This window comes from Actinia tenebrosa, unplaced genomic scaffold (assembly GCF_029948245.1).
Source record: "Actinia tenebrosa isolate PJP-AT-01 unplaced genomic scaffold, QUT_ActTen_1.0 PGA_scaffold16__25_contigs__length_10494907, whole genome shotgun sequence".
Classification (NCBI taxonomy): Eukaryota; Metazoa; Cnidaria; class Anthozoa; order Actiniaria; family Actiniidae; genus Actinia; species Actinia tenebrosa.
In genome coordinates this window covers 6603024-6674028 of record NW_028292576.1, presented here as the reverse complement: position 1 = coordinate 6674028, position 71005 = coordinate 6603024, and the positions used below count along the sequence as shown (strand labels likewise).

At 39.9% G+C, this 71005-nt stretch overlaps 6 protein-coding genes and 1 long non-coding RNA gene across 10 annotated transcripts; 3 read left to right on the top strand and 4 right to left on the bottom strand.

The window, feature by feature from the left end:
* Window positions 1-7606: 7606 nt before the first annotated feature.
* Window positions 7607-8775, bottom strand: LOC148910674 (uncharacterized). Its single transcript, XM_089031470.1, has 2 exons — window positions 8537-8775; window positions 7607-8396 (listed from the first exon to the last, which is right to left on the bottom strand). Exons 1-2 carry the CDS (start codon window positions 8590-8592, stop codon window positions 8051-8053), a joined length of 402 nt encoding a protein of 133 aa, XP_088887596.1. The 5' UTR covers window positions 8593-8775; the 3' UTR covers window positions 7607-8050.
* A 94-nt stretch (window positions 8776-8869) lies between these two features.
* LOC148910673 (uncharacterized) lies at window positions 8870-10440 on the top strand. Its single transcript, XM_089031469.1, has 2 exons — window positions 8870-9763; window positions 9852-10440. Exons 1-2 carry the CDS (start codon window positions 9450-9452, stop codon window positions 10069-10071), a joined length of 534 nt encoding a protein of 177 aa, XP_088887595.1. The 5' UTR covers window positions 8870-9449; the 3' UTR covers window positions 10072-10440.
* A 24209-nt stretch (window positions 10441-34649) lies between these two features.
* Window positions 34650-39093, top strand: LOC116305010 (octopamine receptor beta-2R). 2 transcript variants are annotated; one of them, XM_031714826.1, is made up of 2 exons: window positions 34650-34902; window positions 37678-39093. In XM_031714826.1, the coding sequence occupies exon 2, from the start codon at window positions 37742-37744 to the stop codon at window positions 38714-38716; it is 975 nt and encodes a 324-aa protein (XP_031570686.1). In that variant the 5' UTR covers window positions 34650-34902; window positions 37678-37741; the 3' UTR covers window positions 38717-39093. The 2 variants fall into 2 exon arrangements, with proteins under 2 accessions (XP_031570686.1, XP_031570687.1); XM_031714827.1 differs by lacking the exon at window positions 34650-34902 and adding an exon at window positions 37496-37556.
* A 1702-nt stretch (window positions 39094-40795) lies between these two features.
* On the bottom strand, window positions 40796-44041 carry LOC116305011 (ADP-ribose glycohydrolase OARD1). The gene is made up of 5 exons (XM_031714828.2): window positions 43941-44041; window positions 43750-43823; window positions 43003-43168; window positions 41949-42010; window positions 40796-41382 (listed from the first exon to the last, which is right to left on the bottom strand). The coding sequence occupies exons 1-5, from the start codon at window positions 43990-43992 to the stop codon at window positions 41164-41166; spliced, it is 573 nt and encodes a 190-aa protein (XP_031570688.1). The 5' UTR covers window positions 43993-44041; the 3' UTR covers window positions 40796-41163.
* Window positions 44042-44475: 434 nt separating this feature from the next.
* Window positions 44476-56490, bottom strand: LOC116305041 (uncharacterized). Of its 3 annotated transcripts, none has more exons than XM_031714864.2 (10): window positions 56421-56490; window positions 49784-49849; window positions 49409-49522; window positions 48038-48148; window positions 47847-47963; window positions 47725-47772; window positions 47383-47441; window positions 46964-47032; window positions 46596-46679; window positions 44476-45942 (listed from the first exon to the last, which is right to left on the bottom strand). In XM_031714864.2, exons 2-10 carry the CDS (start codon window positions 49844-49846, stop codon window positions 45882-45884), a joined length of 726 nt encoding a protein of 241 aa, XP_031570724.1. In that variant the 5' UTR covers window positions 49847-49849; window positions 56421-56490; the 3' UTR covers window positions 44476-45881. The 3 variants fall into 3 exon arrangements, with proteins under 3 accessions (XP_031570724.1, XP_031570723.1, XP_031570725.1); XM_031714863.2 differs by lacking the exon at window positions 56421-56490 and adding an exon at window positions 52854-53234; XM_031714865.2 differs by lacking the exon at window positions 56421-56490 and adding an exon at window positions 51536-51595.
* Window positions 56491-57076: 586 nt separating this feature from the next.
* On the top strand, window positions 57077-60686 carry LOC148910672 (uncharacterized). The gene is made up of 5 exons (XR_016119979.1): window positions 57077-57463; window positions 57596-57673; window positions 57951-58444; window positions 59294-59764; window positions 60075-60686. It is a non-coding gene; the product is annotated as an uncharacterized LOC148910672 (long non-coding RNA).
* Window positions 60687-66867: 6181 nt separating this feature from the next.
* LOC116305033 (G1/S-specific cyclin-D2) lies at window positions 66868-70682 on the bottom strand. Its single transcript, XM_031714854.1, has 5 exons — window positions 70267-70682; window positions 69917-70132; window positions 69602-69761; window positions 69175-69332; window positions 66868-67130 (listed from the first exon to the last, which is right to left on the bottom strand). The coding sequence occupies exons 1-5, from the start codon at window positions 70468-70470 to the stop codon at window positions 66993-66995; spliced, it is 876 nt and encodes a 291-aa protein (XP_031570714.1). The 5' UTR covers window positions 70471-70682; the 3' UTR covers window positions 66868-66992.
* Between the last annotated feature and the right edge of the window lie 323 nt (window positions 70683-71005).

Here is a 71005-nt window from a genome sequence, read left to right as displayed (position 1 = left end):
TACCGAGTTTTCAATGTGAAAGAGTGGAATGCCAAGAAAAACATTATTATTTTTAAACCGCGTGCAAAGGGGAAAATTTTACTTTACCGTTCTTTTGTTTTGTTTTGTTTTTTTGTTTTTTTTTTGTTAAAGAGTGGAAGAAGGAAAAAATGGCGAGAAAACATTTTTTCCGCGCAACGGAGAATTTTGTGCGTAAAGTACGCAAAAAGGACAGGGCTTTTTTCATATTTTCTTTTTACTAAAGAAACTTAATTTTGCACCGATAGTTTTCTGTTGAAAGAATCGTTCGTGTGAAAGACGTCTGTACATATCACGAACTTGGAACTATTAACTGTTAAATTGTCGGTGACAAAAAAGTGACTCTTGGCAATTAAGCTGCCAATCGCTTTTTGTAATAAGTAAACTAGATGTTAAAAAAGTTTTATGTTATATGGTTGAATCAATTCTAAAAGCACAACTACCTGCGATTTTACCATTTTTTTAGGACAATACCCAAAACTAATAAATCAAATTATTTTCGTGTCAGTCATTTAGAAATTCTGGTATTTTTAAAAATATGTTGGTGTGTAGTTAGGGCTCAACTGTTTAAATTTTATCATGCCCTGAAACAGCCTCTAGGTTGATCAAAGTCAGGGCACGGCTAACTCACAGATCGAATCCTGAAACAATCTCTGGGCTGATCTAATTCAGGACATGGCTAACTCACAGATTGAACCCTGAAACAACCTCTGGGCTGATCAAATTCACAGCATGTCTAGCTCACAGATCAAACCCTGAAACAACCTCTGGGCTGATCTAAGTCAGGGCACGGCTAACTCACAGATCGAACCCTGAAACAACCTCTAGGCTGATCTAAGTCAGGGCATGGCTAATTACTCACAGATCAAACCCTGAAACAACCTTTGGGCTGATCTAAATCATGGCATGGCTCATTCACAGATCGAACCCTGAAACAACCTCTGGGCTGATCTAAGTCAGGGCATGTCTAACTCACAGATCGAATCCTGAAACAACCTCTGTGCTGATCTAAGTCTGGGCATAGCTGACGCACAGATCGATACTGAGACAATCTTTAATAATAATAATACACCTTTTGCTGTTCATTAACAGAAAATGTACATTCATTTGTGCCAATAGTTGTATCAATAACGTGTAATGTACTTTCATCAACACCACAAGTAACATCATTAGCGCGGATCAACTTTCAATAACGACAATTGAATATGCGTGTACATTCATAGGCATCAATGGACAATCAATAGCGCGTTTGTACATTCATATGCGCGGATTGTATTTTCTTGTGCGCGAAATTCAACTTCAATAACACCAAATGACAAACAATAGCATTTATGGACAATCATTTACCCAAAATTGAAAATTCATTAGTGCTATAAGCATAATCATTGACAATCTATAATGCGTTTGGACAATCATGAGGATCAATGTTATATTCTATAGCGTGGTTCGACAAACATTTGCATGATTCGAATGAACAATAAGAGAAATAAAACAATCATTAGCGATTTTTTATTTATTTTAGCCTTTAATTTCTTCGCCATTTATACATCGTGGCAAATACGTTTGCATATAACTGAACCACTGACCACATTTAGCGATAGTGATAGTTGTCACATTTCTCTGGAACCCTTCCATTAGCAACTGCGTTCTGTAGTGACCTAGAGCAATCCCTTGTTCTCTTGCCTCAGCCCGATCGTTTGTATGTTGTTGGATCTCTGGACGCTCAGCACCATTAAGGCATGGCTCTTTTGAGGAAGTGATGGAAAATCAGTTATTTATTCATATCTTTGACAGTTTACTATGAATCTTTCCCAAATTTGGCTCGTAGTAGTAATTCTTCAAGGCAAGCAATTACCGCATATCTGTTACCATGGAAACCAGGTCACGTGATCACAAGGCCGCTATCTTGGATTTTTTAAACAAATCGTTTGTAATCGTATTGAAACTACTTCAAAAGTCCTGAAAATCCATATTCCTTTTTATATTTGCAATACCTATATGGATCTAATTGGATATCTTGGAAATTATATTAAGTTTAATTTTTAGAATATTTTTAATTTGTTGGAAAATACAGAAAATATTCTAAAAATTAAACTTAATATAATTTCCAAGATATCCAATTAGATCCATATAGGTATTGCAAATATAAAAAGGAATATGGATTTTCAGGACTTTTGAAGTAGTTTCAATAGACTACAAACGATTTGTTTAAAAATCCAAGATGGCGGCCTTGTGGTCACGTGACTTAGTTTCCATGGTAACCAAGGCTCTAAGGTTCCTTCTTTTCACAAAAGACATTAACTTGCCAAGTTTGGGGAAGATTCGTAGAAAACTGGCTATGATATAGCCAAACAATTTTTCATCTGAGAGCCATGCCTTAATGATGCTGAGCGGCTGATGTCGGCTTTGATTGCTGCTTTAAGTGAGCTAATTGCTATTCTCCTACGCAGCCGCTATTATGGAGGCAGTTACCTGAGTTTTTTATATGTTTTAAAGTGATTTAAAAAAATCGCTAATGATTGTTTTATTTCTCTTATTGTTCATTCGAATCATGCAAATGTTTGTCGAACCACGCTATAGAATATAACGTTGACCCTCATGATTGTCCAAACGCGTTATAGATTGTCAATGATTATGCTAATAGCACTAATGAATTTTCAATTTTGGGTAAATGATTGTCCATAAATGCTATTGTTTGTCATTTGGTGTTATTGAAGTTGAATTTCGCGCACAAGAAAATACAATCCGCGCATATGAATGTACAAACGCGCTATTGATTGTCCATTGATGCCTATGAATGTACACGCATATTCAATTGTCGTTATTGAAAGTTGATCCGCGCTAATGATGTTACTTGTGGTGTTGATGAAAGTACATTACACGTTATTGATACAACTATTGGCACAAATGAATGTACATTTTCTGTTAATGAACAGCAAAAGGTGTAATAATAATGATGATGATGATGATGATGATGATAACCTTTATTTACCGTGGTCAAAGGGCTTAGCTAAAAGCTACTTTACAGCCATGCCACAAAAATATAAAAACAAGAGCTAATCAAAGTCAGGACACGGCAAAATCACAGATCGATTGTTGAATACTAGGTTTTGCGGAGGGAGTAAAACCACAGACAAAACCCTTGAATCAAGGTACCTAAATTTATTGTAAAAAATTCTGCTCACACGCGATGGCGACTCCATGAATTATCCACGCCATCAAGAGAGCATAATGCTCTCTCGATGCCAAATATATGCAAGAACTATTTTAGAACGTATTTTATTGGCTCCGGTTTCAAGTATAACTAATAAAAATATATCATAGTAATATAATAATAAATGATCGATATCAGCAAACCTCCCGCTTTATATGTAAAAATCGTCTAATTTCCTTTTTTCCGAAGGCATCAATAAACGTTTTGAATACTGAGACGTTTTTGGATTCGTCATAAGATTTTTGTTCAAGTTCTCAAGATTGATATTCATTAAATCAACAAAACAAAATTTGGATAAAACTGAAAAGTAGGTTTATATTTGAAGCTTAAATCAAATTTATTAAAAATATTAGTTTAAATTGATCATTAAACTTATCTAAAATTACAATAATATACATGATGTCTCCAAGATGCATCACTCAAATCATATACAAATATTTTACTATTTAACTTTTGACTTCATGTAGAATCAATGCTGAAACAATGAGTTAGGGGTCATGGGCACTTTAACGTCTCGTATACGACGTTTATACACGCGCTGTTACTTCGCGAGAGTAAGGATTAATAATCATTATTAAACTTATGAATCATTAATGAGGAAAACACAATAGAAATCATTGTCCGTGGGGGAGGTTGTATATCTGATACAAAATCGTCCTGAATTGCATAAACTTTAACTCCAATTTTCTTAGCTAAATTCAATTTTATCTTTAAAATTATAGTAGAACATGAATGTATATGTTACGCAATACAATTTTGAATTATCATTTTATTGATATCTTATTATTATTAATATTTACAAGCTTATCTATGGGTTAATAAGGGTCAGAAAAACCACTAAAAGCGACGTGTTGCTCGAATACTCCTTGCCCTTTGTTTTGTTCCTCTCTAGTTCATTAACTGTATGTACACTCTGCACCACCTTTTTGACAAGCTGTGTGTACACTTTGCATCACCTACTGATTCTGGTCGGAACTTCAAACAACACCTCTAAGTACACCTGCCCTCTTAGCGTTGTTCCTATTTTGGGGATCCTCATCCCAGGTGAGGTACGTTCCCCCCTGACCTATCGGTAAGCTTTCACACCTTTTTGGATTTTCCAACCAAGATTTCTCAGAGTTACTAAGTTTGTTGTGGAAGGCAGTTACACCAAAAGGCGCGGAATAATTTTTACTCTCCACTGGTGTAAAACTCGTAAACTTTCGGAACGAAATAGTAACTCCACTTTTGATAGATAAATTTTTGTTTACTTGGATTTGCTTCTTAGAAAACTGGAGAGTCACCGATCTCATTACTAGGAGAACTAACCAATCAGCGTTTTCCTGGTAGTGACGTCAGTCACTCCCTGTCAATCAACCTTAGAAAATACTACTTAAAGAGTTGTAACTAGTTCAGTTTTAGAGTTTTTCCTGGAAGTCTAGTAATAAACACCAACAGTCACACCCAAAAGCGAGTACCGTTCCCGTAATACTGGTGACAGAACCCGGGTAAAAGGTAAGCCTTCGATATTGTGATGTTGCGTTGTACATCAGCTCAATTTTCTATCAAATCTAAGGGTAATTCAGCTATGTCAGTTAATTAAGTTTATGGGAAATAAAATTTTCCTTCTTCCCCTTTCGGTTTGCTTTTTGTAAAGATAATGTGTATAAAATTTTAAAAGCTCTTTTTTAAAAAAAAAAAAAAAAAAAAAAAGTGTTTAATGTTTACGTTGTTGATATTTAGTAACCTCTAACGCCTAAAATCGATTCTTTTTTTTTTCTTTTCCTCTAAACCTTATACTTTTTCATCGTGCCTCGTCAAACGCGGAGAACGCAGATTTTTAGGGACGGCGAAATAGAAAATCATCCTGTCACAAAACCGGTCTGTAAATCGTGTAAGGCAAAACCAACTCAATCAAAAGCTAGTGCTAAGCCAAAAACTAAAACAAAAACCATGGAAGACCAAAGCCCGAGTACCCCTGATTCAGCAGTTTCGGCACAACTCGAAACCCTCACAAACAACTTTTCACAAATCCTCGAAGACTCGCTCGAGGGCATACGCAGGAATATGCAAGAGATAAACGAGGAAAATGCAAACTCGTTTTCGGCCATCAATGCAGCAATATCCGAAACCCAGACTAAGAGGGGAACTCCGGGAATTTCCAGGGCCCCAACGTTCTCAGGGGAAGGCGATGATGCCAGTGGTTTCCTAGAAAAGTTTCGGTTATGCGCCCAGTTCCAGAAGTGGAACAACGAGGAGTTGATGCAAACCTTTCCTTTATTGTTAAGCGGAACGGCTGAAATTTGGTATAATACCCTAGATAAAACCTCATTCGCTTCTTTTGATCAATTAATAAACTTATTTAAGGATCGCTTTCTGTCGCAAACAGCAACTTGGGTGTTGAGACAAGAATTAGGCCAACGGAAGCAACTACCCAACGAAGGACTGAGTGCTTACTCAGCCGATATCAGGAGGCGATGTCAGCGGTTAGCAATACCAGCTACCGAGCAGTTGCATTATTTTATTCAGGGCCCCTACGTCCCGCTCTAAAAAATTATGTGATATTACAACAACCCAAATCACTTGAGGAGGCTGAAAATGCAGCCCGAATTAAGGATTCCCTGAATGAACCGAAGGATAGTTTAACGGCAGGTGATGTTTTAGCCTTACAGCGAAATTTTATCGAGAAATTAGCGGAGAAAAAGTTGATTTCCAAACCTAATGTAGCCGCATATGAACCAAGGAGCGATAGCACATCTAGCGCACAGAATAGCGAGAGTTCTATTAGGCGCATAATTCGCGAAGAACTAAGTTCCATGGGAAGCAACTCCAATAGGGCACCGCCAGCAAACCCGTGTTTACAATTTAACTCCCGTGGAGATTTTGGTAGGGCAAACAGGACCACTAATGGGCAAATTATTTGTTATAATTGTAAACGCGTTGGTCACCACTTCCGACAGTGTCGTTATCCTGATTTTAGGCGTACGGAATTTAGGCGAAATGAGTATAGACAAAACGATTTTGGACGAAGTGATTTCAGGCAAAATGATTCCAGATTTAACGATTCTAGGCAAAATGATCCTCGCATTCCAACAACTCAACACAACCCTGGGGGAGGTCGTGTTCGTTTTTCGGGACAGCCCTTGCGCCGGGATAACCAGTCAAACTAAGGAGGGTCCCTCAATACCGGGAAGTTGAAGGGACCCCAAGAACTGATATAATGATTGCTGACAATAATTTGACTCACACTATCACGAATGACGATGACGATTTAAGTAGACCAACACATGATTGTGAAACAGAACTATTACCCCCGCCGACAAATGTCCAGCACACTTTACATTCAAATAATAATTCAAGTATCGATTCAAGAATTGGCTTCTCGGACAATTCAGTTGTTAATACCATAAGCACACAAATCACAGTTGATTTAGATAATCCAAGTACTAACGATGGTACAGCAAATAATTCGGGAGATCACAGCAACGATGATGACACGTCCATTTTTGATTTACCATTCATGCATGACAACACCTTCGAAGAAGATAATACTGATTTTTGCTCGTTTAGTACTTTTCAGTTACCTATATTATCCATTCCTAGATATATACCTTGTGTTAGAATAATTAGCGCGCCACCTAACGCTATCAACACCTTCGAAATCCAAACAGTGAACAAACAAATAAATTTTGATAAGTTTAACGCAAACAACACGTTTGAATTTAGCAGTTCACACTTAAGTACTAAAGATGACCCGATTACGCCGTCGCTTAGCAACCAAATTTCAAATGAAGATGAGAGTAGTGATAAGTATCCGCCACTGGATACCTTAGAATCTCCAACCACTATCTAAACCTGTTAAGGAGGATCGGCACGTCCCTACAGTAGGCAAAACAAAATTATCTAATACAAAATGTCCTTCTACAGCACAAACAAAGTGTAGAATCAAAATTACCAAAACCATGAACAGGTGTTTTTCCTTATACAAGTATTGTAAGAAGTTTATTCCATTAGTGACTAAACAACGGGACCGAAATATAACTAAATATGTTAATGACGAAGTCGAGACCGATGCCGTACCAGGCCATGCAAAGGAAGTCGATATTCATAAAGTAGAGGCGAATAATTCTACCGAAAATAAAGACAAAATTTATAATAACGAAAACAGAGAAGAAATAAGTGATGATACGTTTACCCGCGAAAGTTCTATTGATGAAGTAGATTTACAGAATTTAAATACATTTGCCGATAATAAGGCACAAACAGAGAGTTTTATCAATGGCATTCAAGAAAATTTCGAAGAAAATATGGAAGCAGAATTGAATAGTACAAATCACACATTAGACATTTCCGATTTAGCGGCATAGGGAAAGTATATTCCGCATTCTTATAATCCGACCGGAATAGCATAAATTAAAAAGAGCTATCATTATTTTATTCCAGATTTAACCAATAGAATTTTCAAAACTCCTTATCTTACTGTTTTCTCAGCTAGTACAATGTATTATTAGGTAAATAACAACTGAGAAAGAAAGTTTGTAACTATTTTTACTGACGTTACTCCTTCGTCTTACTACTATGGTCCTTAATAGTCAATCCTCTTACTACGAAGAACTAATGTCCCAAACGTCATATACTTATGAACTTTATCATACACCTGTTGTATTCAACGCACCAAAACAGTCACAACTGACTAGTAAGCGCCAGTAGTATCAACATATCTTGAGATTTGTTTACAGTATTAAGCTAGGAATTTTTCTGCTCTCACTAATATAAACATGTGTTACGCCAGTTTGTTTTACTTTTCCGAAAAGTATATCAAAAAGAACATATATAACATTACAGTGTTTTTAGAATTCTTTTCCTTCTATTAGCAAGAGCACCACAAGTTGCTATTACAAAGGGTTGAAATGGCCTCATGTGTCGAAAAATATCCGAGGTCGCTGAGTACATTTTCAGGAATCCAATGGCGTGCTCTACGCGGATACGAAGCGACCTTAGCGCTCTGTTGGCATTCTGTTGTCGTCTGTTGTAAGCAATACGCCTTGGAGTGATAAGAGGTGGGGCGATAGCGTATCCCCCATCAGCTAGCAGCCTTGCTCGTCGTGGTAGATTCCTTCTTCTTCCATGGCCTATAGCAGGAAGTCGTCTGTATGACTCCGCATCGTTCATATGCCCCGGAAATCTGCAAGACGTTTGTTTACTATGAATACGTGTAGTACTAAATTTTGCTTATGTTTGTATTTGTTTTTACATGCAGTAAAATAGCAGCTAGATCGAAATACTTAAGCACAACATGACAACGCTACTATATAGCAAACGTACCCAGCTACAAGGAGTACTACCAAACCATCTGCGTCAACAATTAGTTGTGTACTCATAAAATGGTACTTTTTGTCACCTCTATAAGTCAAGATTACAAGATCTTCTTCTACCTGTAGTTGGCACCCGAGGTGTGCGTCTTGGACTGGTAACTTCTATACCAATTCTTCGTACAATAGCATCAAAGGATTCTAGTGTTTCCCCGGTCATGTACCAAAAGATGTGTGGATGTCTTCGTGCTAAACAATAAAGAACTCTGCCACCGTTACGATGGTTAAGCAGCTGATTGCCAAAAAGTCGGGCTAGGAGATTAGCTCCCGTTGGTGCCGTAGAGACAAACGCAACGAGTGTGATGAGCAGGTTCCCTATTACATGCATAGGAAATAAAGGGACCAAACGTTGTGGTCTTTGAAGACTCAGTTTTATAGCTGCAAAGATAGACAGCAGGGTTACTACAATAAACATTGGGAAAGGTGGGACATCCATTGTTGACTGACGCAAACAGGCAGTGTATTAAACATATATGCAACTTTTTCGTTCGCAATCACGAAACCAAACAAAAATATTTAAAAAAAAACATTACGACCAGTGCACGTGTGCACGTGCCTATGTATGCAAATTTTTAGGGCTCTTTTCACTTTTCTTAATCCTGTGAGAAAGGAGCGATGGACAACAACAAGTAAAGAAAACCAAGGAAAAACTACACTCAAGTCGAAGATACTCTTCTTCTTCAAGCTGTGCAAGCATGTGGAAGAGAGTGGAAAAGTGTTTTGAGTTTTATGAGAAGGCATGTTGAGGTTTTGTGAGAAGCAGGTGATCAGTATGTGGCTGAAGGAAATTCCAACAAAGTGTTGCAGGAGCGATTAAGGAAGAGAGCTACTAAACTGCTTAACAACGCTCTTCCTTCAAGGTAAGAATGCTGTTGACCAAAGAAGAAAGGACTCTCAATAACGGTATTATATGGAGTGCGATGATTCTTTTATTTCCTGGTAGGAATGCCAGTGAAGCAAGCACGTCAAATAGAATAATTGATGAAGAATACTCGTCCGCATCTAGTGTGGAAGAAACTTGTAACGAAGATACTGAAGAAGTTGAAGACATTTGCAGAGCTATCAATGCACGCGAAACAAAGTATGTGTTAGATGCAGAAAAGAACGAACCAAATGACGACCCTGCTGACATCCTTACACGAATCAAGAAAACAAGAGAAAGCGAGAGGACGGAAGACAGGTAATTTATAAGCAGACAGAATTACTTTCAACGTTTCTCATACCTATTTTATAATAAAACCTCGTTAATTTTGCTATTATCCTTTAAGGAAAAGACCTCTCAATGAAAGCTTAAAGTCAAGTAAAAAGCTGAAGTCATCTAGGAACTCCCAGGTCACCAGAGAGAAAAAACTGGACAGCTTACTCGAAGCAATCCCCGCCGTTCTTGATGCGGCCCAAAGTGCTGCACGAGAGCACCAGAAAGCATTAAAAAGCTGGAGGGCAGTCCATGGTCTTGACGTGACAGATTCTTCGTCAGATGAAGACTAGCACCTTATAGGCTTTATGAGTTCTGTTCACGTTATTAATAAATAGACATTAAGCATCACGTTTTTTCTGGCCGGCATAAGCACGTTTTTGTTCTTTCCCTGTAATTTAACTAGTACCTTTTAGAAACCTTCTCAGCAAAGACAAAGGTTATTTCATTATTTATCTATTGCTTCTTGAAAAGCTTTTCAACTTCTTTTTACTTTTTTTTCGTTTGCGTAGCACAAATGTTTGTCGAAAACACAAGATGTTTACTGAATCTCTCAAATATCTTGTTTTGTTCTGAATTTCAACGCATTGGTTATGTGCACAGCCTTTTCCACTGTAGAAGAACTAACAGAGAACTTGAATAAAATCCTGTTTTTCCCCGCAGAGGAGAGGGTACAGAGTTGGGAAGTAAGTGTTTACAGGCAGTGAACAATCTCAGTAGGCATCCACATTTCAACTATATGTTAGCGATACGTACGTGTCCATGCAGAAGGAAAACTTCTTGAAAATAATAACCGTCGTGGTATTCTACATTATATGCTAGCATTCTTAGTCCTTTTATAAATTTAAGGGGGAGCATTTACATTAGTATATTATAAACGCAACTTTTTTATATAAATGCGTTTCAACGGGACGAGATCTTATTCTCGAGCACACTGCTCGTCAGTTAAGCTAATAAAACAGGTAGTGTTAACGATATTAATTGTGCAATACCTTAAGTTAGATAAAACAGGTCTACTGAAAGCTGTTTCATTATTTTATTGAATTTTCTGGTCATAACGATGATTCTAGCCTTATTCCGCTGGTTTATGCTTATTCCGCTAGTATATGCCTATTCCGCTCATATGCCGCTAAATCGGAAATGTCTAATACAAGAAAATATTAATGCAATCTATTTCTCTCCAACGACTTCAAACCTTTCTATTTTCGGCTCTCTGTTTAACATGGTACTTAGATTTTTGGTTGATACTGGCGCTGCAGTTTCGGCAATTAGTGCGCACACCTATGAGAAATTGCCTACAGATATTAAGGCTACCCTCAAAAGCGATGCTTTGAGTGTGTTAAGTTCAGTTAGTGGACAAGATATACCAGTCCTTGGACAGATTAGACTACCATTTGTGATCGATGAACGGACTTACCACTTTGATGTTTTTGTCGCACGGGATCTCACTTATGACGTCATCTTGGGTAAGGATTTTCTGAGACACTTTGGCGCAGTTATTGACCTCCAGGGGAACACCCTGACTTTCTTGGACAGGAGTTCTGAGGCCCACACACTCGTACCCACCGAGCCCGCATTAGACCAATGCACACTACATTTAGTAGCTTCTGAGACTCTGCCACCACTAAGCGAGACAATTGTGCCCGCTCGACTCAAACGGCCTTTTGACCCAGGGGTCACAGGGATTATCGAGCCTAAACGAGCGTTAGCGGATAAATATAACGTCTGCGGTGCTGTACTTCTAGTCACTAACTCTGACACTAACACTGTACCTGTTCGGCTATTAAACCCTACTACTTCTGCAATAAGCCTGTATCAACACGTGAACTTAGGTTTATTTACCAGACAAGATAACCCAATTCTAGGGGCCTTCTCGGATATTAGAGACAATAGGGAGACCCCTACGGTAAAAGAAGCCGAAAGCGAATCATTACAATTTGACCTATCAGTAGTAGTATAGGACTTGGGGGTTCCAACTCACACGCTAATCAGCCTTTACCCGTTCCCCGCAACGATTTAGGGTAACCGCCCGTGTCAGAAGGAGGTGCCCTTCATAGCTCGTGGACGTAAGTTGAAATGCAAGTTAATATATATGAAGTGTGAAAGATGTGAGAGGGAGTTTAAGAGGAAGGCTGACTTATCTAAGCACTTGTCAATGCAGAAGAAGGAATGTAAAAAGTCCTACGTTTGTCTTTGTGAAAAGGAGTTTGAGACGCGTGTGAAGTTGTATTGGCATTGTCAAAGTTGTCAATACGACTACGAGGACTGCATATAAGGTATAAAATATTTCCTATTATATATGGAGTCACGATCCAACTTCGAAACGGTGTCAATCAAAGGCAAAGGAGAGGTAAACCTACGACAGTTTTGGCAAGCAACGCTTCCAAAGGTTATAAGAGTGTATTTTTTTCCCTTTTTTCGGCAACCATTTTCGGCTACCTTTTCCTTCCCGCACGGGCTTTCCTGGTAGACACATTTTTGCACAAAGTAGTATTTTTTGTGTCCGCTGTTTTGGGAGCAAGCACCAGGAATGTCCGTGGTGCGATTTGCCCTCCATAGTAGCAAGGGAGCGGCAAGACACCGCTACCTTTGCATGGAGAAACACCGACGTGGATAGAGAGGAACGATTCGTTCCCCTTCTACTATCTACGTCGTGGTAGTTGCGCCAAAGTAGCTACGTAGCCCGGTATGCGAAGTCTATAGAGACCTTCCAAAATCTCCAGAAGTATTTGTGTCGTTCTTTGTTTTCCTAGCATGTAGCTGGCTATGCCTAGAGCTATGTAGAGATACATCTATATACCTATGGACCCACGGAATACCCCATGGATCCAGACATGTCCAACCAGGTATTTCCCTGTGTCCGAACCATATTCCGTATAGATATATATGGCAACACCCAAAATACTATCCGAGGAAGAAATTGCAGGATTGTTGGAAGATAGAAGAAATGGCGTAGGGCTGCAGAAGGTGGCCAAAAAGTACGGCATAGGCATACCAAAGATACGCAGGATAGAGCGGGAAAATGGAATAGAAGTAGCGATTCCCGAAAAGCCACCAACTACAGACCTGCAGAAACATTTCCTAGAAGTGCAGGATTCCTTTGCTATAGTCCTCCACGACCTGCAAAAAGCTAGAGAAGAACTACAGAACGCAAAGGAGGAATCGCTAGCCAAAATGGGGCAGGAAGAGGAACCCGAAGAGGATTCCTTCGAAGAAATAGAGGACGAAGTAGAGGAAGTATCCACGAAAATAGACTGGCAAATAGCTAGCAATGTACTATTTGCAGTCGTAGGCATCGCCGCCGTCGTTTGGGCGCACAACAAAGCACCCAAAGTTGTCTACTATCCAGAAACACCCAAACCAAAGTCTAGGATTCCGCAGATGGAGTAGAGACGTGCACCAGTCTGTCTTTCTTCTTTGCTTTGGTAGTCTTTTCTCTGCCTATCTTGCAGTACAGCGGCGGCTGCTGCGTCCAGTCTATCTTTTGCTCGTCCAGGAAGTGTCCCCAGACCGGAGTAGTAGCATGTTCTACCGTGCAGCCTTCTAGAACGCACTCCGGGCATTTCTCCGAAAGGAACAGGATTGTCCTTTCTTTTTTTCTGTAGGTGGGTTTGGCGTATCTCCAGCATTGGTACTCTCCTTCCTGCATGTGCAAAGCCTGCACGCATTCTTTGTTTGGCGGCGCAGGCACTGCTAATAGTTTTCCTGGATTTTTGGGTATCGAATAGTCTATTTTCCTAGCCAACTCGTAGTACGTATCCAAACCGGGTCCTTCCGGTACGAAGACAGTTGCTACGTTGTTTTCCCACTCCAGCAATATCTCTTCCCCGGGAAGAGCAATGCGCATGTTGTCGTTTGCTTCGAACTTCCCAGCTGCAAATGCGTCCAGCATTGCTTCTATAGCCCACGCAACGCAGGTTTCTTTGCCTTTTCGCAAAGCTACGCGGTGTCCTCTCGCAGGCCAAACGGTATCTACGTTTTTGGGCACTGCGTATCCTAGTATTTTGTACTCCCCTGCGGGTATTTCTTGCATTCGGTGTACTTTGGGTCTGCGAGGTACGGAATCCTCTAGGTGGCCGAAGAACAATCTACGCAGATTTTCTGTTCTCCTGGAAATCCTATCCAATAGTTTCCTGTATCTTTCCAACTCTTTCTCTACTTTCTTCCTATCCTCCTCTTTTTGCCGCAGGATGGACTGCCTTTGTTCCGACAGTTCTGCATGGTATCTCTTCGTGGCTTCGACCCACTCGTCTCCCTCTAAATCGTCCCGTATGTCTTCCAATCTTTGCTGTCTCTTTCTTTTGGACAGGAAGGATATTCTTCGATCCGTAGGCACTTCTAGTATTCCAAATAGACTCTTTTCCACTCCTATCTTTTGTGCCTTCTTCGTGCGACAAACCCACTCTACGTGCTCCGTAGTTGGGAGAAAGTCTGCGATAGTAGGAGGATCTTTGTGCACGCGGGTTGGTTTGTTAGACTCTGCTAACACCGTGGGAGAATCCTTTGTGTAGCAGCAAAGTGGAGCTATGTCCACTGGGTCCAATCCACGCACATCTATGCGGAATATGGGGCATTTGCGCAGACCAAACTCTGCTATAGTCCAAAGTACGCATTGTTCCCATCTTTCGTTGCCTCGTACTCGTATGCCGGCTATTCTTCCTGTTTCTGCGTGGCAGTACCAAGCTAGGAAGATTTCTTTTGTTTCCTCGCAGCAAATACACAAACATCTATCCAGGTGTTCCGCGAGCGCCAACCACATGTTCTTTGGCGGTTGTACTACGAATATGTTTTCTAGAGGTTCTATAGTCTCCGCAATAGCATTTGTGTTTTCTTTGGAGAAATCCCTGCCGTAGATGGATATTTCCACTCTGCTGCATCCTCTTTTCTGCACGTCTGGATGCAGGAATGTCCTACGCAGGTGGTCGTTGGGACAATCCACGTACTCTGCCAACTTTGCTCCTACTGGATTCTGCACTTCCCCGGCTTCGAAGTTGGATACTATTTTGTTGTATATTTTTGTGCGTTTGCCGTCTTCCATCCAAGTACAAACATGCCCGCCTACCTGGTGCGCATTGTCTAGGATGGTGCCTTCCCGCCACCCAACTTCTCCTTGTTCCTTGTAGCCCAGCTGCAACAATCTGCGCACCAAAGCTTTTCTATCCAAGGTTCCGGAGAAATCTTGCGTGTAGTCTACGGAATAGATACCATATCCGTGTGCATCTAGCAAAGTAGCAAACTTGGGTATCTTTTCCTCTACGGTTTCTATGGACAATTCCGAGGTGTCTACTTTGGCTACGAAAACCGATGCGGATTCTCCGTGCAAACTGGACCACTTGGCTGCCATGTGGGAGACGCGATCTACTATTTTTCCTTTCCTGCAGCTGTGTACTATTTGGACATGTAGGAACGTACCAAAGGCTTCCTGGGTCGCAGTGGATATTTTGGACACCAGCGTCTTTGCGTTTCTGCATATGCGCCCATACATGTCGTTCTCTGCGACAAATCCATAGACAAACACATCGTCTACGAACGGTGGTAGCCCGGATAGTGGCTGCAGGCTGGTAGTACCTTCGTTTCCGCGCAAATAGTCGCACTTGGATATGTCGGGCAGTAGATTTCCATCGTATGCGTTGTCCAACAGCAAATGTGCCAACACCCTATTTTTTGCACGTATACCCATCTCTTGCAATGTTGCCGGAATACTCTTTTGCTCTTCCATGTATATATAGGGTGTCGAAGGTTTTTGGCTACTAGCAAGGGGAACGAATCGTTCCTCTCTTGCTACGGCGGGGAAATACTGTGGACCCAAGAGAGGTGTTTCGCCTCCCTTGGAAAGGTAGCGGTCGCTCCATACTCCCATACGGACATTCCTGGGGTTGCTACCAAACCAGTGGACACGCAAAAATGCATCTAGCGGGAGTAGAAAAGGTAGCCGAAAATGGTTGCCGAAACAAGGGAAAAAAATACACTCTTATAAAGATAACCTGTGGGTGGTTGTCTTTGAAGTGCGGTAAGTTAATGGCAGTTGCCTCTGCGGCTTTGCACGTAGCTCAGCATGTCGACTTGAAGGAACTTACGATGTCTTGGAAGGACTTCAAGAAGGACAGAGAAGTCGAAAGGGTATTCACTGCAGCACTTGCCGAGGTACCTGATCAAGTACCTAATTAAGTCATCCACGGGAGTTACTCAGGTCACCTTAAGTACCTAGTTAAGTCATCCTTAAGTACTTGCTTAGGTCGCCCTTAAGTACTTAGTCAAGTCATCCCTAAGTTACTTATCAAGTCGCCCTAAGTCACCCTTAAGTACTTATCAAGTCCTTCAAGTCCTTAGTATAAATGAGTGAACCGGAGTCGAAGGTAGAGCAACCTCGGGAGGAGCAAAAGATTACCAAGGCTAAATCTCCAGGCAGAGTCGCTGCGGGGAAGAAGCTCGCGGAGATGAACAGGAAGAACAAAGCCAAAAAAGAAGAAAAGGTGGAAGAGAAAGAAGAGGGATCCTTCATTAATCCTGGGTACGTAATTGGCGTGTTGGGAGTTGCTATAGCAGCAGGCAGCCTTTACTTGCAATGGAAGGCAGCAAAGCCAAAAGTAGAATTGGAGGCCGTGCACGTACCGCAGGAGCCTAGAAGCAAAATACCCGTGATGGAATAACCTTCTCGCTTTGTAATATAATGTCAACCGCGTTATTGAGAACTGTTGAAGAGGCAGCTATTATTACTTCCATCGTTGCGGGTATCGGTTGGGTAGGTAAGAAGGTGCTCAAGGAAGACTTTACTGAAGACCCAAGCAAGAGCTTCGCTAACTTTGCCAAGGTGACCGCTGCCGTTGGCGGGGCTATCATGGTAAAGGATTACCTACGGAAGGAAAAGTACATCCCTAATGTATAAATGGCTAGTTTGATCGCAGGTGGTGTCATTGCAGCTTTAGCATTCACTGGAGCTAATTATGGCGGTCAGTATTTGGATAGGTTGGTCAGAGGCGACAAAAGCGGAGCCGCCGAAAGAAAGAGACACGACTTAGCACTGGAAAAGTATCAAAGGGACGTGGCAGCTTGGAATGAAAAAAGACAAGCTTACAGGGATTGGTTGGACAAGAATTACCAAGACAAGATGCAGGCGGATAAGAACTTCGAAAATACAGACTACGCCTTTAAACTTTATGCACAGGCGCACCCCGACTTTAGAATGAGAAAGCCTCAGTTTAAGAATTACTACCAGCCTTCCAAGAAACAAAAAGACAATGAGTTGGTCTTCGTAGGAGTCGCAGGGCTGGCAGGCGGCGCAGCCCTGTCATATCTAGCTTAGCTCCTAGAAGGGAATTTATTCCCTGGTATATAATGATCGTCTTTTTGAAAAGCGACAAGAATAACTTTACCACTTACTTGAATCCTCCCATCAAAGCCCAAAAGGTTCGGCTGGTTAGTTGCTCGTTGTATAATTCTTGGTATAATTTGATAGGCAGCAGCAGCCCAAAAATACCAGATTCCCATTACACCCCCATGATGCTGGCTAAGGAGCTAGCAAAGCATGGGTATGCTCTTACCACAGGATTGCCTCATGAAATGACATTCAAAAAAAAAATAGTGGCAGCGGCAGTCTTACAAACTCATTGGTGGAACTTCTGGGCCTTGTTAATGGCTCGATAGATGACGGCGGTACGTATGACGTAAAATGGAAAGTTCCCGCCAGCTACGAAGTTAACTGCAGCCTAGTAAACTCATACTTTAATGAAGGACCCAGTAATCTAATGTCCAAGTTTCCACCTAAGGGTAATCCATTTGACCTGGTAGAATACGCTCCCGTTTCTTTGAGCTATGATTTGTCCCATTTGGTAGAAAGCATAAACATCACCATCAAAGTGGACGGAGAGACGGTGGATTTCAACGGACGCAAGATCAATCTTGTCCTGGAATTCATATAATGGGCCGAACTGAGGACAAACTTAAAAGGATTTACTACGGGACCGAAGGCTATTGGAGAGGAGCGTCGGCTATTAAGAAACTTGCAGCCGTGGCCAGGGTATCAGAAGAAACGGCTAAGAATTGGTTAAAAAAACAAACCCTCTGGTAGGTCTATCTTCCCGTGCCCAAGTACGTTCCCAGGCCCAGCTTCACCGTAAATGCCCCCAATTATAAGAGTGTATTTTTTTCCCTTGTTTCGGCAACCATTTTCGGCTACCTTTTCTACTCCCGCTAGATGCATTTTTGCGTGTCCACTGGTTTGGTAGCAACCCCAGGAATGTCCGTATGGGAGTATGGAGCGACCGCTACCTTTCCAAGGGAGGCGAAACACCTCTCTTGGGTCCACAGTATTTCCCCGCCGTAGCAAGAGAGGAACGATTCGTTCCCCTTGCTAGTAGCCAAAAACCTTCGACACCCTATATATACATGGAAGAGCAAAAGAGTATTCCGGCAACATTGCAAGAGATGGGTATACGTGCAAAAAATAGGGTGTTGGCACATTTGCTGTTGGACAACGCATACGATGGAAATCTACTGCCCGACATATCCAAGTGCGACTATTTGCGCGGAAACGAAGGTACTACCAGCCTGCAGCCACTATCCGGGCTACCACCGTTCGTAGACGATGTGTTTGTCTATGGATTTGTCGCAGAGAACGACATGTATGGGCGCATATGCAGAAACGCAAAGACGCTGGTGTCCAAAATATCCACTGCGACCCAGGAAGCCTTTGGTACGTTCCTACATGTCCAAATAGTACACAGCTGCAGGAAAGGAAAAATAGTAGATCGCGTCTCCCACATGGCAGCCAAGTGGTCCAGTTTGCACGGAGAATCCGCATCGGTTTTCGTAGCCAAAGTAGACACCTCGGAATTGTCCATAGAAACCGTAGAGGAAAAGATACCCAAGTTTGCTACTTTGCTAGATGCACACGGATATGGTATCTATTCCGTAGACTACACGCAAGATTTCTCCGGAACCTTGGATAGAAAAGCTTTGGTGCGCAGATTGTTGCAGCTGGGCTACAAGGAACAAGGAGAAGTTGGGTGGCGGGAAGGCACCATCCTAGACAATGCGCACCAGGTAGGCGGGCATGTTTGTACTTGGATGGAAGACGGCAAACGCACAAAAATATACAACAAAATAGTATCCAACTTCGAAGCCGGGGAAGTGCAGAATCCAGTAGGAGCAAAGTTGGCAGAGTACGTGGATTGTCCCAACGACCACCTGCGTAGGACATTCCTGCATCCAGACGTGCAGAAAAGAGGATGCAGCAGAGTGGAAATATCCATCTACGGCAGGGATTTCTCCAAAGAAAACACAAATGCTATTGCGGAGACTATAGAACCTCTAGAAAACATATTCGTAGTACAACCGCCAAAGAACATGTGGTTGGCGCTCGCGGAACACCTGGATAGATGTTTGTGTATTTGCTGCGAGGAAACAAAAGAAATCTTCCTAGCTTGGTACTGCCACGCAGAAACAGGAAGAATAGCCGGCATACGAGTACGAGGCAACGAAAGATGGGAACAATGCGTACTTTGGACTATAGCAGAGTTTGGTCTGCGCAAATGCCCCATATTCCGCATAGATGTGCGTGGATTGGACCCAGTGGACATAGCTCCACTTTGCTGCTACACAAAGGATTCTCCCACGGTGTTAGCAGAGTCTAACAAACCAACCCGCGTGCACAAAGATCCTCCTACTATCGCAGACTTTCTCCCAACTACGGAGCACGTAGAGTGGGTTTGTCGCACGAAGAAGGCACAAAAGATAGGAGTGGAAAAGAGTCTATTTGGAATACTAGAAGTGCCTACGGATCGAAGAATATCCTTCCTGTCCAAAAGAAAGAGACAGCAAAGATTGGAAGACATACGGGACGATTTAGAGGGAGACGAGTGGGTCGAAGCCACGAAGAGATACCATGCAGAACTGTCGGAACAAAGGCAGTCCATCCTGCGGCAAAAAGAGGAGGATAGGAAGAAAGTAGAGAAAGAGTTGGAAAGATACAGGAAACTATTGGATAGGATTTCCAGGAGAACAGAAAATCTGCGTAGATTGTTCTTCGGCCACCTAGAGGATTCCGTACCTCGCAGACCCAAAGTACACCGAATGCAAGAAATACCCGCAGGGGAGTACAAAATACTAGGATACGCAGTGCCCAAAAACGTAGATACCGTTTGGCCTGCGAGAGGACACCGCGTAGCTTTGCGAAAAGGCAAAGAAACCTGCGTTGCGTGGGCTATAGAAGCAATGCTGGACGCATTTGCAGCTGGGAAGTTCGAAGCAAACGACAACATGCGCATTGCTCTTCCCGGGGAAGAGATATTGCTGGAGTGGGAAAACAACGTAGCAACTGTCTTCGTACCGGAAGGACCCGGTTTGGATACGTACTACGAGTTGGCTAGGAAAATAGACTATTCGATACCCAAAAATCCAGGAAAACTATTAGCAGTGCCTGCGCCGCCAAACAAAGAATGCGTGCAGGCTTTGCACATGCAGGAAGGAGAGTACCAATGCTGGAGATACGCCAAACCCACCTACAGAAAAAAAGAAAGGACAATCCTGTTCCTTTCGGAGAAATGCCCGGAGTGCGTTCTAGAAGGCTGCACGGTAGAACATGCTACTACTCCGGTCTGGGGACACTTCCTGGACGAGCAAAAGATAGACTGGACGCAGCAGCCGCCGCTGTACTGCAAGATAGGCAGAGAAAAGACTACCAAAGCAAAGAAGAAAGACAGACTGGTGCACGTCTCTACTCCATCTGCGGAATCCTAGACTTTGGTTTGGGTGTTTCTGGATAGTAGACAACTTTGGGTGCTTTGTTGTGCGCCCAAACGACGGCGGCGATGCCTACGACTGCAAATAGTACATTGCTAGCTATTTGCCAGTCTATTTTCGTGGATACTTCCTCTACTTCGTCCTCTATTTCTTCGAAGGAATCCTCTTCGGGTTCCTCTTCCTGCCCCATTTTGGCTAGCGATTCCTCCTTTGCGTTCTGTAGTTCTTCTCTAGCTTTTTGCAGGTCGTGGAGGACTATAGCAAAGGAATCCTGCACTTCTAGGAAATGTTTCTGCAGGTCTGTAGTTGGTGGCTTTTCGGGAATCGCTACTTCTATTCCATTTTCCCGCTCTATCCTGCGTATCTTTGGTATGCCTATGCCGTACTTTTTGGCCACCTTCTGCAGCCCTACGCCATTTCTTCTATCTTCCAACAATCCTGCAATTTCTTCCTCGGATAGTATTTTGGGTGTTGCCATATATATCTATACGGAATATGGTTCGGACACAGGGAAATACCTGGTTGGACATGTCTGGATCCATGGGGTATTCCGTGGGTCCATAGGTATATAGATGTATCTCTACATAGCTCTAGGCATAGCCAGCTACATGCTAGGAAAACAAAGAACGACACAAATACTTCTGGAGATTTTGGAAGGTCTCTATAGACTTCGCATACCGGGCTACGTAGCTACTTTGGCGCAACTACCACGACGTAGATAGTAGAAGGGGAACGAATCGTTCCTCTCTATCCACGTCGGTGTTTCTCCATGCAAAGGTAGCGGTGTCTTGCCGCTCCCTTGCTACTATGGAGGGCAAATCGCACCACGGACATTCCTGGTGCTTGCTCCCAAAACAGCGGACACAAAAAATACTACTTTGTGCAAAAATGTGTCTACCAGGAAAGCCCGTGCGGGAAGGAAAAGGTAGCCGAAAATGGTTGCCGAAAAAAGGGAAAAAAATACACTCTTATAACCTTTGGAAGCGTTGCTTGCCAAAACTGTCGTAGGTTTACCTCTCCTTTGCCTTTGATTGACACCGTTTCGAAGTTGGATCGTGACTCCATATATAATAGGAAATATTTTATACCTTATATGCAGTCCTCGTAGTCGTATTGACAACTTTGACAATGCCAATACAACTTCACACGCGTCTCAAACTCCTTTTCACAAAGACAAACGTAGGACTTTTTACATTCCTTCTTCTGCATTGACAAGTGCTTAGATAAGTCAGCCTTCCTCTTAAACTCCCTCTCACATCTTTCACACTTCATATATATTAACTTGCATTTCAACTTACGCCCACGAGCTATGAAGGGCACCCCCTTCTGACACGGGCGGTTACCCTAAATCGTTGCGGGGAACGGGTAAAGGCTGATTAGCGTGTGAGTTGGAACCCCCAAGTCCTATACTACTCTTATCTGAGTCCGATCTACAGGACGACCAAAAAACACAATTGCTTCGGCTGCTGAATAATTATAGGGATGTCTTCGCCAACACCACAATGGAACTCGGTCGTACCTCTGTAGTACGACATACCATTGACACGGGGGACGCACCTCCCATTAGACTCCGCCCCTATCGAGTCTCTGACCAGCAGCGGGAGACAATAGCAGAACACGTTGATGACATGCTGGAACGAGAGATAATCCAGCATTCGGTTAGCCCTTGGGCAGCCCCTGTAGTTCTGGTAAAGAAGAAGGATGGGACCGATAGATTCTGCGTTGACTACCGACGACTGAATAGTGTCACTAAGAAGGATAGTTACCCTTTGCCACGTATCGATGATACGATCGACTGCATGAGTGGGGCTAAATACTTCTCGACCATGGACTTACAATCAGGTTATTGGCAAGTGGAACTAGATGAAACTGCCAAAGAAAAAACAGCTTTTATTACATATGGAGGGTTATATCAGTTTCAAAAAATGCCTTTCGGCTTGTGCAATAGTCCTGCGACATTCCAACGTCTTATGGAGAGCATACTTCACAATCTGAACTATAAAATCGCCTTATGTTATATCGACGATATCGTAGTTTTCTCTAGGAGTTTTCCACAACACCTCAAAGACCTTGAAGAAGTTTTCTGTCGCTTGAGAGACGCCAATATCAAGCTTAAACCACCCAAGTGCCATTTTGGCGCTAAGCAGGTGGAATATCTAGGACATATAATTTCAAGCGATGGGATTCGCCCAAATCCGGACAAAATAAAGGCAGTTAAAAATTTCCCAATACCAACTAATGTTAAAGCTATACGCAGCTTCCTCGGACTAGCCAATTATTATCGAAGGTTTGTGAAAGACTTTGCTAAAATTGCTGCCCCGTTGAACAACCTAACCAGGAAAAATGTTAAGTTTTTGTGGACGAAGGATTGTCATTCAGCTTTTGACACCCTGAAACAAGCCCTAGTGCAAGCCCCAATTCTTGCCTTTCCAGATTTCAAACAGAGATTCCTCCTGCATGTTGATGCTAGTGATCAAGGGTTAGGTCTAGTTCTATCACAAATTCAAAATGGGAGAGAAGTCGCTATTGCATATGCTGGGCGAGATCTGAATACAGCCGAACGAAATTATAGCGCAACAGCAGCAGTAAGGGGGACTCGCGGTCACCCCTCGGAATTACACGGATATTCCCCGTGCTCACGTAACAGCGTCCGAGTCGGGTATTACCCGCGCGCTGATTCCCTTACTGCTGCTGTACCGTAAACGGAGGTTAAGATATCCTTTACATATAGATGGACGCCATCACGAGCATTAGGAATAAAACTGTGCGCAAACTGAGAACTCAGGTGTTGGATCGCCTGGATGCTGACTTTGCCTTTACGACGTTTATGGAGGGCGATACGGACGAGACAATGACATATTAGAAGAGTGTATGGATTGTCAGTGCCTCGACAACCATGTTTCGACTACCTTTTTTTCGTGTCCCAAAAGATGCCAATCCGTGTCCCAAAAGATGCCAATCCGTGTCCCAAAAGATATCTGGGACGCCTAGAAGAGTGTATGGATTGTTTTTCCAAAAGATGTGCGTTGTCCAACAAAGGCCACATTCGTAGTATTTGCTTCTCCCTCTATATATAGAGATGGACTCCCAAAAGACTATTTCGACAACATTGCAAGAGATGGGCATACGAGCGAAGAGTAGGCTGTTGGCGCATTTGCTGCTGGACAATGCCCACGACGGAAACCTACTACTGGACATATCCAAATGCGACTACTTGCGTGGAAACGAAGGTACTACCAGTTTGCAGCCGCTAGGAGGATTGCCGCCATTCGTAGACGATGTGTTTGTGTATGGGTTCGTCGCAGAACAAGACTTGTATGGGCGGGTGTGTAGAAATGCGAAGGCAGTAGTATCCAAAATATCCATTGCAGCCACGGAAGCGTTTGGGATATTTCTACCAACCAGCATGGCGCACACATGCAGAAAAGGAAACATAGTAGAGCGCGTGGCCCATTTGTCCAACAAGTGGAATAGCCTGCACGGCGAACATGCAGCCACCTTTGTAGCCAAAGTAGACACCTCCGAGTTGCCCATAGAAGCCGTAGACAAAAGCATTGCCAAGTTCTCTACCTTGCTACAAGCGCACGGATATGGAATCTATTCCGTGGACTACACGCAGGATTTCTCCGGCACTTTGGACCGCAAGGCTTTGGTGCGCCGCCTGCGGCAAATGGGCTACAAAGAACAAGGAGAAGCTGGTTGGCGCGAAGGCACCATTTTGGACAATACACACCAAGTAGGTGGACATGTTTGTACTTGGGTGGAAAAGGGCAAACGGACGAAGATATACAACAAAATAGTGTCGAACTTCGAAGCGGGAGAAGTGCAAAACCCAGTAGGTGCAAAGTTGGCCGAATATGTGGATTGCCCGAACGACCACCTGCGTAGAACATTCCTGCATCCAGACGTGCAGAAGAGAGGATGTACGCGCGTGGAAATATCCATCTACAGCAGAGATTTCTCCAAAGAACACACCAATGCCATTGCGGAAACCATAGCACCGCTAGAAGACATATTTGTGGTGCAGCCACCCAAAAACATGTGGTTGGCACTTGCCGAACTCCTAGACAGATGTTTGTGTATTTGCTGCGAAGAGACAAAAGAAATCTTCCTAGCTTGGTACTGCCATGTGGGAACAGGAAGAATAGCCGGTGTGCGCGTGCGGGGCAACGACAAATGGGAGCAATGCGTACTTTGGACCATAGCAGAGTTTGGCCTGCGCAGATGCCCCATATTTCGCATAGACGTAGGAGAATTGGATCCGGTGGAAATAGCCCCGCTGCGATGCTACACGAAGGACTCCCCGACGGTGCTGGCAGAATCCAAGTTCCCCACCCGCGTGCATGCGAATGCTCCTACCATCGCAGACTTTCTCCCAACTACGGAACACGCGGAGTGGATATGGCGTACGAAGAAGGCACAGCGCTTGGGAGTAGAAAAGAGCCCATTCGGCATTTTAGAAGTGCCTACGGACCGCAGGATCTCCTTCCTATCCAAAAGAAGACGACAGCAGCGCCTGGAAGACATACGGGACGATTTGGAAGGAGACGAGTGGGTCGAAGCCACGAAAAGATACCACGCAGAACTGTCGGAACAAAAGCAGAACATCCTGCGGCAAAAAGAAGCAGACAGGAGAAAGATAGAAGAAGAGTTGGAAAAGCACAAAAAGCTGTTGGATAGGACTCGCCGGCGCAGCCGCAAGCTGTGCGAGCTGCTGTTCGAAACACATACGAAGGTACACCGCATGCAAGAAATTCCCCCGGGCGCCTACAAAATACTAGGATACGTAGAACCAAGGAACAAAGACCCCGATTGGCCATGCAAAGGGCACCGCGTAGTCCTACGCAGCGGCAAGGAAGCGTCGGTGGCTTGGGCTACGGCTGCAATGTTGGATGCATTCGCGGCAGGAAAGTTCGAAAGCAGCGGCTACGTGCACACCGCCATACCTGGGGAAGAAGTACTGTTGGAGTGGCAGAACAACGCAGCTACGATCTTCGTACCCGAAGGCCCCGGTTTGGACACCTACCACGAATTGGCGGCAAAGATAGACTATGCAATACCCAAAAACCCATCCAGACTACTGGAAGTTCCAGCGCCGCCAAACAAAGAATGCGTGCAGGCGCTACACATGCAGGAGGGCGAATACCAATGCTGGCGCTATGCAAAAACCACCTACAGGGGCAAAGAAAGGACCATTCTATTCCTGTCCAGCCGATGCTCCGAGTGCGTATTGGAGGGCTGCACGGTGGAACATGCAACCACGCCCGTCTGGGGACACTTTCTGCAGGCGCAAAAAATAGACTGGGCGCATATTTCGCCGCCTTTGTACTGCAAGATAGGCAGGGAAAAGACCACCGCCAACAAAAGAAAGGATAGATTGGTGCACGTGTCCACCTAGGACATTGCATAGATCTTTTTGGGCTGCAGGGGCCTTCCAAAGTAGGTCTTCGTATTTCGCGTTGTTTTGTTGTGGGATTGCTAACAAGCAACAAGAAATACGAAAACCTTTTTTTGGACTCTTTGCAAAGATAGGAATTTGGAACTCTTTGCACTACTCCATCTCCGGAATTCGAGAGCTTGGTTTTTTTGGCGGCTCTGGAATATATTTGTACACGACTTTGGGTTCTTGTCTGGCGGCCCAAACAAGCGCTCCAATACCCAAAACGGCGAACAGCACATTCCCAGCTATCTGCCAGTCTATCTTTGTGGATACTTCGTCCACTTCCTTCTCTATTTCTTCCACCTCGCTGTTGTATTCGTCGCAGCCCACCGCATCCATAGCGGCTTGCAACTCTTCGCGAAGTTTCCCTAGATCGCCTAGCAATTCTTCTTTCGTTTTCTGTAGGTCGTCGAGGACAATAGCAAAAGAATCCTGCACCTCTAGGAAATGTTTCTGTAGATCGGTCGTAGGCGGCTTTTCGGGTATTGCAACCTCTACACCATTTTCCTTTTCTATTCTACGTATTTTGGGTATTCCTATCCCGTATTTGCGGGCTACCTTCTGCAGCCCCATACCATTCTTTCGGTCTTCCAAAAGGTTTGCGATCTCCTCTTCGGATAGTATCTTGGGTGTGGCCATATATATCTGTGGACACATGTTTTTTGTGTCTAGACGCCTATGGATCCATAGGGTACCATATGGTAGATACCTGTTTGTCCACAGATATAGCATGTATTTGTACATAGCCACTGGTATAGCTGCATACGTGCTGGGAAAGCAACGGACAATACAAATACTTTTGGAAATCTTGGAAGGCCTCTACCGCGCGCAAAAGACAATACGGGAAGTTCGCCTACCGGGCCACGTGGCGACTTTGTTGCAGCTACCGCGGCGTCGATAGGGGCGGTGGTTTGCAGCCCCTCTTTTGGGACACGGTTGCACATCTTTTTGGACACGGTTGCACATCTTTTGGGAACACGATCGCACATCTCTTGGGAACACGATCGCACATCTTTTTGGAACGCGGTTGCACATCTTTTTGGATGCGGATTGGCATCTTTTGGGACAGCAATGCACTCTTTTGGGACACGAAAAAAAGGTAGTCGAAACATGGTTGTCGAGGCACTGACAATCCATACACTCTTCTAATATCCAGAGACACGTACTCGTCTTCGTCGTACTCCATGTTCCAAAGACCACCGTGACCATGCTCTACACAGGCTTTGGCTATGTCTCCGAACTCTTTTGGGGTAGGTTTCCACCCATTCCTCTTCTTGGCCGCCAAGAAGTCCAAGCTACGAGAGCTGAGCACTTCATCTGAGAAGTCTTCCCCAAGGGATTCACATGCACTTTGTATGCGCAGGTGTTCCATTTCCGGTCGGTATAGAGTACCATCTTGGGTCATAAACTGACTTCCCTCCGCGTCCATTAACCATATGGAATTCTCATAAACTAATTCTGACAATGGTGACTTCTTATAGACCTTTGTCTCCTTCTTTTTAGGAAACCTTAACTCTCTCCATGCGTGTGCGTTGTGCTGATAAATGACTATAGGAGCACCTCTGCCTCCGTATTTGTGCGTTCCTGGGTAAATAAAGCCGTCGGTAATGTCTTTCACGTGTATGCGCCTTTCTAACGCAGTTTCTAACTTCTTGATGTTGTCAATAGTTGCTCCAGCCCTACGAGTAGCATCTTCCCATCTCTGGATGGCTTCTCTTCTTTTTAGGGTAAGTTTACCGCCCCGAGAGGAATCTTCGAAGAACTCTCTTACTAACCTTCCTACGCAGTTGCCGGGATGTCGCATTGGTTTAAGCTTCTTAACGTCTGGTTTCTTAATCTCGTACGCGCCGTAAATAACTACGGTAACTGGGTATGCGACCTCGTAGAACAGTATGTCTATTCCTTCAAGTGCTCCGGGCCTGGTGTCTTTATTCAGCACAAACAGGTTTTGCTTACCTGACGCCCGTATTGGATTGCGCCCCTTTTCTATCATCCACTCACCGTCTAAATACTTTATAAATGTTAACTCCAAACGGTATTCACCTTCAGGCATCAAATTGATTATCCTTTCTGCTCTTTCATATGTCATTGTCTCGTCCGTATCGCCCTCCATAAACGTCGTAAAGGCAAAGTCAGCATCCAGGCGATCCAACACCTGAGTTCTCAGTTTGCGCACAGTTTTATTCCTAATGCTCGTGATGGCGTCCATCTATATGTAAAGGATATCTTAACCTCCGTTTACGGTACAGCAGCAGTAAGGGAATCAGCGCGCGGGTAATACCCGACTCGGACGCTGTTACGTGAGCACGGGGAATATCCGTGTAATTCCGAGGGGTGACCGCGAGTCCCCCTTACTGCTGCTGCAACAGAGCGCGAGGCTCTAGCTGTTGTAGCAGGTATTAAGAAGTTCCAACCCTATTTACACGGGCGAGAGTTCACCGTGTATACGGACCATAATGCTTCGAAATGGTTGATGAATATTAAAGACCCAACAGGTAGACTAGCACGCTGGTCTTTACTCATTCAACAATTTGATTTCGACATAGAGCATAGGGCAGGTGTCAAAAATGGAAACGCAGACGCACTTTCACGACGATCGTATGCCTGTAGTACATTAGACAATCTTAAAATTACGTTAGAAAGGGTCAAATCCCTACAGTGGAAAGACAAAGATCTATACCACATACTGAATTTTCTCGAGGCCGAACAATTACCCGAACATGAGTCTTAGGCTAGGAGACTCTTGCTCGAAATCGATAATTATACCATTGATGACAATGGTTTACTATACCATCTTTTATTTCCGCATCAACGTAAACGAAGGGATGTAATATTGACTCTTGTGGTACCTCAAAGTTTAAGGCATGAAGTCTTGGTAGCCTGTCACGATGGCCCTTTATCGGGACACTTAGGGATAGAGAAAACCTATGAAAAGATCCGCTCCCGATACTACTGGAAAGGCATGTATCGAGATTGTGAAGCTTGGGTTCGATCTTGTGTTAACTGCGCAATAAAAAAGCACCCACGGCAAACCAATACAGTACCACTTTTACCCATTCCTATCGAATCGGCTTTTGAACGAGTAGCAGTAGATTGTATAGGACCATTTCCTACCACACACTCTGGTAATAAGTACATAGTAGTGTTTTCTGACTATCTGACTAGATGGCCTGAAGCCTTTGCTGTTCCCACTATTGATGCACCCACTATCGCTCAACTACTTGTTGACGAAATTGTGTGCAGACATGGCGCACCTAGGTCCTTACTTTCGGACCGCGGCGCTAATTTCCTATCCAAACTCGTTCGAGAAGTCTGTCGACTCATTAATACAAAAAAGGTCAACACCTCGGCATACCACCCCCAAACCAACGGCCTGGTTGAGAAAGTTAATGCTGTGACAGCTCACTCGTTATCCATGTATGTTAGCAAAGATCAGAAGGACTGGGACCTTTTCATCCCCTCCATCCTCTTTGGGTATCGTTCATCCCCATCCGCAGCCACCGGCGAATCACCATTCTACCTGCTCTATGGGAGAGAACCTCGCCTGCCTTTAGACGTAGCGCTTTTACCGCTGCAGAATATGTCCTCCTCCATTATGGAACAGAGCCCGCATAGTAAGAAACATAGAAATTTCGCACGAAGTAGCTCGTAACAATATTCAGCAGCCACAACAACGAATGAAAGAGCAACATGACCGTCATGCCCACAGTCCACCATACAAATTAGGGGATAAGGTGTGGGTCTATACACCTGCAGTACCACCCGGCCTATCAAAGAAACTTAGGCATCTATGGCATGGCCCTTTCCGTATAGTCGAGATTCTATCTCCCTCACACTTCGTTCTCAGGACATGCGACAACCGCAGAGTAGCTGCAGTCATACATGCGAACAGAATGAAAAAGTATTACGATCCGGACGCAAGACCACTCGAGCCCCCTGCTGACTTAGATGACAATGACGAACAATGTCTCTGCGCTGATGAAATCCCGGACGATAGTTTTGACACAACCAACCCACAACTAGGGAACACCCAGACTCAAACGCCCAGCGCTAGCAACGCCGCTGAGACCAACTCGACTACTGACGGACCTGCTATTTCCAACGATAACGACAATGACGCTGACAGTGACTTAGACCCTGACGAAACTGATGATGTTTTCCAAGCCGAAAAGATTCTGAAACGACGCACTAGACGGGGTAACACCGAATACTTAGTTAAATGGGCTGGATATCCTACCCGCGATGCCACTTGGGAACCAGAAGCGAACATACTCGATGATCGCCTGATTAGAGCATTTGATACCTCTTAATCGTGTCCCACAATTAACCTCACTAGCACTTTATCAAGCTCTCTTTATAAGTCACACATTGTTGATTGGTACATTCCAGTCCTAATCCCCATTATTATCCTTCTTTCATTCCCTTGCTATTAGATGTCGAACCCTCCCAAACGGAAAAACCATAAACGGAACCAACAGCGCCTCAAGCGATGGCTTCAAACCAGATGCTACATCTGCTATACCATAACGCAAGAACTCTCGGTCCCAAACACCTTGTTGCAACAAGCAACTTCACGAGTCGTGCCTCCAGAAGGCTTTTGACCATGCCTTCACCCAAGGGATCTACCGCTGCCCTTATTGTAGACAGACCCTTCGTCCTTTTAATGCGGACGAACCTCGTTTCCCCCAACTGGGTCATTCATCAGCATCCGACATCCCTATGGGTTTCCGGTACCACACTTTCATACATCGAGCCCCTGCCTACAACCCCACACCAGCACCCCTTCCACAACATTATAGTTTACATGTGGACGATTTCTTCTCGGATTCCGACGAGGACGATGGGCTCTTTTTCGATGATGGTTGGGAAACTCGTAAGCCTCGTCTTCTGCTCTTCTCTAACCCGCAGCACCCCCCTCTACCCCCCGGTTGGGCCGAATTCATGCAAAGTTTACAAGCAAACCCACGCACGGAAAGGAATGAAAGTATCCGCCCTGGCTAGATTGGTAAATTCCCTAATTAGATATGCATAGCGGTACTATTATAACCTCTAGCTCTTACCCTCTGTCTTCATTTGTTTCTTCTTCTCCTCTTTCAGTATGCTTATTCTCAACCACATGCTCAGACACTGTTACCTTCTCGTGTTCTTGATCATCTCTGTTGCTGCTAATACTGACTTTGATACTAACGGAAAGACGGTTACTTACTACCCATCTTCGTTAACATTAGCGTATAACCCCCAACCTCTCTTTCTATTCCACGACACTCAGGTTATTAATCTAGCTTTTAAACTGCCGAATTTTCCTTTTGGACGGAAACAAACTATCAAAACGTCGTGCACCACGGCTCAGCAAACTTTCATGTCTAAGCTACTTCAATCATTCCGCAAAACCAATGAGAATATCCGGAGATTAACTTCGTTGCCAGGCTTTTCACCTCTCATCGAGTGCCACTCCTACCTTAATAATTATTATAACTCCCAGACCAACTTGCGCCCTCAAATGATTTGCCCTCACGCTTACCGCCCAAGCCTCCAAGAATGCAAACGTTGGGCTCTTAAGCGATGCTCCAATATAGGCCCTAACGAACGGATCTGGCTCAAAACCACCAGATCTCGACGCTCGGCTTGGGCTTGCCATGCCGGCGCTCTGGGTTTGATTCGATCTTTATATTCCGCTTTTGGCGGCAAATGTGAACCCAATCACATTTCTAATCTCAAAAAAATCTTTGCGCACTATTACGGACGCATTGCAGGATGAAGATTCATTAATTCGCACGGTTAACGGCAAAACAGTACAGATCATAAAGATCACTGATCAATTGACCTCTAGAGTTAACGAGCTGCGCGACGGAGTGCAAAAGTTTGATTCTACATTGGTAGCTTGGCAAAAAGAGCTTACAAAAAACGCCCAAAAGGAGCAATGTCATTTCAATGCTAATATGGAATTCTTTCAAAATCCTCTCACGAGAGTAATAAGATTTTTAATTCCCTGTTACGCTTTGTGGAAATCCAGGACATCGTAACCCAGTTTGCCCACTTCCAAAATAAAGCACTAGTCGGCTACAATGATTTACCTCAGTCCCTAATTTCCGCTCTCTCTGCAAATTTCAAGGCACAAAATCGCCTCAAATTTTCATCAGCAGTTTTAGACGACGGTTTTCCTTTGATAATAAAACCCGTTACTGAATATCAACATCGTGATAGATATATTTCATTAAATACCTTAGCTACCATTCCAATTCTCAGGTCTAAGAACGCTCTTTGTACTGTAGAATCACTCATCCCATTAAAATACCAACTGAAAACTAAGTGTTATACAAGCCCTCTTGCTTTTAACGATCTGCTCCTAATTACATGTGCTAAACAAAAACTTATAATACGAGCTGATGTACTAACCCAGTGTCACTCTAGAGAAGGTACATACCTTTGCCCCGATGCCATACTCACTCGCAGCAAGGATAGTACTTGGCTTGGTATTAATTGGACCCCAGGGACCAAGTTCAATTTTCCTCGAAACCACATGAAGACTTCCTGTGATGACTTCCGCCCTCTGATTCACCTTGGTGGACGTTTCTTCCTCTCTACGATGGAACAACGCGTCCGACTGACAACTAGAACCATCGACATGACGCCACTCACCGTATACCATATACCTTGTAATGAGACTTCATCTCGTCTACCCACTGGTTTTGGCCAATGTCCCAGTACGTTAACCATGTCAATCCCAATATTCAGTAAACACAACGTGCAATACATTCCTTGGATAGTTCCCGCCAACCAGTCTGTCCTTAACCTGCATTACAAGTCTTTAAAGATCGGTCCCCGCCTTCGCTTCAATAAAACAACAATAAAGGCTCTGGACGACACATTTAACCGCATCGATGGTCCATTGCAACACAAATTTGAACTGATAAAAAGAGACATCGACTCAATACGCACGACCACCATTACGTCCACGACGCAGGTCCTCGCCTGCGTAGCACTTTCATTGGCTGTTCTCAACCTTATTGCATTAATCATCGTTATCCACATTATCCGTCGCTCACTGCGCCCACGAACAACCACCGCCACTGTGAAGTACGTTAAGAAGGGAAACTCGCTTCATCTTGACCCCATTTGTCAGGAATGTGATGAACACCTCAAACACCTCACACCATCTGATACCAACGCCAGCGACAACGACAACACTGATGCATGACCATTACCAAACAACGGAAAACAGGTTACGCTAAACAGGATTTCTACACCGAATATTTGGAACCTTACGTCATAAAGCCTTCAACAAAACAACAGACTTTGACAATTCTCATTGTCAACCAACCAATCAAGGACACACACACAAAAAAAAACAAAAAAACCAAAAAAAAAAACCAAATTACTTAATTTCATATTACTTAATATTACTTAATTTTATATCGGTGATGGGATATTCTTAACACAAAATTCTATTTCTTATCTACCATTATTATTCCATATACTCATATATTTATTGGTGATGGGAAATTACATTCGTATTGTTCACAACCTATTTAGCATAATTTAAACAATCAAATTAAGTTGCTTGCGTACCCGTCCTCTCCCGGAACGCTTCGCTCATTTTCTCTTCTCGACGGAGCTCGAATCTAAGGAGGGAGGACTGTTACGCAATACAATTTTGAATTATCATTTTATTGATATCTTATTATTATTAATATTTACAAGCTTATCTATGGGTTAATAAGGGTCAGAAAAACCACTAAAAGCGACGTGTTGCTCGAATACTCCTTGCCCTTTGTTTTGTTCCTCTCTAGTTCATTAACTGTATGTACACTCTGCACCACCTTTTTGACAAGCTGTGTGTACACTTTGCATCACCTACTGATTCTGGTCGGAACTTCAAACAACACCTCTAAGTACACCTGCCCTCTTAGCGTTGTTCCTATTTTGGGGATCCTCATCCCAGGTGAGGTACGTTCCCCCCTGACCTATCGGTAAGCTTTCACACCTTTTTGGATTTTCCAACCAAGATTTCTCAGAGTTACTAAGTTTGTTGTGGAAGGCAGTTACACCAAAAGGCGCGGAATAATTTTTACTCTCCACTGGTGTAAAACTCGTAAACTTTCGGAACGAAATAGTAACTCCACTTTTGATAGATAAATTTTTGTTTACTTGGATTTGCTTCTTAGAAAACTGGAGAGTCACCGATCTCATTACTAGGAGAACTAACCAATCAGCGTTTTCCTGGTAGTGACGTCAGTCACTCCCTGTCAATCAACCTTAGGAAATACTACTTAAAGAGTCGTAACTAGTTCAGTTTTAGAGTTTTTCCTGGAAGTCTAGTAATAAACACCAACAGTCACACCCAAAAGCGAGTACCGTTCCCGTAATATATACACCTAGACGTTTCATATCTGATACAACACGGCCACTCATATTGTATATATTACTTATTTGATAATATATTTTTACTGCAAGCTGACAAGGTGGATTCATATTGTTCAAACCTTTTTTTAATCAACGTCGAAATTGTGCGCCGAAAATTCTCCATCTCGAAAATATGGAAATTTTAGAAGGAAATGATTGAACTAAGCGAATTGTGTATCGGATTCGTCTGTTTATCAACAGATGGTGTTCGGTTTTTATCATTATTATTTTTTAAACTTCTTTCTCGCATAGTTTTTATTCACTTTTTTAAAATTTGTATTCGTGAGAATTGAAAGAATAGTTTGTTTTGGGCTGACACTAGTGGACTAGTTTGAGCAAACAAGTCATGGTTGTTTACTCAGGGAGTTATCGCTCTGCAAGTGAAGAAAAGACAACATCCCGTCAGTCGTTCTCCCTGTAAAAAATAACATATTCAGCGTTTTTCTTCGCAATGTTTGCATTGAACAAGTATAAATAAAGTAGCGAACGATTACAAAACTGACCACAAGCTACATCGTTTAAACTTGGGACAAAACAAAATGTAAGTATGCTGTACAATTGTGTTGAAGTTCGGCTTATGTGCAACCTGGCACGGAGTGGAAAGGTGAAGATAAACATTATAATCCGACGTTACACAAGACAATTAGTTAAAGCGAACGACGTTTTCACGCAAACTCTTATATTAGGAGTCGACCATAAGATAATTGAGCGAGAGGTTTTAGGAATTTGTTTCACGCAATTTTTCGTGTTTTTTTTTTTTTTTTTTTTTTTTTTTTTTTTCTCGATGTTTCTTTTCTGAAAGAACAGGTTGGCGCGACATTTTTTTCGTAGGTGAAGTGCGGCTTGTTCGATATTTTTGGGGGGATTTTATTTTACGCAACACCCTCCTAAATTATCTTATATGGTTAGTGCTTAGTGCTCTAATGTGGGATATTTTGAGCGGCATTTTTACTGAGGTATAATTAGTGAAAGTTTAATTTTTAGTCGTTTTGAAATTTGTAGCCAAGTAGCGAATTTGTTTGACATCAACAAGTTGCCTGAAGTTGAATTAACAGTCTAATGCGCTGCGAAGTTGAATTACTAAATGGACCCTTCCTTAAAAGTATCGTGGATGCCAGACTAACATGGAAATACAAAAGAAATCACACGAATCATAAACACCATATCAGTAAAATACATACATACATTCCCACCACCACCACCACCACCATCATTAACACCACTACATAATCATCTCCATTATTAATCATCATTATTGATATTTTTTTATAAAGTTGCCAAGAATAAAATTTGATCCGCGGCCTAAAGGCTAATAAAACAATACAAAATAAAACATACTATAATTTTAAATAAAAACGAAACTGCAATTGGGAAAAATTACATTTTACAACCATCATGCATTCCCCGTAAGAGGCTCTTCCCTGTTTTCCGCTCCACGCGCACTATCGATCCCTACATTCATTATTTACAACGCACAACTCACAACTCTCAACTCGCATTTTGATTTTTACCGGAAGAAGCAAGGAAAACCGGAGAACCCTGAGAAAATCCTCGTGGTAGGGGACAAGGGGAGAGAACAACACGTCAGGAAAAAAAAAAAAAACACGTAAAAAACTCAACTTACACATGCAGTTTCTTTCGCCCTGGTGAAAAAAAATCCCAGGAAATTGAGAGCACATTTCCACATAGTCACACGTTAATGACATTCGTACTGATTCGTGCTTCAAGAACTTAAGTGCGCAAATACATCACAACACTAAAACCAGCTGCAGCAAATAAATCCTAGGAAATTGAGCACACATTTCCACATAGTCACACGTTAAAGACATTCGCACTGATTCGTTTTTCAAAAACTTAAGTGTTTAAATACATCATTACACTAAAACCAGCTGCAGTAGTACAGACCTAAAACACGATAAGAAAATGTAATTGCACTAGCGCGCATTGTGTATTAGAATACCAAATAAGAAGTAACTGAAATCTTATCTTTCTCTTAAGCTGAATATCTTGGCCTAGTCAGTTATAAACGCCGCGCTAAGACATGGCTCATCAACTAGCCGATCAAATACTCAGACTTTTTGGCGAAGTTGATGACCAATAGTTCAAGCTGCTTTATTTTAGAAAGTTTAAGATTCTCGTTTACGGCAAACGTGAAACGTCAGTTGACCATTAAAAAATTCTTTAAAATTAGTGAAAAGGAATCGCAAAAATCTCCGAGTAGTAGATAAAAAAAAGAATACTTGTCTTTGTCGAGAAGGTTTGCAAAAGGTAAAGTGAAATGTAGGGAAACGATGAAAACGTGGTCACGTTTGCGGCCGTTTGCAGGAAGGGAAAACGGGAATCTTATCTGCCTAATAACTGATGCCGTCCGACAATTAGTCAGGAAGTTAAAATCCAAGCGAAAGGGGGGAAATACCGCCTGATTTAATTTTTTTGGGTATAATTTTAAAACTACCCTGCGGTGCTAATATTCAGCGGGTTCGTAGTGGATAAGATCATCTAGTTTTACTCGATGTTAGCTCGATGTGTCAATACTGTATTTACCTTTCCATCAAAAGATACCGAAATACGGTGCGGAAAAAAAAAACTGAAAAAAGTGGTGTCCTCATCGATGCATGTGCTTCACCCCTTGTTCGCTGACAAGTATGCTTGATGATATGACTGAATAAAGGGGAGATAAAGGAAAGAGAGATAGCAAAAACAAGACTAAATGAGGTTCTGAAGGACACCCTATTATTTCCAAACTGAAATGTTAACTCGGCTTCCTCATATACGTCTTGATATAAAGGAAAAATATTTCGTGCTCTGTTTATCATAACGCCCACAACTCGGATAGTGTTATAATTTGACGGCTCAACAACAGGGATATGGATCTTGAATATACCTCTCAGACAAACAGATAGAGTACTGCCTTAACGTCGCTGCCTTAAACTCATTTACATTGGGAAACAACCTTCTGTAGAATTGATAAGAGCTGCAATGTCAAACTATAGAGCAAAGCAAAGGCTGACTTAAAATTTTCGCACGAAATGGCATGACTTTTGATCATGTGTGGAAGTTCAACTTAAAGAATTAAGCACCCAGTAATACCCCACGTAAAGTACATGTGCCCACGTAAACAGCAAAATAGATTACGAAGTTCAGAAATACAATTTGAATGATGAAAACCGAATTCGGAAGAGATTTAGACAAAATGTAAGGCGCAAGATAGTTTATTCATCGTCCTGTTGCAATCAAAACCAGGATTTAAGAATTCTTGTGATGATTAATGACCGTCCTGAAATAACCATCAATATATTTTCTTGCATTTCTACAGTTTAACCTGAGGCTTAAAAGCGATTCAGACGGTAACACGAAGACACGTGTGTGACTTCAAAACCATGGCCTTTACACAAGACCAACTGCAGACAACAAAAAATACATTTCTAAACTCGAGTTATTCAACTGAAGTCAGCACGGCAATTGAAGACCCACCACTTTGGGACACTGTTGCACTTGGAGTCATTGCAATACTTTCATTAATAGGCAATGGAACCGTGATATTTCTTATCTGCACATGTAGAAACCTGCATAAGCCCGCGTCGCCAAACTGGTTTGTTCTATCGCTTGCTCTGGCGGACATGTGTGTTGGTGGATTGTATGCGCCGTCAAGATTCATCTGCAGGTTTGCTACCAGTTGTTCAGTGATAACGTGGAACATCATTTACTATTTTCAGGGGGTATTTCCGAGTTCTTCAGTGTTGAATCTGTGTGTCTTGACGTTTGATCGTTACTTGGCTGTCGTCCATCCTTTCACTTATACGAACATTATGCGATCGTCTAGAGTTTTTCACCTTATCCAATCCGCGTGGTGGATGGCACTCCTGCTAAACATCCCATACCTAGTGTTAGCATTCATTCCTCAAGAAAGTCACGAGTCGTTGTTCGTCCATGGAGTCTCATACGTTGTCGTCTTTGCCTCTATACCAAGCGCGTTCATGTTATATGCTTATATTGCAATTGTATTCGTCGTCAAGCGCCACAAAAACCACATTAAACGACAAGAAATGCAACTTGCAATGAATTTCTCGTTACATTCCACCGAGGTCAGTCGTCATGGCAATAATCATCATAAAGATGAAACAATGAAAGCCGTGGGAATCATCGTCATCATATTCATCGTCTGCAGTGGACTTTTCCAATGGCTGACAATTTGTAACCTCGGAGGAAACTGTCACATGTCAATGGAAAGTCCTGTGTATTTTGTCATTTATACATTATTTCATTTTCGATCTGCCATTAATTTTATTGTTTACGCCCTCCTAAGGAAAGATTTTCAGACGGAACTTAGAAAAATTGCCAAAAGATTCCATTAAAGTGCTTGAGACATGTACAAACCATATATTCGTGAAATTGCAAAAAAAACTAAATAGCATTAAACGCATGTACATCTTTTGTTTTCGATGATTTCATTGGTGCTATTTCGTACTAATTAGTTAGTACTTATTCACGGATTTATGGCTTGCACTCGATCTGTAATTTTATACAGCATTTGTGTACTTATCCCGCGGCCTGCCAGACCTTCGTGATCGAAGGTAAGTATTTAATAACGAAAATTCAGGGAGTGTGGCTTTAAGAACCAGGGAATATTTAAAATCTGATAAAACTGATAAAATTCTGAAGAAATTTGTTATCTTTTCTTCCGTGAGAACTCATAGTTGAAGACGCAATAAAAAGTATGCATTGACGTGAATTGTGTCTGTAAGTCTTTTTGTATGACTGTCATCACGTCAACACTCAACACTTTCAGTTCATCATTTAGCCATCCACTTTTAAATATTATGCAAATCCTTTAACCGCTTTTCGGAAAAATTAGAGACGTTATTCTGAGCTAAAAAGTCAAAGAAAGACGATCATTGATTATAGTTATTGATGCGCACATATCAAAGTGGATAAAAGCTTGACATCGTCATATCTCGTGAGATGATTAAAGCTTAAATATTGTACATAAAAAAGTAAAAAGTGACAAAGTTCGTCGATAACTTGCCAAAAGGAAGGGCGGAATAAAGCAATTATCGACCAAAAATTAAAAAAAAAAAAAAAATAGAAAAGCAATATCGTGCGAACCGATTATCTTTATCGGAAATTTCATTTCATTTCATTTAATTTTCATTTAAAAAATTATTTTTGCATCAGAAAAGTTTTTCATTTGAAAAAAAATCTTATTTGAAAAATTAAAATCAAAATAATAGACTCTGATAATTCTTTCCAGAAGCTTAGTAATTTTAAGACGATCACTTCTTAATTACAATTCTCGAAAACAAATAAAGAATGTGAAAGAAAGAATAGATAAATAATGGCAAAAAGATTGGCAATAGCTTTGTTACTTACAGCACTAATAACGGGAACAAATTTTGCTTGGTAAGCCGAATTTTCTCTCCGTAGTTTTTTTGTTTCTTATCCTGCGTTCATTAAAGGTAAGAGCAGCACGCGATGGCAAACGCCTAAAGAGTCGTAAATAATAAGACTCATTTGGAGACCACAAGCTGTTATTACAACAAAGACTTTAGTACTTTTTCTTCTTTGATTAAGTCTTTTTGGCTCCAAATTAGAATTAAGGTTGAGGTTGATGCAGCTATTTTTTATCTTAATAGACAGACATTTAATCTTCCGGCGTGAAAAACCTGGGTTAGAAGTCGATTAGTCGAAAAACTGAAAAGGTTTATTTGGAAGACCCAGTAATAATCAAACTTTGATTAAAAAATATATTCCGTGCGTAAATACTGCAATAATTGAGCCCGCTTGGAACTTAGTCCGTCCATGGTTTCATTCTTCCTCCCTCCCTCCCTCTCCTTCATAATAATAATATTAATAATAATAATGATAATGATGATGATGATAATGATGGGGGTGGTGGTGGTTGTGGTGGTGGTGATGATGATGTTGATGTTGATGATGATGATGATAATGATAATCATAATAATGGGAGTTTCTTATATAGCGCATTTCAAATATCTCAATGCGCTTTACATTTATAACCAGTGGAGGACTTTACGGGCTGCGTATTATTCATTCATTCATTCGTCTATTCAATAATTCATCTATCATCCATTCATTCGTCCTTCCGTCCGTCCATTCCTTCTTCCTTTCTTATTTCAGGTTGTATTTGTTCTTAATTTTTCTTTTCTTACATTAACTGGACGTTTTAATGCTTAGAAGTGACAGATAAGTGCACTTCCACTTTTGCATCAGAACTGATCGTTTGCAGATTTCTTTTTTCTTTTTTTTATTTTTATTCCCAACTCCATTACCTTTTCGCGCGACAATGAGCCTCTGTTTCATCATTAATTGTATTGCCAATTTGCTACCAAAATCTAGCTTCAATAACAATTTAACAAAATAGATTTTACCTGACAAAGAGAAAACCTTATTTCTATAAAAACATATTCATGAAATTATCGCTCTTTCAATTTATTTAATCCCCTATAAAACAAATATTGAAGAAATAGAAAACGCGCACTCTCATTGTGTACAGTCATAAAGCACGCGGGGGTTGGCAGAACACGAAAGAAGTGTTAGAAGAAGCACGTCTCGTTGTGGAATGCGTCTTAGTGCACACACCGCAACCAAATTTTATATTTCTTTTCTAAAATACACATCAGAAAAGCTGTTATTTTAGTTATAAATGACGAAATAAATACTGCGCACCCATGCTGTGTGCTCCCATATAGCACGCACTTTCAACCAGTTATTAACAGTTATTTTATAAACAAAATATAACACACTTCAATTCATGTGCAAATAAGGTATTGTCAAAGGATATCTATCGCGTGGTATAAGCCTTGATAGTAATACCAGTGTCTTGAAAGACTTTTTCTACTATATCTTTGATAACACCCCAGCTCACCCCATCATCACCGGTTCCAATTCTAGGAATAGCTAGCTGAGTGATACCATGTTTAATGCAATGTTCTTTCATGTCTGTGATAGAACTGTGGAATGCTTCGGGGGTGGCTCGATCCCACCATCTGTTCCGTACAAGCTAAAGAAGTTCAAAGATATCAAATGTTAGGTGGGTACATATACATATTTTTTTTAAAAGTTGTTAGTCAGAGATCTGAGATGGTTGATCTGAGACTAAACAGAATTCTTGGGCATTTATATAGAATTTAAAGATGTGAATTTCCTTTCTGCAAGCAAATTTTTCCTCGGAAAAAAGTTCTGAGCTCTACCAGGCTAAATTAAAGCTCAAGGGGGAGCTCGGGATTGGCAGGGGTACTGCATCGCATCAACTGAGTGTTTCGTATATGCATAAGAGTGTTTTCCAAATTCAGCCTACTATTCAATGTGTAACTAAGATTTGCTACCAGTCTTCCTACGGAAACAGCAGACTCTCTCTCTCTAGGTCTATAAAATACTAGACAAAATGCCTGCACGTATGAATTAAGTGCTAAGAAAAATAATTTTTTTGCGAGAAAGATTTGCTTCAAGAAAGGAAATTCACATGTTTAATAAATATCCAAGCACAAAAACACCTTAATACTTATTATGGAAATATTTGAAATATTTAATAAAAGCCTGAAATAATGTGTGTGTGTTTGTACTTACTAAATAGTATACAAAACTTGTGTCATTTCTTTTTAAAACTGCAGCTTGCCCAACCACTTTATCTGCCAAAAATATAAAGGAATTAATACACACTTTTATTTTATCTGGTTTCCATGGATTAAAATAATGGGTGGTAAGTCGCCCATCATGATCACAAGCCAATTTAGTTTTAGCTATGGTCAAAATGACTGACAAGGCAAAGATTTGACCGGACAAGTTCCAATTCCAATTGCCCTATTTCACTATGACGTCACATCAAAACAATCTATTGTTAAACGCAAAGGATCATGGTCATCAGAGGGGGTCAAATCAACCCAAATTCACCGAAAATTGTTCTAAAACCTGTACCACCTGCTACTTTATGGAATGCACTGCCGGATACTTTTAGAACCTCAAACTTTTTGGACTTCCGTCGTAATATACTAAAGTATGACTCTTTCGAGTAACTACTCATCAACATTGAAATTGAACTGATTCTGCAAAATAGTGTATATAGTGTACATATGTAAATATTAATTACCATTATATAATAGTTTTATAATCATTATTCAATAGCCCTTTTTTTTTTTTTTTTTTTTTTCCCTTTTTTTTTTCTCGAAGATATTAGCTTTGTAAGCTACTCTGAAATTCGAGGTTAAATAAAGTTTATGTATGTATGTATGTATGTATGTATGTATGTACCAATCCACAAAGAGAAGTAGAATAGCCAGCAAACACTCAGAATATTTTTTAGCACATATTAACACCTATTATATCGGAAAACCAGGCCATTTTAAATTAAACTGTTTCGCTAGGAGCAAATTTTGTTGAATTTTCTATTGGATTTGGCGATTCTATCCCCCACATAAATGAGCAGTGACGTCATAGTGAAATAGGGCAATTCTGGGCAGACACTCTCTGATGACTCCGGCTGATATTCTAAGCCCTGAGATTTCTATTGTAACAATAATATAAGTGGCAAGACAATGCATGCCAAAAAGAATGTCCAGCTCCACCCCTTCCCCCTCCATGTCAAAAAACCAAGAACCCGGCCTAGCCTATGATTGCCACTTACTTTGTTGCTTGAGTTCATTAATATTTTCAAACTTCTTTTTGAAATCTCTTGCGATTCCTCTGTGCATTTCAAAATCAGCACTTACAGAGCAAACAAGAGATACTTCTGCAGGAGAAGCAAGGATAAGCCATGGACGGCCTTTCAATTCTGTGATGTCTGTCTGGTACTGAAGTTTCAGAAACATTAATCAGTGAATAGAAACAAAGGTATAATGGTTTGACAAACACTTTATGAAATAACTAGTGGATGTATCCTATTACAGTTTAATCAGTTGAATCGTATTACAGTTGAATCTCTATAAGTGGCCACCATTGGGGTCAAATGGTTGATACATAAAGGTTGGCCACTTTAATAACAGAGGTATATATTACTGGGACTTATGACAACTGGCTTTTAAATAGAAATTACAAATGTACTGGCTTTAAATGAACTATTTACTTGGTTTGTTTAGTTAGTTCTCTAAATACAAGTAAGAAATCATTTTTCTAGCTTGATTGAAGCTTTTCTTACTGCTGTTAAGAGAGCTGACTAAAGAAATCTACCTGAATTTTCTCTTTAAACTCAGTGAATTTGTATGGGAATCCGAGAACAATGTCCGAACTTTTTAGTGACAATCCAAGCTAGCGCCGAAAAGGTGAATTTCCTCATCTCATGTTTTTCCAACATTTTAGCAAATAATTATAAAGCTGTTGGTTGTGGAATATTTTGGTCTTACATGGTCGGTTTACAAACCACAACATATCATACCTTTTCTTCTTTATTAATACTCTTTGTTGAAAGAAGTTGGACGACAGCTGGTAAGCTTTTCCTATATAACAATCCTGGGAATGAAGAAATATGGTACTCAACACAGTTAGAATACGTAGAAAATCTCAAATAAGAAATATTTGCATGAAAATTTAACGAAACATAAATAACTAGGTTTTGCAACGTCTTACCATCTATTGTACGTAGCGTTTGTTTTTGAAAAATAGCTTTAAATAACGCCATGAAGATGGGTTGAAGTTAACAGCTAGGACAGCAAACATGGAGAAACACTGAATTAGACAGGCGTTGCTTGCCAAGGACAAGTAGTACTGGGGCTAGAAAAACAAAGGTACCCCAACCCGTGATTTAGGTCGGAAGCTCCAGCTAAATCCTATTTCTCAATAATTTGTCATTTTTTGTATTTATAGTTTATAGAATTCTTTGGAAAGTCTTTGCAAATAATTTAGACGTGGTTTTATATTTCTTATACATACGTTGGATAACTCTATTAACTATGACCGCACCAACTGTCGCAAATTTCGTGAATCCCGCACGATGGATAGCGGCGTTACGAGATGGACAAATATAAGATTTAAGATTTAAGCCATCGTATCTTTTATTCTCATTTCTTTTTCGTTTCTTTTTCATATATTTTAATTTCTCCTTCTTTTTCATCCCCCTTTTTGTAACAATATTTGTTTTCAAATATTTCATATACCAATCAAATATCTTAATACATGTTTTATTAACAACTTTAAATATGTACATACTATTAAATATTCAAGAAATAAAATAACGATGTCAATAACAGTTATGTTAAAGCCAGCGGCTCTCTCGCCCCAGTACTTGTCGCTCTGTGTCTGTGAACAACCTTTCGGGGTTTTGGTGGGGGTACCGAACGAGAGAGTCACTGGAGGTCGAACCTAGGGTAAATGTAAGATACAAGTAATCATAAGCGGTAGTTTAAGTTCGTTCGCTGCCTGGGTTTTATAAGTGGACTAAAAGTTAACTTATTTGTTTATTTTATATATATTTTTCATTAGCGCACAGCTGTACAAAAATATAAAGATCGAAAAATGGCTTCAAAATCGATTTTCATTGTGCATGCACATGTGGCGGACGATAAATTCATGTGAGTACGTACGTTGCAATTCGTAGATAGATTTAAATAATGAAAATACAATCGTTTAGGTCAGGGACGCACATACGTTTTCCTGAGTTAGATAAACGTGATGCATTGTGGTCTAGCTTGGGTACAAATTAAACAACACCATATATGATCAGGCATACAAAAAAAGATGTTTGTATTGAATCTAGACTACAATGCACCTGGTTTGCTAGCTCAGAAAACGTTTATGTAGTTACCAGATGGTGTTAAACACCAGAGCCAATTCATCTACGTACACGAATAACGTATTTTTAAAGGGTTGTTTTTCAAACTAGATAGAGGGAGTGGCAGGGGAACTGTATCGCATCAACTGAGTGTTTTGTACATGCATAAGAGTGTTTTCCAAATTCAGCCTACTATTTAATGCGTAACTAAGATTTGCTACCAGTCTTCCTACGGAAGCAGCAGACTCTCTCTCTCTCTAGGTCTACAAAATACTAGAAAAAATGCCTGCACGTATGAGTTAAGTGCTAAGAAACAAACTGAGCAGCCAATTAGATATATTATATCATTATGTAATATCTACTTAGCATTTTTATTTTATGTACATATAAAACTAAACTATATTCAACTGCTAAAATAAGATTTTTTACATGAGTCATTCTTTTCTAAACAGACGTACCAACTCACCCAATGGACACACCCAATGGAATTAATGCGCATTTGATCATATTCACATGTTAAAATCGCGCTTTATAGTATTAAATATTATTATTATTGAATCCGCCCTAAAGACCACACCTTAAGGACCACGCCCTATGTACCACGCACCAAAAAAGAGTGTGTACCTGACGCAGGCCCCTACATGGTACATTTTGTACATGAAAACACGTGACGTGACGCGCGTGACGTGTACAAGCTTTTCCATTGGATGAGCAGTGATCTCGGGCAATGCTATTGGCTCAAAGGATGTCGTCCATTCCGTACTGTGGCATGTCTTTTTACAGTAACACGAAAGGTACTCCTAATCATTGCTGCATGTATATTCCTTGTTTGGAGATGTTCTTGATGTTTTCGTTAGATAGCTAGAAGGAAAAATCATTTGTAAGAGAAAAGAAATACATTCGAATATAGGACGTTTGAATCCCTTGAATGGTGGCGTCATTTGACTCCCACTACCATAATACTTCGCGAGTTTTCTTTCTTATTTAAATTTGTATTCCCTCAGGAGAACAGTAAGACAGTAAGGCAATTGGTGCTAATTAACTGAAGAAATGACGCCATCATGCAAACGTGCTATTAGTAAAAGAAGGTAGACAATGGACGGATCTAGGGGTGTGTAGCGGCGGTGGGACCGCTCCGGCCCCAAAAGTTTGATTGAAAAATAATAATCGTGCGAATTTTCTTTTTTCTTTCTTTCTTTTTTGTGGAAGATAATAAGGTTTATTTCTATGTATTTGAAAGATTTTCTTTCAATATTATTGCAAGTTAGTTACGGTTTAGCACCGTCGTATCTCGGCACCAGAATGTCATTAATTCATGCGGGATTCCTGTGGATATGGCGGGAAACTCTTAACATCAAACGCGCGTACGTTTGACGGTTTTGGCGGGAAAATTCCCATGCGCGCCACCTGTGATCATGCAAGACCTCGATAAAGCTACGCCACTTCAAGCGAACAGTGATCAGGTAAGTGGCATGGACTTTTTTTTTGAGAATTAGTCAATATTTCGTTCTTACCACTTTAAACAGGTCCCTGATTGAGTTCCTCTGCTTATTTTCGAAGTTGTTCCTTGGATTCTTTTCAGCTCCTTGAGAAGAGATCTATTGATAAATGAAGAATGCGTGACTAAACTATCAATGTGTATCACTGTCTGTCTTTCTGTCTGTCTGTCTAACTGTTTGACCGTCTGATCACAATCTGACTGTTTGAATGACTTTCTGTCTGCTTGCCTGTCCTACTGTCTATCTGTCTGTGTGTTTGCCAGTGTCTGTCTTGCTGTCTACCTGTCTGTGTGCCAGTTTATGTGTCTGTCTGTCTGTTTGTCTATCCGTCTGGTTATCTGTTTGTCTGTCTGTCTGCGTATCAATCTTTGAAGCCGTCTTACCTTACTGTGTTGTTGAGGGAGTCAACCTGTTCTCTCAAGACGCTGTTTTCGGAGTTCACGTAGTCCACCCTACATAAAAAGAATAGTAAAAACAATAACTTTAAGAATAATGACAACGAAACAAATTGCATGCGTTCACTTATCAATTAAACTGACCCCACTTGAACACTGATACGAAAATATAAATACGCCATGTGTTTGATCCTTGAGTGAATCGTTGTGTGAACTATAGATCGTTGTGTGAATAGATAAAGGCATTTTTCTTATTTCAAAATGGAAAAAAATTCTCAGGCAAGGTATTCGAGATCCCTGTCCTTCCTTCCTTGTATTCTTCTTGCGCGGCCAACCATTCACACAGGCATCCCGCGCAGCCTAAAATCATCTCGATTAAGCTGATCAATATTCTATTGGTTTCTTACCTTTTCTCTAGGCTTTCGACGTATTCTTTTTTCTTTCTCCGACTTTCTTGTGCCGAAAGCTAAACAACGAAAAATATTTTTTTGGGTTAGATTTTTTAGCATTATTTCACTATTTGTCTTTTATGTTTTGCAGGTTTTAGTTTTTGAATCAAGTCTCTTTTTTTATTTATTTTTTATTTATTTATTTTTATTTGTATTTGGGTCAGTTTTATTTAATAAAGAGGCTGTTAAGTATTCCGACATATTAAAAATTGCGTCCTCTTAACCAGCCCCATAAATCAGTGCGCGTCCTTATCGCTCGTTACCAGTTTTCTGCGCAAACAGACCATTGCAATAGCATACCTTGTTTTTAATCTTTCTTCTTATCCTTTTGAGTGCTCTTTCTTCGGACTAAAAAAAACAATTGAATGCATTTAAATCGATCATATCATTTGAATCTTGTTAAATTTTGACTGAGCGCTTACTTTAGTGCACGGAGATCCACGGTTTAGAATAGGATATCCCTCTAACAAGAACGCTTCTCTCTCTCCTTCGGTGAGATCACCAGTGAAGATTTCCCTTGATTCATATCCAGTGCTTGCCTGCTTCGAAAGAAAAAATCATAAGTTTATTTAGGAATGGTATATTTATTTCTAACTGACTCACTGTCTCACACCTTAATGCCCGCATTGTCAAGGGACACAAAACCACTGGACTCTGAATCGCTGCCATTTTTGTCTTCATCTGTATGCAAATTATTATTCACTTTGTTTTTCTTTTGTCCTTTCTGAAAGATTGAAATCAAAATTACATGCAATTAAATAAGCAGCCTTCAATGATAAATGGCAGATTCTTTTATAGTCTCCCTCGCATCCGTTTTTAGTGTCGGTCGTCACGCAACGCTCCGGAGAGTTGCGTGACGACCGACACTAAAAACAGATGCGAGGGAGACTACTTCTCAGTACAGCTCGTTAAAAAACCTGCACAGGAATCCCACTTGAGATAATTGCAATAAAAGAAAGCTGGTAAAATTTAATAAAATCAAAATATGGCGCTTTCTTTTTTTTTTTTTTTTTTTTTTTTAGGCAAAGATATCCATAATAAAGAAAAAAAGCTATAAATAAAATAAAAAAATTAATTATAGAGCTTTTCAGCTGTGACGTATTTCCGGGTCCAACTGCTACAAACAGCTGATCTGAACCCAGGTAGCCCAAGCTTGGTTTCTGTGGTGTCATGTTATGAGGAAATGTATGAGGATTCATCAAAAATTTCAATAAAATCATTGAAACGTGAAATAAAGCCTCGAAATTTTACCCGATCATTGAGAAATAGCACTTCTTTCAATTCAAAAAATAACCACACAGAGCGTGGGCTACCTGTGATCTGAAATAGTGACATCGAAATGACGTCACTGCAAAACTGAGGTGTCACGAAGCCTGAGAAAATTTATTGATCAGTGAAAAATATAATATTCTGTCCACCATTGTAATAAAGATATATAAAACTCATTAGTTATTGTTTTACAGTTGTCAACCTCTTATTAGCAACGTTATCTTTATTAGGTGGCCTGGAAATCAATAACTTCAAGAGTGACACCTCAGTTTTGAACAATTTTCTCGCTTAAGTCAGCTGCAAAAACCACTAAAATAAAGCAACTTAAAACGTTCTTAATTGAACTCCCACCTGAAAAAAGAACTCATCACAACAATAGGACGTTAGCATGATGACTCATTGAACTCTACTAACAGACTCTTTTGCTCACTTTCTTTTATTCACTTAATTAGCGAGGCTGATCTCATGAGGAAATACAAATTTGAATATGAAAAAAAATTCGCGAAGCATTATGTTAGTGGAAGTCAAATAACGCCATCGTGTCGAACGTCCTATTCCTGACACAAAAAAGTAAGAAAAATCTAAAACTGATGCTACTTTTCGTTCTGGAGCCGTAAGTATATTTTCCCTACGAGAGATGTCACACTTAAATAAAAACATTTATTCTCGTTTATTGGATTCCCTGTGTCAGTAACGCGTACGAACATTAATGTACCTTGTTCAATAGGCAGGATATCTGGTATAGGACCTTGGCATCCTCTTCTCTACTTTTAGACAAGAAGGAAGACTTCGATGTAGGTGATGTTTTTCTGTCATCAGAGACACTGAGCTGTAATTGTTAACCAAATTAAAGGTTATAAGTAAGTAGGTAGGTAGGTAGGTAGGTAGGTAGGTAGGTAGGTAGGTAGGTAGGTAGGTAAATAGGTAGGGAGTTAAGGAAGGTAGGTAGGTAGGTAGGTAGATAGGTAGGTAGGTAGGTAAATAGGTAGGGAGTTAAGGAAGGTAGGTAGGTAGGTAGGTAGGTAGGTAGGTAGGTAGGTAGGTAGGTAGGTAGGTAGGTAGGTAGGTATAGGTACTGGTTCTTACTCACATCGTCTCTATCAGTAGCCATTCCTTCAGAAAACTTTCCATAAGCCAAATCGAAAACGTCCATATCCTGGCGATGAAAAGGAAATTAAAAATTAAAAACCTTTATTGTACTAATAACAACACCTAGTAGTCTCCTGGTGTGGTGCCAAGAACACCTCGGGAGGTGCGAAGGGTTCTCGGAGAGTTTCTGTTGCAACAACAATTAAAATCAAAAATTAAATTAAAGTTAAGACACAGAAATCACCCTCTTGAATTGAAATACGCGCGCACATATATGTTATCTGAAAACTATGTTATACCCCCTCAACCATCTGCTCAACCCTCCCCCACTCAGGCAAGCGATATAAGTAATTGCCGTTACGACCGGTAAAATAAACTCTTTAAAGTTCCCATCACCCTTCCGATAATATTCTCAGTATTGATTCTACATGGGGTAAGATGTTGAATAACCCGAAAAAATTACATAGTTTGAGTGCGACTTCTTGAAGTTATGAAGGTTTTTCCATGTCATATGCTAATGCTGTGACGTATGAGGAGGCATTTATGGTTATTTGTTGTTCCTCGTAATTCGAAACACCGGCTTCTATGGGAAAACTAACTTGCATTCATTTCTATAAGAGCAATGGGGAAAACAATGACGTATTTCAAATTTAATTTATCTGTACCAGTAGTGTTTTGTATATGAAATGATTACTCCTCATACGTCACAGCATTAGCATATGGCGTGTAAAAACCTTTATAACTTCAAGATGCCGCACTCAAACTATATTATGTAATTTTTCCGGGTTATTCAACATCTTACCCCATGTAGAATCAGTACTGAGAATATCGTCAGAAGGGTGATAGGCACTTTAAACAGTAAACACTATTCCAAACATAATCCTAGAAAATAATATGAAGACAAAATATTTCAGCTGCATAATTTTCTGTTAAAAAAATTGGTTTGTTTATTTGACTCGCTTTTTGGTGAAGCAGATGCTTACTTATAGGTTAAGCATGTATACTTATTGGCGTTTACTCTATAGTTAATATTATCAATTATTGTACGACGTTTTCTATTTTGCATGATGACCTATGTTATGCAGATTCTAATCTAGACTACTTTTATCGTTTGATTAAACTCTGGTTTATTTAGCTTATCAGTATTGATGCATTTTTTCTCTTGCCCTGATGTTCTTCCTTCGTTTATGTTTTTTGTTTTCTCTTATTCTTCTCCTCTCCTCTCCTCTCCTCTCTATTTTCCTCGGTTTTTAGGTTGGATCGATGTCTTCTTCTTTCCTTTCCTTTCCTTTCCTTTCCTTTCCTTTCCTTTCCTTTCCTTTCCTTTTGTTTCTTTTTATTCATATCTTTTTTTCATTCATACCTTTCCTTTTATACCACACTTTAATTTCTTAAATTCCTATCTTTCTTTTCCTCTTTACGGTATTCTTTTATATCCCGCACCCGTTTTAATTAGCGCGCCTGAATAACAATTACTTTTTATGCAACTATGGTAACGATAAAAATCAATATTCTCCTATCTGCAGTTCACGAATGCCGTGGAAAATGCCAAAGCTTGAGTTTGTTCTTCCCAAACTTCTTATCGATATATCTGGGGGAAAATTGGCTGTAGAGCCAAGTTGTTCTCCATGAGCGAGTCAAATCAAAGTTAGTTAACAGCAGCATGCATTTCAGTTGATAATTTCAAAAAAGCTTGCAAAACTCAGGAAAAACAAGTTAAGTTCGAGGCATGAAAAATAGCAAATCTACTCACCTATATCTTCTTTAAGACTCAGTTCGATATTCAGATGAATTAGATATTTCCTTTTATATTTACTAACTATATATATATGCTGAGAGCAAACTTCAATAACGGCCTAGAGGCCGAGTGCCTTGATATATATGTGATTTGTTGCTGCTCTCCGATTGGATAATTCTTAATGCTGACGTTTTAAAGTCCTATTGCAATGTTTTCTCCCTGTGGCAAAGCCGACATATTACAAAACTTCTCACGTGGCAGGAAATCAATTTTCTCTATGTGTACTCTGGGTTTTCTCTTTTGCAATTGTTATCTTCGATTAGAGAAGCCTCGATTCTATTTCCATCCCCACTTGCCAAGTTAGCAATTTCCTGCAACGTGACTGCGTACGAATTAACGCTGAGAGAAAAATAAACGGATACTACTAGTTAAAGTCTGATAGAAATTTCCTTTGGGAGCTCGAATAAAGCTAAATATCAAAGATGTTGTAGAGGGGAAATTTTACAACCAAAAAAAACTCAGTTAAAAAACACTGATCTTTTTTTTCTTCTGTGAAATACTTCTGGCCTTCTCGCTAGCTCAAGAAATTATTATGCTTTTGGTTGTTTTTGCGAAAGTGATACTAGCAGAAATTTCTTTGAAAAACAAGTTGGACATAACATATTAATTTTCCCCTGTGTCATGGCAGGTACTCTTGAGAGTAAGAATATATCAAGGTCTTTAGTCTGCAAATGAAACTTCACAAATCTAGCATTATCACAAAAATTATTGTGGGATTTTGTCCGGAACCGATAAAATCACTATCGATAAGTTTTGCATTTCGCGTGCTTTTTCGCATGCAAACTTTTGATACAAATTTTACTATTATTCCACGGAAAAAAGTATATATCATTAGGCTTTGTCCTGAATTCATTTGTTAATGAATTGCTTTTGAGTTACGACGATAAAAATTCAGTTCTAGGTTAATGGAAGATTTTAGAAAAACAAATTGATGTGGATGGGAAAATGTCTTGTTATGATTGGGAAAAAAGATGCTGTTGAATATTTGATTTCAGAAAGACCAATTTATGTATTCTTCAAAATACTTCTTCAAAATATCCTTGAAACTATAATTTACATTGCTGAAAATTAAAGACTTTTCTTTCTCATAGTTACTTGAATTTGAAAATACATATAATCCCTGATTTATCGACTTACAGGTAGTTGGAAAATTGTATTCTAATATTATGATATTACTATCCGTTTCAGTGAGCCAAATTCGTAAATATTGAATTGTGACTGAGTTCTTAAGGTGGTCCAAGATGTTAATGCAAATAATAAGCCAGCTACTAACCTTTAATGGTGTTGGTTAGATAAAGTTCCTTTGTTTGCTGGGCTGTGGGCGATCGTATCTTTTAAAAACATTAGTCAAAAAACCGTCTTTTACACTTCAACGACCTGGTAACTCAGTATTTCTAATGTTTTGCTGGTGGAAGACAATTCAGTCTTAATTCAACTGATGACCAAACTCTCTCTCTCTATTTGACACTAAGGTTAGAGCCTCAGCTACTGAGAATTTTAGGTGCGTTTACAAGTAAGAGTATAGTTGGATTTTCGAATTTCACGCTTCGATGTCAACACGTTTCAGTCTCACGCAGTTCAACACGCTTTAGACAAGACACGTGTCGCGGTAGGCGATTTTGTAGACGTGGCACATCGGCTCCTTGAAGCGAAGGAGCAAAACCTGCGAGGAATCGATAATTTAACTGAATTTAAAAGTAAAAAAAAATCATAGCCTGAGAAATATAATTGCAACGTAATTATGGCAACGAAGTGTACCTTAAACAATCTAGCCGTTTTAATTGCTTTCTTCACTTCAGTTTTTGATCAATATTTAGCACTGAATGCCTTATCAATTGTATCCAATTCTTTTTATTTCTCTAATTGCAATTTATTTCTTTTCCTATTTGTTGAAGTGACCACATTAATTCAATCTCGTGTACTTTGTCTGGTTATAGAAATGATGACGTATCCGAGTAAACACACGAGAAAGAAGATTACAGGACTGATAGTAAAGGAAAAGGGAACTGGGGAAGGAAAGAGAAAAGAGAGGCGGGAATACAAGGAAAAGAAAGAAAAAGAAGGAAAGCAAAGGGAAGGAAAGGAAAGGAAAGGAAAGGAAAGGAAAGGAAAGGAAAGGAAAGGAAAGGAAAGGAAAGGAAAGGAAAGGAAACAAAGATTCCTGTATCTTTTTCAAGCGTATTCAATTCTTAACTAATTTTCTAACAACCTGCTAGTAGTCAAGCTATCGCATAGCGCACTATGAAGATATCACTGTTTACTTTGGTTCAATATGCCTTCGGCGGAACACTGACGTGTCGAATATAAACCCTAGATTTTACAATAGCATTATAGAAATCAAGTCTAGAATATTCACCGCTATTTACTCAGTTGCAAATCAAATCCTTCTGCAATTCCCCCTGACTAGTTAGTCAGAGCTGTCGGTTGCTAAGTAGCCATTCTAGGCGCGAATAATACCTAACATATATAGTACATTTATTATTATTCTCTTCTATGCCTTAGGGGCTCAAGAACCACAAGAAGATTATTTAGGAACATAAAGGACATAGACTTGGATGTTGAGACTGCAAATGCAGCAATTAACTAAATACTTAACATATATATATATAAATGTTTGCCATTATTACTATTTTTTTTAACATATATTATTAGGATTAATTTTTACTAAATAGATTTTATGGTTATATATTAGTAGATATATTTTTATTATAGTATATTTCATTATGGTTTTTCTTTTTCTTTTTTCTTTTATATTATTATTATTATGGATAGATATATTTTTCATTGTAGGATTTATGAAGAGATAATTTATACGTCGTAAATATCTAATTTAAATTATTATTATTATCTAATAGAAAAAATAGAAAGAAAAAAAAATCATCATTATTATTATATTACTATTATTATATTACTATTATTATTGTTATTATTATTATTATCATTATCATTATCATTATCATTATCATTATCATTATCATTATCATTATCATTATCATTATCATTATCATTATCATTATATTATCATTATCATTATCATATCATGATCATTATCATTATCATTATCATTATCATTATCATTATCATTATCATTATCATTATCATTATCATTATCATTATCATTATCATTATCATATCATTATCATTATCATTATCATTATCATTATCATTATCATTATCATTATCATTATCATATCATTATCATTATCATTATCATTATCATTATCATATCATTATAATTATCATTATCATTATCATTATCATTATCATTATCATTATCATTATCATTATCATTATCATTATCATTATCATTATCATTATCATTATCATTATCATTATCATTATCATTATCATTATCATTATCATTATCATTATTATTATTATTATTATCATTATTATTATTGTTATTATTATTATTATTATTATCATCATTATTATGATTATTTTAAGATCCACTAGTCTTTACTTTCGTGCAGTAGCGCTGATGGTGTTTCAATTCGTTCAAAACCTCGTTCTGTTATGCCTCTTTATAAACTCCTTATATTAAAGCTCTTCAAAACTAAAATGAACCTTTATCGCATTCACATCAATGAGCGACCGGCCACTAAAAAATGGTTGCAAGTCGAGGTTGGACCTGATATAAAATACATTTATAATGTTCCGGAACAGTTTGGCTCAGCGAAATATTATTCACAGAACGGTTTCGACATAAATATTATGTCATATAAACTTAGTTCGAGCGAAAATGTTTTCTTTTATAACTGACTGCCTAATAGACAAGCCAATCAAGCATTTTACATCCATCGATTAAACTGAAACAAATGAATTCAAAGGATGCACTAGTCATTTTTAAATCGATATATAATGTGTTATATAATATTAAGCACGCAAAGGTTACGGTCACTGGAGTTCATGTTCTCTAACCTTGACCTAATAAAAGTTCACTCATTTTTATTATATAATTCCCTTGACCACTTGCAAAAATAAATAAAAAATAATAAAAAAATTCTCGCTTAAAATTAGCGACTACATAAGGCCCCGAGTTACTTTTTACCTCAGAATGTTTTCACAAATTCCCTTTGTTATGTTTGCTATTTTCAAGTAAAAATATCTTATATAATCTTTGTATAGCAACGTGTTTATTTCCTTGGCGAGAGTCACGTTTTTTGTTGGTAATTTTGTAGCTATAAAAAATGCTTTTGCCACCTGTCCGCGTGACTTTTAGAGAATATGCACTATAGTCAATCGAAACCCTTACCGACACTACACGGGGCGGGAATTTTAATTAATTCTCGTATAGTGTTAAATAAAGCACTTTCTGCTGGTCCCCGGAGAAGAATTTGATGTCAATTGCCCGGATTTAGCTACTCTATACGGCCCCGGATACGGCCCCGGTATTTTTGTTCTTGGACAGCTTAATATATAGCGTTATTTGAACTTGATTATAGTTTGGCATCCTTGAAGTTTGGAGACCCAAGAATTTGGTAATTCATCCGACTATTTGATGAGATTCCTAACTCACTGCAATTGTGTTTCATCTTTTGAGTATAATAAAATGAATAGTTGAAAACAGAAAGATGGAAATGAACTTTTTGAAAAATAGAACTTGCACCTACCTATATTTTGTCTCGCGCGCTTTGCAAAAAGAATTATTGTTTAACCAGAAATTTTCAGTGGAATATGCAAGAAATAAGACTAATATCTCCAGACACCTTTTGAGTTAACTCTGAAAAGTTATCAACAAGAGTGTATTTACATTTGAATTCAGTAATATAAGGTTGAAGTGAATAAGATTTATTCTGTGACTTTGAAAGAAAAAGGGCTCTAGAACAAAGTACCTTACCTATAATACGACACTTGAGGGCCGCCAACCAAGATTCAAAATTAATTCATGAATTAAGAAAGAAACACCTAGAACAGAAAAAAGAAAAACAAAATCCTTAAGGAAGAATTATTTTATGATTACTTAATAAGTCAATAATTGTTTATTCCGTTTTCTAACACATTAAAATGTGTTTCGCCTGACTATGTATATGCTTCAGTTACATAACGGCTTATCTCATAGCATGCTCACGTGGACTTTAGTAAGTTGCTATGGCAATACGAAGTATTCCTTCTGTAGCCACTTACGATTTGTTTCTTATCAGTTAGAAAAATGCTATTTTTGGATTGAGTGCAGGTTTGTTTCAAGTGGGGATATGATTATGATCTAAGTTTTAGGCACGATCTCGCCTAATTTTAACAAGCATGCGTCGCGACTTTCGCGAGACACAGGCGGGTTACATGGCGCAATTTAGGCTTTATGAAACGTGCTTCGTACGTCACGAGAAAGTTTCACAAAAAGTTGAGCTTTGATTTTATACTCTTGCAAACGTGTGTGTCGCAAACATGTTGTGTCAGGACAAAAATGAGGCGGGTAACACCCCCCTGAAAGTTGTCTCGCACAGGGCGCCTTATTCCCGGTCATTACTCATTTCTCACCCGGCCATCGCCCTATTTTAGTAAAGTCCATTGCCACATACGTTTCTGCTTTTAAGAAAGTAATATCATTCTCAATCTAACCACTCTAAAATTGAAAACTGCGGCCTTTCGTATGTTAAACCAACATAGTTCAATTCGAATTAAGCTGGATGGTTTTTCCAAACAAGTCGCTTAGAAGGTCGTCTTTTGGTAGCCAAAAGCACGTGCATTGAAGTATGCGAAATACATTAAATGTGGTCATACGTATGCGCGACGTTGCGCTGTGCATGTACATGTAATATATGTCTAATGGAAAGAAACGGTGGAATACCGTATAATATGCAACGGACGTTTTCCTGCATTCTGATTGGCTGTATTTTCGATTTGCTCTTTTACTCCGACGAAGGACTAGCGTCCGAAACGTCAGTAAGTTTTTTCATCGTTTCATGGTGTATAATTTACCTTTTTATCATTACTGTATTTTCTATGGTGCGGGATAAAAAGTGTATTCTGATATAAATAAGCAGTGTGGATATTAATTTTGGATTTCGGCTTCAGAGATCTTCTTTGTCTTGTGGTTTATTCCTTTCTCGCTGAATTGCTGATGTTTCTTTTCCTGTGGCAGCGTTCTTGCGGGTAGGTGTATATATATTCATATTTATTTATTCTTATATTTATATAGTTACATATTTTAAATCTATTTTGTGTGTGTGTGTGTGTGTGTATTTTACACAGCTCCATTGTAAATAAGTTTTAACTTTATGGATTCTGTGTTAAATAAAGTTTATTATTATTATTATTAATACATCTCATAGAAAAAAGATTCACAAAATTAGATTGTTAAACTTAATTAGTTAATTATCTATTCTCCTCTCCTCTCCTCTCCTCTCAGTCTAATTTTTTTGATTTCTAGGAGTGGATATCGTTTCTACAATCATTCCTACAGCGAGTTTTCTGCCGGTTCTGTTATAGTTCACTCAGTTGGTAATATACACCACGAGTCGGCATCGTTTTACTTGACCCACTCGATGATTGGTTAACTGACAACGTTCCAATCATTCTGAGCCATTAAGAGGGTCATTCCATCGCATTATCACCACATGATCTAAGTATCCTTGCCGTTTCTAGGAACAAGTGGAAATCCGCATACATATCGCGTTATGCTATACTAGAATTACCGACTTTGACGTCATAGATTATAACCGATAAGACCTAATTGACCCCAGGCTGAGCTACGTCAAAATATGGATGCTGCATTCCTATTAGCTAAATGATTATCAGTGAATACTTAAAAAAAACTCCGGAAAATAAGGAATCTAAAAAGGATTAAGAAGCCTTTAGTGTGTTCTTTGCTGTTTTGGGGAGCTTTTCTTAACATTTTAACTGGAACTGACATAATGGACACGAGTGAGTCAAAACGTCTTTGTAAATTGACTTTTAAACATGCCTGAAAATGGACTTTTACAAAATGCCAAAACTTTATAGTGTCCATGTGGTCCATGCTTGAAACTTAAGGCTAATTTTTTCATTTAACAGATCAAAAACAGTTTTCCGTGTTTGATACTCTGATCAAAACACGCGGGATGTTGGGAGAACACGAGAGGAGCGCAGGAAACCACGACGCGTAGCGGAGTGGTTTCCAGCTTCTCGAGTGTTCTCCTAACATCCCAAGTGTTTTGATCAGAGTATCAAACACAGAAAACTGTTTTTGATTTGTTTTATAAAATAACAAACGCGCTAAAAGATCGAAAAAAAGCAAAGTCTAAGTAAATTCTCCCTACGTGCCGTCTTATTCAAACTGACCAATGAGCGCGCGCGATAGATTAAAAATGACGATAGCGTGTTTTGATACTCTCATCAAACATGGTTTTCGACCAATCATAGCGCGCGTAGTATCCCAATTATTTTATAAATTGTCTTCATTAATACAGTATCTTGGTCTGACAAAAGTATACTCTCACTCAAACTCTTCTGAATTCTTAGAAAACGTGCTGAAAGGCACGCATGCGCAAACGTTTTTCTCTATGTACTTCCTAACGCAAAACGTCCCCCTTCCTCCACTTAGTCTTTCTGGCTCCAACTCTTAATTGTTGCCTCAAAAAAGATAAAATTATAAACTTTATGGCATCTTGAATTGATCTTTCACTTAATATCAATAACAAGAAATACCAACTATATCACCCGATGGTATCATCCGATTGATGCTGTTTAGACCGTTATCTCTTTAAAACTGTAAATTGCACCATCTTTCCATAGTTCACTAGTCCAGAGATGCATAATGTCTAGACTCCAACGTACCCAAAGTGTTTTGTTTTCATTCCATGGTTCTTAAATCCTTGAAGAGTGTTCTTCACTTGTGTCAGATCATGAGAGTTTACGTGGGTGGATCGGGTAAGATGAGAGAGTAAAGACGGAGAGTGAAGATGACCTACCTTCTCAAGATTGTACACTTGCCTGTAGGTCAAGAACCTTCAAGATTTCATCAGGAAATAGAACTGCTTGACAAATTTGCAGCCTAAACAGTTGCATGAGAAGCTGCACGCCAAGTTTGGCTGCATTCATACTTTGAATACTTTGTGCAATTTTCGATGAAGGTTTACGTCTTCAAAAGCAGCAAGAAAAAAGACCACCAATTCAAAGCAGTTGGAGACATTGTCCGGTTTTCCCCGCGAAGAGTTTGGTTACATCACGTTTTGCTGGCGACACATCGTGGGATTCTTTCATCAGGTACTTGACAAAGTCATCGAGATACTTATTTCCTTTGTATACTTAGTCCGATTCCCCTAGAAATTAAACTGGTGGTGAAATTAGTGGGTCAAACGTCAGGTGAAGTCACTTGGAATGTTCTTGATATGCTTAAAGAAAGAATGTGCCGAAAAACTCATTGGGATATGATAAGGGAAAGCAAAGTACAAGAAGTATAGAAAGGAAACTAAGTTCAAATGAAATAAAAAAATTGGAATCATAGTACTGAAGAAAAATGGAAAACTGAACTTACTTCGCTGTAAAGTTAAGAGATTGTTTTGTTTTCTGCCAGACTACTACAAGATGGAGAAGTCACTTGAAGTCTTCCACACGAAGTTGAACAACTTAGGAGAGGGCGTTTTAGCATAGTTTCTAACCGAATGCGCCCTGTAGCTTATGCATTACGAGCATTGAGATTAACATTTCAAAATTGATTTCAAACTGAGAATCAGCACATCTGAACAGATAAGATTAGACAAAGCTAGTTTGTCATATGGAAGAGCTTTAGATCTTGTTAAACACTGACATCGTTAAAAAACAATTGTGTGTGCAACATCTGGGACGATTTGTTTGTTTATCTTAAGTTCGCATCGAGCATAATCACAAGCAGAGTTACGAATGTTATAACAGCTTCCAAAACAGCTGATAATCTTTGCTCTCCAGCATGACACTTCACAAGGTCTTCCCCGGTTTCCCGGTCATTATGAAGGCGAAGCGTTAACCGGCCTTGCCTCATGCTTGTTCTATAACGGTGCGCGTTAGGAAAAACTCAGGGGTATGTACCGGTATCCACCACCTTTATTCATAAGATCGGGTCCCTATTTTGGAGCATTGTTTTGACCTCGCCCCTACACCTAGTTTTTAACATGGTGCGGTAAAGCACTTTACATTTTGACAAAGTAGATCGGCCTCTGTTTTAAGGTCCCCCCCCCCCCCCCCCCCCCCCAACTTTCACGGACCGTTGGTCACTCTCGGGTTTTTGGACGAGGAAGAAAGAGGCAGTGGGCGGCCCAATACCGTTTAATTCCATGATTATAAGAAACTAAGATTATAAATCATGCAAATCGGTGTATCTTTAACTAACAACATTGCCATCGTAATAAACTTACTACCATTAACCTAAAAAGCATGATTATTTCCATGTGATTTCAGCCATCTTAATCGATAGTTAGACTGCCATTATAGATGCGGCCCCACATGCAGCATCAGTACTCGTGCAATGAGGGGGGTCCGACTTAAGTTCGGCAACGATGTTCACCAGATGGTCACGTAAATGAACATGTAAAAAAAACCCACCGGTTTTACGGTTAGCAAATAGGACAAAACCAATGGTTCTCCATGTCTCAGAATTCCAAAAATCATTGCCGGAACAGAAACCAAGAAATTTCCATTTATTTGGTAGAAGTGTAAAAAAACGTCCAGCAAGGAAGTCTTACTGTGTTGATATCAGATTTTTGCGGAATTTTTGGTTGTATTTAAAAGGATGGTAGGGAATCATTTAGGACTTCCCGATGACCTTGGAACTGAGAAGTCTGACTGAGGCAACGCTGGCTGACTACTAATTTCTCGGCGTGCAAGCAGACAAAATATGTGCCGCCTGCACGAAATCCTCGCGGCGCTAAACGATGGCATTACCAACTGTATGTGCCTGCGTACGTCCATGTCTGTCTAGGTTTAAATAGACCTCTTCGGCTTGGGGTAATGTTGTCCCATTTCAGACCACGTGTCATTCCCTAGAGAAAATAATATTCTTTGTTTGAGCTGTATCCATAGTTCATGTGTCTTCTCATGTGCAAGCGAGCGCAAACCTTAAACAAAGAAATGATACTCTAGGGAATGACATGTGGTCTGAAATGGGAAAACATTACGTCAGAGCCGAAGAGCTAAGTCTATTGGACCCGTTGATTAAAAAAAAAAAACAAGTGCAAGCGAGCGCAAACCTTAAACAAAGAAATGATACTCTAGGGAATGACATGTGGTCTAAAATGGGAAAACATCAGAGCCGAAGAGCTAAGTCTATTGGACCCGTTGATAAAAAAAACTTGTCTAAGAACTAGTTGAATGTAAATGTAATTTCAAGAAATGTGAATCTATTTTAAGTCGATTACTGAGGAGTGATTGCTCAGTCCGCCCGAGTCAGAAGCCGAGTCATGGCCGTAAATCACCCGACGTCAGATCGAGTGGAATCTAGTAGTTGATCAGTTTATCTGAGATGTTTTTCATTTCAAAGAGAAACATTCCAGTATCAGCCTTGAGAGGGAAAATAATAGAGGCTAGGGTTTTGGTAAAAGTAGAGAATATAGTTGAAACTATAGGCAAGGGATATTTGCCGGTGCGAGATTCATTTTTAAGCGATAGAACAACGGTGCCAATGCCGGCAATGCAAGAGATTGCCATTTGCTTCTAGCCTTCTTATGCATCGATGTGTATCGGTATATTCCTGAAAAGCCCTCAATAGAATGCAACTATAAGTGGGCCTATTTTGTTTCCGAATTTAACGGCTTAAAGAGCCACAATTACTTTTTAGGCTGCATGTTGTGTTCAGCTTTCTTAGCCGTCAGTTTCAAGTGGTCGTAGTGAGGCGAATAATATAGGAGGTATACATCGTCACCGAGTGACTGCAACTGAGTACTTTAATTAATAATGCTGTTGTACTGCTTCACATGATCCTTAACTGCGAGTCTTCTTATATTTGTTATGGTCTCCATCTCCATTATGCTCTAGCTATATATCAAGATTGATACAAAATTATGTAAGAACTGACTAATGCCTGACTATCGGCCACGTGGTATCACTGAGGACCTTTTTAAGCACCTTTGACCACAATAGCACTATGCTACATTTCCTAATGCTCGCACCTCTAAATACAAATCCATTGTTCAAAGTCATTGGCCAATTTTGGGATTAGCAACCGAACGTTACATGCAATTCAGAGTGCTTTGGAGTTTCGTAAGGGCTCAATTCTGCTGGGGCAACATTGTTAGTTGTTCTCCTTGACTAACTTCATCATGAGGCCAACAAAGCCTTCTCCTTATTGTGATGACTTTGAATAGTACAAGAATGTTTTTCATGATGTATTATATAAAAGGGTTCTTTAATGGGGTTGGGCCAACAATCATTTGATGCCTGAATAATAGACTATTTACCACCATCAAGGATTTGTTGCCAGTATGGAAAGAAGCTTATGCCACCAGAATAGCGCAGCGCGGTTATACTAAAAATAGATGTCACGAGATCGGACCCCCCGCATGACTCAGACAAACAGAACACAAAGGTCATAGTAAATGTAAAGCGGTTTTCATTACGCTCGCTAGTTTCTTTATATTTTCTCGTCGTTTTTTTTGACAAAATGGTCAGTACGAAATATTGCTGCTGGGGAAGATGTAATAGTGATTCAAGATACCCCGATAGACTTCCACTTCTGTTACAAGGAGTTGCATTTGTGTTTGATAGTAATATGAATGACTGTGCTTTAAAAGACATTCGTTGTCTTTTATGTAAAAGCACTGCCTTTTCATGACTTCCTGTGATAGAACAGACTCTTGGATCACACTTTGAATAGTGTGATCATGAAAAACCTTTAGACTCTTAATCTCTAGCAAACCATCTTCTTCCACAAGACCATCAGGAGAACATGCTAGCCAGGGGTATTTGGGATTAACCCACAATCCAGATGCCACAACTTGATGCTTTGTTTGAGCTTGGTATTTCAATATAGCATCGGCTTCATTTTCTAAGCCTCTTGCCATCCAAACAGACTGGTAGTTTTCACTCTCCATATTCCATTTGTAAGATGATATAAACTTCGCACTTCGACTGGCTGCACTTTTGGATCCATCAAGTACAAGTTTTCCAATCTTAACAGCTTCAAGGCATTTGGAGGCGGTTAGTCGAAGTCATCTCTCAGAGTGCCATTTTTCACTTTGGCTCTGTTGCTCTGTGTCAGAAAGTTGGGTGAGTGATGAGGGAGTTAAGTTCTTAACAAGGATTTCTACCTTCTCTCTTAACAAAGGCAAGCAAATATCGTCTACTGAGTAATCATTATATGAAACCTTCAGTTGTGTCGTCCACATAGAAATTTTCCCGGTCTTAGCATTTTCATATTGTAGCCGAGAGACAAAGTTATTGGTCATTGACGATGTTACCTGTCTGTATTGAGGCGGTCGTGGATCGAAATCTATAACTTGAACTTGTGTTTTCTTTTTTTTGGAGGGATATTTGGCATCTGAGAGTCTTTTGGGATTTTTCTTTCTCTTTTTTCCTTTGTTCCATGAACACTCCTGGCTAGTACATGGTGTAGTTACGATATGTCCGTGTTCTTTGACGTGGTCTAATAACAACAGCAAAACCGCAACTACGTGGCTGCATCGGCCAAGTTCTGACGCTTTGCATGGCTCACACGATGCATGTATAACTGCGCCACTTTGAATCGATAAAATTATCAATACATTGTGAGGAAGATCTGTTTTCATTGAGGGCCAAACGTGCGCGCGAAGGAAATAATAATCACTGTTCTTGTTGTCAGTAACGTCGTGTACGAAGCCAGAGTCAACATATTTACGTCCGTTCTTGAAAGGCTTGTCAGTCATATGTCCGAGTCCGTGTCCCTTTGCTTCATCATCACTATCATCAGACGTTTGATCTACGACTTCACTTTCTGATCGTGATGGAAGCGATTCTAAAGCATAGAGATAAACGTGTCCATAGTTGAACTGCGCCGGTATGTCATTGGATGGAAAGTTTTTCCAGCCCGATGTAGGTATTTCAGGGACTTTATTCTTTGGCTCTTTGATTATTTTTCCGTCCTTGCTGTATTCCTTGGATACCTTAATATCGAGCCACCTACCTCCATCTATACTCGGATCAAGAATGCGGTAATTTCCAGCGTTTATACAATCCTGAACACGTGCGAGCAGTTCGCTACGCTTTCCAGTGACTTTTAGGTCTCTGCATTTAAGCCAACGCTTTAACTGGTAGACAGTATAGTTTCCCGGGTCAGCATCAAACCTGGATCCAGGAACTCCATCATTTTCAGTCAAGTTTGTAGCTGTTTTAAGTGGATTTAGATACGAAGTATTTATATTTGCAGTCATTCCTCTTCTACTGAGATGGTTTGTTTGTCTGAGTCACGCGAAAGGTATCATATTTCGTGACGTAATAACCGCGCTGCGCTATTACTGAGTGTAATTACGTAGAAGATTACGAGGTTGTTTTCATGATGTATTATATAAAAGAGTTCTTTAATGGGGTTGGGCCAACAATCATTTGATGCCTGAATAATATTGTAGACTATTTACCACCAACAAGGATTCGTTGCCAGTATGGAAAGAAACTTATGCCACCAGAATTACTGAGTGTAATTACGTAGAAGATTACGAGGTTGTTTTCATGATGTATTATATAAAAGAGTTCTTTAATGGGGTTGGGCCAACAATCATTTGATGCCTGAATAATCATACTGTAAATAAACTACTGAACCACCATGGAACTTCTTAGAGGATTCGTTGCCGGTAATGCGCACCACCGGCCAAAGAAACACTCATGCCACCAGAAATCACATTCCTGAAAACGCTTTCTCTTGCCAAACAAACTGGCTAGTTTATCACGGATTTACGCCGTTATTTTTTTCGGTTGATAATTAAGAGGATACACCAAAAATACCCCAAAATGAGCAGCGCAGCACTTTGCAATGCCCTGGAGAATCGCTACGAATACTCGGAGGTCGGAACTTCAGTGCCAGGGACCGCCGAACAATTATTAGAATTTCATTACGATTTTTAGGGCAAAAGCCGGTATTTCTCTAGGTATACAATTAGGTGAATCATGTTAGGATCATAAGGAATACGTTCACGGATTTTCCTGTTTTCCTAGCTTAGTTTACAATATCAATGGCGGTTTTGCTATTCAAACTATTCACGAAGGTCAGTCTAAGTACTAACAAGATTAGTGACCATGTCAGTTGTCAAGTTATCGCTATGGCATTCGTTTATAGATCTTGCTGCCAAGGTCTTTTCTGAAAATTTCAGTGTAGAGTTCAGTTTTAATCCTCATTTTTGGCCTTGTTTTCGTAGACAAGGAACAACTCTGCAAATTATCCATCATAAACCACTCGATACAAATACACAGCTGATGGTTGCTAATGATCTTCAAAAATTGTACATGTGATGATTCAAGATTCAAGGAGTAGGCAAAAAGGCGGGAAACTCGGTCGTTAGGATCAGTTCGCGGTTATCCGTTAAAATCTATTTATTTTTAGCTTATTGCCTGCTATTTCTTAAGTAGGTGCATCAGTTTGAAATCTTGAAAGAATGAGCCAGATTAATAATACCAAGGATTTGAGAGCAGAATAATGAGTGTCATTACTGTAAAGTTAATGCAATATCATTTAAGTGCATGCTTCAATGAAACACCATTTGACCGCACTCCCTCGAATATCATATTGATACAAACCGATTCTTATACTACTGAAGAATTTTAGATTATTATTCGGCCCATCGACTTAACACTGTGATAGCTCAAATATTCAAGATGAAGTGAATCCCAATTTTTGTGTACTCTATGAGCATTGTCGTCCTCTTTTACCAAAAATTGGATCGTACTAGAGTGATCTTACGTAATACATTGTACTAGACTAAATTGCATTGTTTTCTTTTGTTATACTCGACTTACGTCTTTGTTTCACGGGCGAATTAAAATCGTTCTAAGTAGCCTTATAAATACTAACTTGACATATTGCTATCCCTAAAGACGTGTGGTAATTTACGTTTAAACATGACAAAGGGCTCCCAATACTGAATACTTCGAGTGGACATTTCATTAAGTATTTCTCAGGATTAAATTAATCTTGGTGTAAAACTATACAATGAAATTTTTCTATCATCAAAGAAGACAATGACACTATTTCGAATTCGGCGTGTAAAATTGCTCAAGAATGGGCGTTCCAACTCATTCAGGGGACATAAACGTGAGGACATTTCATATCCCAGTACATTATCACCTGCTAAGATCAATTATTAGCCCGCGAGGTGTATCATACCAGGATTAATGCTCTGTATTGTATACACACAACACTGACCACAAACACATCAGTCGTATCCAATCTTTATTACAATATATACACTCACACTAGCTTTGTTCGGACGTAAATCCAAGGTGACGCAATAGTCACAATTTTATAAGTCTTTATCGAGTGCGCTTTTTCATGCGCTCATTAAAATTGAATATCTTGTAGGTCTGTCGGTGTACTTGGGGTACTCGGTTGATCCATTACGTTGTTCCGCGATTTGTCCGACTTTACACTTAAATGTAAAACTTCTTCCATAAGATCTTGACAACTTCGTAAACATTCCTGGAGGAAAGGATAAACAAAATGAAACATTGAGTAAAGAGTTTGAAGGTATCGGTTTCATGGTTGGGGATATGGTCAAGATAAGATAGATAAGCCACAATATGGCAACATCTTGGAGAGAGTTTAAGAAGCAATATGGAGAAACAATAAAAAAAAAACGTTACTGCCTTTGTGGCTACAAAAAATATGCGCTCTTAGATAGAATTTACTTGAATAAGCTTGATATATTTACACATTTTTGATCCTTTAAGCAAGCAGTCAGTGTGCTGTCTTGATTGCTTTTATACTCAGTCCAAACGTTTCCTATATCTCATTGTCGATATTTTGCTTCTTGCGCAATCTAAAAGTATTCCATATTTTAGCGTCAATGTATCGAGTATCGACCTAGCAACACGACCTTGTACCATACTAAAGGATCAGTAAATTAACTTTTTGGGTTCTCCTACTTTTTCTTCCATCCAAGTTTGTATTTTTTCCATTCCTCTCAGAAACTAGTTTCATCGTCATCTTTGTTACATGTAACTACTATTAACGTTGAAATCGCGAAAAAAAGTGAAAGTGTCGATTTTCCCTCTTCATATTGCCATGCTTGCTATTTACGAATTTTACAAAAGAAAAATGCGATAAAACGAAGTAGCGGAATATAAAAGAATGCAACTAGTGTTTATCCAAGACTTATTTGTAACCCATCAGTGAATTCTGTGATTTTTGTCACAAGGAAAGGTCGTGTAACTCCATATAAAACAAATCCTTAATCGACAAAAACACATGTTCGAGAAATATCCCTAAGAGCCCTAACTCCTCTATAGATGAATAGTCTTAGGCTGGAATTCAAAATTACTCGTCGCTCGTGGCATCCACAAGTTTAAACGTATTGAGTATTTTGAACAAATAAAGGCCTTTACGTCACAGAACAAACAGAGACCCTCTCGGTAAAAATAATTTTTTCCTGCTCGGGACATCACAATTTTCTAAAAAATTCTAATCTCCGACTTAGATTATGAATACTTATGAAAATGATTTTCACTGGGGAAATTTAGAGCGTGGACGGAAGATCGACGAGTCATAAGTATCGGATCTTTGGATATTTCTGTGCACGAGAAATGCGTTCAACGTGGTCGTGGTATATTTCACTGTGCTCAGTGAACTGGAAGTTATAAAAAAAAGCTTAGGTTCAATGATTTCACGTGGATTTCATCACTAGGTGAACAAAAAATGAATTCTTCAGTCTGACCTTTCTCGAGGCTGAAGCCATGCAAGTGAAATCAAAATTAATAACGAAAAATGGACAGAAAGAATCGACCTTGCAGGCCTTTGTAAAAATATCAAAACGAATGAATTTGACAGGAAAGTGATGGATTGCTTTCCTTCAGAAAAGTCCAAATGGTGTTTAGAAATTTCAGCGCATGGCGTTGAATGAAATCTCGATATGCGCTATTCTTTGCCCGTACTTTACTCAATTACACTGCTTTTATTGATTTACACACAATGCCACGCTTCGCGCGCTTTCCTAACGCACCCATTCAACGCAAAATTAGCAGGTACATTACTCAGAAAACCACGTCTCAGGAGTAGGTAATTCACTTATTTTTAATCACCAAGTTTGGATTATGAGCACGGATCGTCAAGTCGAGGACACGCTTATCAAAGAAAATTCGAAACTTCTCATGAAAGGCTTTTAATGGATTATACGATACTGGCATTGAAGGCCTTATCTCTTGCGGCTAACCCAAATACAAACCAATGTAGCTAAAAATAAGTATTAAAGGAATGAAAAGAAACAAAATGCAGCGTATGGTTGACTTGGGTTTCAAAATCGAAATCAAATCCATTAAAAATGCCTTCAAAATTTAAAATGAAAAAATTCCAAGCACACAGCAACGCGCGCGCGCAAAAAAAAAAAAAAGAGGAAAAAATCAGGATGCTCGCGCGCGCGTTTCCTACATTTTCAACATACATTAAAAAATTCTAATTTTGCTGGATGGGGATTCAAAGGTTTGCTTACAAGCGAAGGGAGCTTTTCGTGACTCGAGGCTTTACTTACTGGTTCAATATTTGTGATGCTTTGTAAAAGAGAAGCTAGCTTGGTTGCTGACCATGATTTCGAGTTCCGATGTGAATCTGATATACCCAGACCGGTGAATGCAGCACACACAGAAGCGCCCGCCAACATCGAAGGAGTATAAAGTAAAAATTTATCATCTGTTAAAAAAAACAAAGTACATTAAATTTATAAGCATTAATGAAAAATTCTTGGTTGACATAGTAAAATAAACTCGCCCTGCACTAAATCCCTTCAATTTTACAGTAGCCTTCAAGGAAAGTATAAAGTAGACAAACAACAGAACAGAGAGGAGATAGAATATGTCTGTCTATATCCACAAATTAGACTATAATCAAATAGCTAATGTCTTGCAGGCTTTAAATTGCTAAACAAACTAAATCCAAAAGTCATGACTTGACGCAAATACCTGTGCAACAGAGAGCTATGAAGGTCGCGGCATGCTTACGAAGAACTTCAGACGTGGAGGAATCGAGTGGAAGTCGGCTAAAGATCTGTTCCAAGAAATCGTACGCTGTAACTGCAGATACATCCCATTTTAACTTGCCTAATACTAAGAGTTCCCAATCCTGAAACACACGAAAAGACAAAATTAATGATTTAGTTTGCATCTAATTGACTAGATAAACAAGTACAATTTGGAAATATCTTAAATAAAATTAATAAATTTTTAAAACAACATATAATATTTAATCGCGTTGAAATATTTCCCTCGTGTACTTACTAATAGCTCTTCACATGTTATAGAATTATCTGTGTATATGCAAAGCTTTTCGGCTGTTAGTGGCGTTGTTTCCTTCAGCTTGCTCGCGATAAACATACATACAGCACCAAGTAATTGAAGTTCGCATTTTCTAATGGGTAGCATGGATAATAATCTGTCTAAATAGTTCATAGATAAAGGAAAAACTTCCTCTTCGCATTGTTGTTCTTCACATACCTAGAAAAGACCAAAGAAGAAAGATCAACGAGGGCAACTAGAATATAGAACGGACATATTTTGAATTGTCTTGTAGCAGAGCATTACAGGCAGATAGCATGTAATTATGTCAATAATTATCAATAACTACTTACTTCCAACATCCACGTAGCTACCATTCGCCTCATATTTGGTTCTACTTCAGTTTGCACAATTTTAAAATAATTACAGCTAGGTAAATACTTTTCTTCACACGCTAGTAGGTTTTTTAACACACGATCGTCCTTTAAAATAACTGGGTCTTTGTAAGCATATCGAACTCGCACTCCGGGTTCGCAACACAACAACTCCATAGCCATGGCTTGTAGAGATTGCAGAACTTCGTCCAGTAGTGATGGAATGATGAAAATTATTGATTTGAATTGGCGCCGGGGTTGGCTTTCAATGACTTCACACGGAATAGTCTCAACAAGTAAACTTGCGATTTGTATTCTCGTGTTTTGGTCTCAGATTTTGTGTGTGGCCTCTTACCCCGGCGCTCAATGTCTAATGTGAGCAAGAGAATGCTAATGTACATCCGAGGTCTGTATATAATCATTGACAGCCAGTCCATCAGCATTCGCTGGCATTGCTTTGTGGTTGCCGGGCAGATTTTTGCTTTTCGCTAGGCAACGACATTGACATGGCTTCCTGCGTTCTCTTCTCGACCAATCAGCGCGCGTCGGCAAAAAGCCATGAACATGCAAATCAAACTTGCGACCGGTCACTCAAACTGTCAAATTATACATCACGAGCTGCAAAAAATCGAAACTATTCGGCTTTTCTCAAGAGCTAGAGACTTCTTCATCTGAGGGACTTCCCTTAATCAGCTGAATGCTTATGGTAAAAGAATAA

Bases quoted from the DNA above. Each gene is read 5' to 3' on its own strand.
- LOC148910674 (XM_089031470.1), bottom strand. From the start codon at position 8,592: ATGAGTACACAACTAATTGTTGACGCAGATGGTTTGGTAGTACTCCTT. The intron at 8,397-8,536 runs GTACGTTTGCTA...AACGTCTTGCAG, and splicing joins GTAGTACTCCTTGTAGCTGG to ATTTCCGGGGCATATGAACG.
- LOC148910673 (XM_089031469.1), top strand. From the start codon at position 9,450: ATGCTGTTGACCAAAGAAGAAAGGACTCTCAATAACGGTATTATATGG. The intron at 9,764-9,851 runs GTAATTTATAAG...TTATCCTTTAAG, and splicing joins AGCGAGAGGACGGAAGACAG to GAAAAGACCTCTCAATGAAA.
- LOC116305010 (XM_031714826.1), top strand. From the start codon at position 37,742: ATGGCCTTTACACAAGACCAACTGCAGACAACAAAAAATACATTTCTA.
- LOC116305011 (XM_031714828.2), bottom strand. From the start codon at position 43,992: ATGGCGTTATTTAAAGCTATTTTTCAAAAACAAACGCTACGTACAATA. The intron at 42,011-43,002 runs GTAAGTGGCAAT...TATTTTTGGCAG, and splicing joins TAATGAACTCAAGCAACAAA to ATAAAGTGGTTGGGCAAGCT. The intron at 41,383-41,948 runs GTAAGTACAAAC...GAACTTCTTTAG, and splicing joins CAAGTTTTGTATACTATTTA to CTTGTACGGAACAGATGGTG.
- LOC116305041 (XM_031714864.2), bottom strand. From the start codon at position 49,846: ATGGACGTTTTCGATTTGGCTTATGGAAAGTTTTCTGAAGGAATGGCT. The intron at 48,149-49,408 runs GTACATTAATGT...TCAATCTTTCAG, and splicing joins TATCCTGCCTATTGAACAAG to AAAGGACAAAAGAAAAACAA. The intron at 45,943-46,595 runs GTAAGAACGAAA...TTTTCCTTCTAG, and splicing joins TCAGGGACCTGTTTAAAGTG to CTATCTAACGAAAACATCAA.
- LOC116305033 (XM_031714854.1), bottom strand. From the start codon at position 70,470: ATGGCTATGGAGTTGTTGTGTTGCGAACCCGGAGTGCGAGTTCGATAT. The intron at 70,133-70,266 runs GTAAGTAGTTAT...GGTCTTTTCTAG, and splicing joins TAGCTACGTGGATGTTGGAA to GTATGTGAAGAACAACAATG. The intron at 69,762-69,916 runs GTAAGTACACGA...CGTGTGTTTCAG, and splicing joins TAACATGTGAAGAGCTATTA to GATTGGGAACTCTTAGTATT.